The 72,089-nt window shown below is 36.7% G+C and overlaps 5 protein-coding genes across 14 annotated transcripts; 2 read left to right on the top strand and 3 right to left on the bottom strand.

The window, feature by feature from the left end:
* Positions 1–14,661: 14,661 nt before the first annotated feature.
* On the top strand, positions 14,662–20,577 carry LOC113299522. 8 transcript variants are annotated; one of them, XM_026548543.1, is made up of 5 exons: positions 14,662–15,204; positions 17,072–17,188; positions 17,850–17,961; positions 18,686–18,750; positions 20,205–20,577. In XM_026548543.1, the coding sequence occupies exons 1-3, from the start codon at positions 14,731–14,733 to the stop codon at positions 17,898–17,900; spliced, it is 642 nt and encodes a 213-aa protein (XP_026404328.1). In that variant the 5' UTR covers positions 14,662–14,730; the 3' UTR covers positions 17,901–17,961; positions 18,686–18,750; positions 20,205–20,577. The 8 variants fall into 8 exon arrangements, with proteins under 8 accessions (XP_026404328.1, XP_026404326.1, XP_026404332.1 ...); XM_026548541.1 differs by having other exon boundaries at positions 18,668–18,750; positions 20,205–20,575; XM_026548547.1 differs by lacking the exon at positions 20,205–20,577 and adding an exon at positions 16,086–16,135 and having other exon boundaries at positions 18,668–20,167.
* LOC113295910 (mavicyanin-like) lies at positions 18,625–19,895 on the bottom strand. Its single transcript, XM_026544243.1, has 2 exons — positions 19,727–19,895; positions 18,625–18,830 (listed from the first exon to the last, which is right to left on the bottom strand). The coding sequence occupies exons 1-2, from the start codon at positions 19,893–19,895 to the stop codon at positions 18,625–18,627; spliced, it is 375 nt and encodes a 124-aa protein (XP_026400028.1).
* A 1,361-nt stretch (positions 20,578–21,938) lies between the features above and the next one.
* On the top strand, positions 21,939–30,448 carry LOC113299520 (type I inositol polyphosphate 5-phosphatase 12-like). Of its 3 annotated transcripts, none has more exons than XR_003335095.1 (11): positions 21,941–23,129; positions 24,070–24,319; positions 24,913–25,717; positions 26,639–26,763; positions 26,953–27,037; positions 27,732–28,040; positions 28,154–28,421; positions 28,573–28,702; positions 28,782–29,142; positions 29,559–30,103; positions 30,188–30,448. XR_003335095.1 is itself a non-coding variant. In XM_026548538.1 (11 exons), exons 1-11 carry the CDS (start codon positions 22,262–22,264, stop codon positions 29,907–29,909), a joined length of 3,450 nt encoding a protein of 1,149 aa, XP_026404323.1. In that variant the 5' UTR covers positions 21,943–22,261; the 3' UTR covers positions 29,910–30,448. The 3 variants fall into 3 exon arrangements, 2 of the variants coding, with proteins under 2 accessions (XP_026404322.1, XP_026404323.1); XM_026548538.1 differs by having other exon boundaries at positions 21,943–23,129; positions 27,732–27,897; positions 28,000–28,040; positions 29,559–30,448; XM_026548537.1 differs by having other exon boundaries at positions 21,939–23,129; positions 29,559–30,448.
* A 454-nt stretch (positions 30,449–30,902) lies between these two features.
* On the bottom strand, positions 30,903–33,686 carry LOC113299519 (BTB/POZ domain-containing protein At3g19850-like). Its single transcript, XM_026548536.1, has 3 exons — positions 33,517–33,686; positions 32,246–33,406; positions 30,903–31,515 (listed from the first exon to the last, which is right to left on the bottom strand). The coding sequence occupies exons 1-3, from the start codon at positions 33,571–33,573 to the stop codon at positions 31,087–31,089; spliced, it is 1,647 nt and encodes a 548-aa protein (XP_026404321.1). The 5' UTR covers positions 33,574–33,686; the 3' UTR covers positions 30,903–31,086.
* Positions 33,687–48,962: 15,276 nt separating this feature from the next.
* LOC113295909 (N66 matrix protein-like) lies at positions 48,963–63,525 on the bottom strand. The gene is made up of 3 exons (XM_026544242.1): positions 63,321–63,525; positions 49,212–49,408; positions 48,963–49,166 (listed from the first exon to the last, which is right to left on the bottom strand). The coding sequence occupies exons 1-3, from the start codon at positions 63,523–63,525 to the stop codon at positions 48,963–48,965; spliced, it is 606 nt and encodes a 201-aa protein (XP_026400027.1).
* Positions 63,526–72,089: the final 8,564 nt, after the last annotated feature.

Raw genomic sequence — 72,089 nt, 5'->3', positions numbered from 1 at the left:
CTAAGCATCCTAAAACTTGGGATGATAGTTTACCATATCTACAGTTTGCTTTCAATAGAGCAGTTCATAGTTCTTCGGGAAAATCTCCTTTTGAGGCGTGTTATGGTTACTTACCACCTAGTCCTTTCGATATAGTATTTTCTACTGACACCTCAATGGGGAGGAAGGAAGGAAGTGAATGGCAAAAGGCACAAAAGTTCTTGGAGAAGATATCTCAGATTCATGCAACTATTGAAGCACAATTAAATAAGTCACAAGCCAAATACAAAGCAAAGCATGACAAGCATCTTGTGCCTTGTAATTTCGGTATTAGTGACTTGGTATGTTTAAAATTAGGTAAGGAACGACTGAAGGGAGAAGGTAAGAATTTGAAGCCATTGAGGTATGGAACATTTTGTATTCTCGATCAGATTGGTGACAATGTCTTTCGTCTGGATATGCCACCTTATCTAGGAATGTATTCGGTTATAAATGCCGAATACTTGAAGTTGTTGAACCATAATTACTAGATGATGACGGTGACGACACTATGATCTTACCACGAGTAGAAGACTTATGGTTTGATACAGAGAAACCACTCAAGGAAGACTGCATATTGGAGCGAAGAGTGACTAAAACACGACAAGGAGAGAAAGAATCTTTTCTAATTGGATGTAAAGGTCAAGTTCCTAGAAAGGCCAAGTGGTTTAACAAGGAAAAATGGACTCTGGAGTTCCCTAACCTTCATTTTTAACTCTCACAGGAGTTCAAGTTCTCAAAAGGGGGACCCATGATACAGGTGTATCTGTACTCCTTTAGGGAACTTAGTTAACCTCAAGCTAAGTTGAGGGAAGAATCCTATTCTAGGCAGGAATCCTTTTTTAGGCAGAATTCCTAGTTAGGGAAGAGTTTTGTTCTAGGCAATACTCTTAGTTTAGGAAATAGATTCCTAATAGAAGACCTAGTCGGCTAAGTATGACAAAAGTCTATAAATAGAGAGCTTTGGCTAATAGCTAAAAACACAGAAAACCTAGAGAAGTTTGTGAGACAATTAATTATTATAAAAGCAAGCTTAGCAAACAGTTTAGGGTTAAATACTGTTTAGAGAGATTGTGAGCATAACAAAGAGAGAATTGTAAATCGTTTTCTTGTTCATAATCTAGAGAAGATATATTTCTTCGAATCACTACTTGTGTTCTGTTTTCTAAGTTTCTCGTCTATTATTATTCTGAATTCCGCCACTATAATAATATCTACCTGGGTAAAGGGATCAATACGTATCAACAACACAACAAATAAAAGAATGTCTAGGAATTTGAAGTTTAAACCAAATAAGATAATGCCAGTGAACAGACTCTCTATGAGATATAGCCTTATATGCGTCCCTCAAATGAAAATCCCCATGTGCATTGGCCTTCCGGATAATGATATCAGACTCATCAAATTAAAATCCACAGAAGAGATTTGAGTAATTACTTCATTAAATCTGTCATCTTCGGAGGAAGAAAAGTTCCAAGTTCCTTCACTAATATAGTCAGCAACAAACATAGTACTATCATGAAACAGGGAGCTAACAACATCAGAATTCACTCAATCAGTGATCTTGCCTTTTGGATGCCAGGAATCATCCAAAAATCGACCTTAGAACTATGTCATGGTATATTATTATATACATCGTACTAATAATCAAATTTAGGTTCTATATGAAGAAACTCTCCAATAATCCTAATCAACATGTTGCAGATCATGCATAGTCGATTTTGAAATATTGATCAGAGTACACACATATATCAATAAATAATCAAACATCATTTTTTTGTGGTATTTTGTTCGAAATTTTCATGTCCATCTTTTTATAAGTACTTCTCTTTTCTTTAGAATTTATCGGTATCTGGCTTATATATAATGCAAACATATTGTTCGCTTTCAATATTTGGTAATCCTTAACATATCTATTTCATCGAATATATGGACAAACATTTTTGTTATTACATAAAGTTATTAATATTCATATACATCCTCTTAATTTTCCAAACTAGGATTCATTTCAGAAATTATTAAACTGATCAAAAATAGAAATTACAAGAAAAATGGGAAAATATGAAGAAATTTTTGGAATACAGAAAGTATGTAATGTGTGATGATAAAATACCAGTGACCTAATTTTGAGTCAGCACCAAATTCATTACGATAAAAAGAGGCCACGTGAAATAGCCAGTGGTACAACGACTATATTTTTATAGCTGCACTGCTAGAGTCGTTGGCTAGTACATATCTCATTTTCCTTGGCACCTGGACCATCAAATAATTTTTTTTTATTAGTAAAAAGGAGATTTTATTGATGAAAGACATGACCAGCAGCCGAAAGAATACATGATATAAAAGACAACCATGGAAGGACCGCGTAACCACCCAAAAAACCAAACTAGGTGAAGATGAACAAGACAAATAATTGTAGTGATTATAACAACCAAAATGTACCTGTAAAACTGATCTCGGAAATTCTTCAAGGTGGTTCGAAGACCACGTTATTCCAATTAAGCATGAATTTTTTAAGAGTTATGTTTTAAAACTCGGGTTGCTGATAAAGCCAATAAGAAAAGATATGTTTTATTTCAGAATGATCTTGTTGATGTTGCATGACTTGTCGTCGAACGCTCTCCGATTCCGCTCTTTCCACAAGGTCCACAAAATAGCAACTGGACCATCAAATACATAAAATTTGCTAGGTTCCCTTAGGGAAATTCCTATGGGAATCACCAAACCAAAAAATCTGTTGATCCAGGTGGATGGTCAAAGTGCATTTTGCTCTATGGGAAAAGTAGTGGGCATCTGACCACCAACCGCGTGGGTGAACTCAACCCGTTGGCGGTTCAGCCAAAACCTGGCGGACGAAGACAACTCGCTGGCGGGTGACCATAAACCGCAAACGACTAGTTTTTCAAAAGTAAAGACGGTCATATTTTTACCACTATAAATTACCACCATCTTCAAACAACCCACTTACACCAAAATTCACTTCTCTTAAATTTTCTCTTCTAAATCTATTCCAAATTTTTAGTTTTATTGTTAAGTGAAATGTCTGAAAAGGCGATAATACTTTTTTTGCGATGCAAAATTTGAAACTGATGTTTCTAAAATATGTAGAAGTTTAAAAAGATTTAAAATAATAAAAGGGAAACCCAAGTTTTAGAAGTGGCTCCAAGAAAATGTTCCGCTAAAGGTAGAGAAAGTTCACAACAGAAAATTCAAAAACAAAGTGAAAACAGTTCAGGAGCGTGTTGAATGGAAGATACGTCAAATGAAGATAAACAGGAGGCCAAAGCTTGTACTTGACTTCTATTGAAGTTTTTTGAATAATTTATTATTGTCTAAGTTTATATCTCGTAAAAGAAGTGGCAATAATATTAATTAATGAAAATATTTAGATCTTAAAATATATTTCCATTTCATATTGTTAGAGCACTGCTCGGTCGAACTCGCATGCGTTGCTATCTCAAGCATATTTGTCAATGTTAGTGATCAAAACTATAATTCTTGATTTCTAGTCTACTTATAGATGTCTCGGACTAGGACATAGATTGTGTAGTTGAGCCTTAGACTTCACTACGTTCATCATTTGAAGACGAAGAACTACTAAGGAGAGCTCGTGGAGACTTAAACTCATCTATCACTTGGAAAGTCTATTTCTACTCTATCTCTTATATTGAGACATAAGTTGTGTTACGATATAATTTTTCTCTTATACACATTTAAGATTTCGAGCTGAGTTTAACTCTCTTACATATTTCTCGGAATATGTGTTGGCAAGCTTTCGCTTCGACCAAGTTCATCTTATATTCGTGATGCAAGTCAAAAGATGATCATGGGAAAATTGCCGAGTAACATCTTACATGGTTTGTGTGATACAATCATTTGGTGTATACTTGGAATGTTTCGTTATGATTATTTCAATAACTTGAAAATTGCTTTGATGCTAATAGTGTGTGAAAACGACTATTGTCATCCTCTAAGAAAGTTTAAATGATTGAAATAAGAGTTTAGAACACTTAACCATTATTGGATATGACATGTTCTTGCACATATGTAATCCATGTCCAGGAACCATAGTATGCGTACCCGTACGCGTACCTGTTGGCTTGAGAAATCCGGGAACCTAAGTATGCGCACCCGTTCGCGTACTGGTGTAAGGTTCATGTCCGAATATTTCTACTGGGATTGGAAGTATGCAAACCCGTTTGCGTACTGGAGAAACCCAATCTTGGTCCGGGTATTTCAAGTATGCGTACCCGTTTGCATACTTGAAGGTTAAAGTTCTAAATTCGGTTGTGTACATGAACTTAAACATTTATATAATAAGGAATGCAATCTTTGCAAACCGTGGCTATAATATTCATGAATTGATTCGAGTGAATCAAACCTATTTTGCTTCAATTATGTTATTGTATACTTCTATGAAAATATAGCAATTGAACAACTCTTTAACTAGTTTCATTTGAGTCATTTGAACTAGTTATGGTTAAGATGAACAAGGTTGATATGAGAGTGTTCATATGGCTAACTTAAGTTAACTATTATTGAGCCAACATGGTGTAAACGTTTAGGTACGGTTACATAAACCTAAATGAGGGTACATTTCATTTTGTGTAACAAGCTAAGTTCGGTCTAACAGTTGAAATATATTAGCTTGGTTGAATCAGGTTTTTCATCTAACGGTGAATATTGAATGCTTTGTTACCAAGGTAACTTAGACTGCAAACCCTGATTTGAAAACTATATAAATGAGAACTCTTGCAACTGGGAAACCCAATCCCCACACTTCTGTGTGTTACTAGTTGCATAGCTAGAGTCGATTCTCCTTTAACCTTAGGTTTCTCACGAGACCCTGTAGGTTAACGACTTAAAGACTTTATTGGGATTGTGAAGCCATACCCAACTATTTTCTCTGTAGTTGCATGATCTGATCTTGCTGTTTTTATCGTGATTGAGTGCAATCGTAAGATTTGATTGAGATTAATATCTCCAATAGGCAAGATAGAAAAGTAGTCATAAACACCTTCGTATCATCGTTTGTGATTCCACAATATCTTATTTCGTTAACCGATTAAGATTATTGTGAGGTGATTGATAATACTAGGTTGTTCTTCGGGAATATACGTCTGGTTTATCAATTGGTGTTCACCTTGATTTATCAAAAGACGGAACAAAAACTCGTAGGTATTTCTATGGGAGACATATTTATATATTCCAATAGACTTTTCTGTGTGAGAAAAATTTGTTTATCAAGTCTTCGACTTTGGGTCGTAGCAACTCTTGGTTGTGGGTTAGATCAGCTAAGGGAATCAAGTGCGTAGTATCCTGCTGGGATCAGAGACGTAAGGAACGCAACTGTACCTTGAATCAGTGTGAGATTGATTAGGGTTCAACTATAGTTCAGTACGAAGTTCATTGGTAGTGTCTGTAGCGGCTTAATTCATTATGGTGTTCAAAGTTGGACTAGGTCCCGTGATTTTTCTGCATTTGCGGTTTTCCTCGTTAACAAAATTATAATGTCTGTGTTATTTCTTTTCCGCGTTATATTTTGTTATATAAGTGAAATATCACAGGTTGTGCGTTGTATCGATCAATTAGAAAATCCAACCTTTGGTTGTTGATTGAAATTGATCGATCTTTGAACATTGGTCTTTGGTACCGTTCAAGTTACTACTTTTACATTCAATCGGGCTCGCAAATTTCTATTTGCTGATTGCAGATTGAATTGAGAGATAGAGATATAAACTCTTGTATATAATTTTCTCAAGATTGAGTCTGACTGTCTTGTTGATTATCTAGAAAATATATTGGAGTAAGTCCTCTCAGATTGCCAAACGAATTGTTGGGCGTGGTTGTTATACCCCCGCATTTTCAATTGGTTTCAGAGCAGGCAAACACTATAAACCTAATAAGCTTGTGTTTGACTGATCCTTAAAGGTTTTCCCTTATGGGAAATTTCTTTGGGAAACTTGCTCTTGGCATCTGTAACGCACGCCAGAACTCCTTAACGATTGTTCAGAGATTATTGTGGATAAAACCTATGGTTTCTCATGATAATCCCATTACATCTAAGACTTTGGAAAACTTAGATGATGTGAAACAATCTAAAGGAAAATTAAAAAGAAAGGAAAGTTGAAAAAACGTTCTTTACGCTCAAAGATATGGAATCTCATATATTAACTCTTAATCTTTTTGAGGAATACTATCGTGATGGGGCAATTGACAAAGATCTATTTAGAGCATTTGAAAACGTTTTTAGATTCTTAGAAAAGCTTAATTTAGTTAAGAAAAAGAATCGTTCCGATAAAAATTTCGTACATGTCAAATCATGTAATCATGATGTACGAACTAAACATATTATCAACACAAGTAGGTCCAATGAAACAGTCCTTATGTTGTTGTACTGGTTTAAAATATCAGAAAAATATCCTTTTTGGTCATATGAAAACGAAGATAGAAAGATCTGTTAACCCTGATTATCATCATTACTATGATTATATCACTGGTGCTACTCACAAATATCAACCGGAAATGGTGCATGAGGATCTCTCTGCACATCTTGCCACTTGGTAATTTGCTTGGCACTACCCCATTTGTATATGTCTTGAGATGGGGCAAGAAATGGTTTAATTCGTGTATATTTGGGTTAATATGTTATTCTGTCCTTCTTAGGATATTTGAATAAGCTTCTACTGCACCGTCTTCTCACACGAATGTGTGTTTTCACGAGTTGCACAACCTTGGTGTGTAAACATCAAAGAAAATCTAACATTTCCTTTGTGGGTCGCGGTTCAGAAACGGGTCCAAGCCCATCAGTGAGTATATAAAAAAGCAGTACGCGTACCTGCTTCCTTCTCCCATCTTGTCCGCGTACGTGAACATTCTAGGGTTCATGAATTTCCTCCATTAAATCATCTTTGGAAAAAAATAAGAAAAAGGGTGTTCAAGTTTCATTCAAAGTAAGTGTTTTCCTCTTTCTTTATTTCCAATTTCTAGATCTCATGGTGAATTTCAAGGTTTCAAAAGGAATTTCAAAAAAAATGGGTTCTTCATCTTCTGCATGAATTTTCCTATAGATCAAAATTCTCTTAGGATTAGATTTGTCAATGATTCTTGTGCTAGAATTTTTGAAAGGATTTCATCTAATGGATTTATTCTAGAAAAGAAATTGGATTTTTCTAGTGGACATAAAGAGGATTTAATTTGTTTTGAAAAATTCAACCTTGGAAACATCTTTGATGGTCTTAGTGAAGGTTTTGACACTCTTACAAGAATCTTCTATGCTGACATCTATGATGTTAATCATGACGACATGGAATTCAAGACCATGGTTAATAGAAAAAAGGATTCATGTAAATAGATAGTTGATTTCAAGAATTACTAATATTCCCTTGGGGAGTTTTCTCCTTCCAAGACTTAGTCATGAAAGACCTTCTTATGAAACCATCTCTCTTGGTCTCTGTGGTAAGAGTGTTGTTTGGAATGAAGAAAATTTTCCTACTAATAATCTTAATCTTCCCTTGATGTCCTTTGGTAAACTTGGTATATCAAATATTTGTCCCTCCATAATTGAGAAGTCTCGTTGGAGTCGTGAGTTTGCGGAGTTGGTCTATTTTCTTGTTTTGGGAACTCAAGGTCTCGACATTTGTGGGTTCATCATATATCAAATGATGTCGATGACGTCTACCAACAAGAATCTAGGATATCCTTGCTTGATTGAGCGAATTTGTCGCACTTTCTCTATAGATCCGATTGGGAACTCTATTGGAACTCCTAAGCTAGTCCTCCTTTGTACTTTCAAACGTATGAAGGAAAACGCTTGCAAGAGACAAAGAAGCGACACACTTGAGCCACCTCCATGAATCTTCTTCATCAAATTCTCAAAGGTGTTGATAAAATTAGTGCCAAGGTAAAGTGTGTGCAAGAACAATTACTTGTGATTGCTACTAAGTTTCCAGAAATCAAGGATGATATGGATAGGATTCAAGCCACTCTTATGGTCTCCGATGATGAAGATGATGACTAGCTTTTTGTGCTTTATCGGTTGTCTTTTAGAGTTGTTTTTTTATTTTGTCTAGAACACTTCTTATGAGAATTTTATTCTTGTGTTTTTTAAGAAGGATAACTAGGGTTTGGAATAGCCATTATTGTGAGTACACATAACTATTGCCAACGTTTTCATCTTCAATGTTTTTAATTTATTTATTTAAATTCTAAGTTATTTGGAAGATGATTTTTGCAGTATTAATCTTTATGGTTTCATATATTGCAAATTGATTATGGGATATGTTGTTTACGTCCGTGAACCTTGACTGTCCCATACTTGTTCAAAAGTTATCTCTATTATGTCGGTATGAAAGTATTGATAAAAGATAGAATGATTTTTTCAATACAAAAGTTAAGCCTTTTATGTCATTATTTTGATGGAAGAAAGGATAAAATTTTGTTTACAAAGATTAAGTCTATTACATGTCACTGTGCTAATTGTGATGAAAAATATAATGAATCTTTGTTTATTCCGCAATATTGGTCCTTCCTTGATACACATCTTTGTGCATATTCTGTGTTGCTCCGTAAGTTCTCTTATGTTGAGTATGGCCAATTGAATTAATCATTTTTATGGCTAATTCAATTGTGATTTTTGGATACAAATTCACGTTCTCATGTGATTTGATTATGTCCAAAGAAATCCTTCTTTTCTTGTGAAAGTAAGGTCGCTCTTGTTGTTCTTTCGGGAATGACATTTTATGGGGGAGAGTTTTTTTTGAACCTATGCTTAATTTCCAAATCTTTGTGGGGAGTGCGGCTGTGGAATATTCTAGGAGTTATCTTGTATCTTTATAAACTCTTTGATGAATGTATTTAGCTTCGGCTATATGATTGCATCTAAATAAGTTGGTATGTTATTCTCTTTTGGTCATGAAGTATCTATATGAAAATTTCATGAGGATCCCACTAGTTTTCGTACCTTTGCCAATTTATATTGACAAAAAGGGGGAGAATTAATGTGTAGTTTCATACTACAAATACATATGGTTTACGGATCATTATGTAAGGGGGAGTGGTTTTCATGTCGAGATGAAGTATTGACTAAGGGGGAGTGATACATATCACCATAGTATTGTTGTCAAAGTTGTGATACATTTGAACTTTGATGCTGTGTAATGATACTATGACACTGTATAACAATGATTGAGAGCATTTGTTTTCTCATTGTTATCGCTACGGATCTTCAAAAACTATGATGCTGAGTTGAACACGTTTAGAATCATGGAGTACTTTGAAGTGACGAAGATTTCAAGTCGTGTTGAAGATGCCAAGGAGATCAAGCATTTGGATGAGAAGCTACAAGGTTTTATTTATTTTGTAATCCATATGTATTGATAGTTTTGTCACTAATATTGACAAAGGGAGAGATTGTTAGAGCACTGCTCGGTCGAACTCGCATGCGTTTCTATCTCAATCATGTTTGTCAATATTAGTGATCAAAACTATAAGTCTTGATTTATAGTCTACTTATAGATGTCTCGGACTAGGACATAGATTGTGTAGTTGAGCCTTAGACTTCACGTCGTTCATCATTTGAAGACGAAGAACTACTAAGGAGAGCTTGTGGAACTTCATCAACAAAAGGTATGTGGAGACTGAAACTCATCTATCACTTGGAAATTCCATTTCTACTCTATCTCCTATATTGAGACATAAGTCGTGTTACGTTATAGTTTTTCTCTTATACACATTTGAGATTTCGAGCTGAGTTTAACTTCCTTACATATTTCTCGGAATATGTGTTGGCAAGCTTTCGCTTCGACCAAGTTCATCTTATATTATTGACGCAAGTCAAAAGATGATCATGTGAAAATTGCCGAGTAACATCTTACATGGTTTGTGTGATACAATCATTTGGTTTAGACTTGGAATGTTTCGTTATGATTATTTCAATAACTTGAAAATTGCTTTGATGCTAATAGTGTATGAAAACGTCTATTGTTATCCTCTAAGAAAGTTTCAATGATTGAAATAAGAGTTTAGAACACTTAACCATTATTGGATATGACATGTTGTGTACTCTTGCACATATGTAATCCATGTCCGGGAACCATAGTATGCGTACCCGTACGCGTACCTGTTGGCTTGAGAAATCCGGGAACCTAAGTATGCGCACCCGTTCGCGTATTGACGTAAGGTTCATGTCCGAATATTTCTGCTGGGATTGGAAGTACGCGTACCCGTTTGCGTACTGGCGAAACCCAATCTTGGTCCGGGTATTTCAAGTATGCGTACCCGTTTGCATACTTGAAGGTTAAAGTTCAAAAATCGGTTGTGTACATGAACTTAAACATTTATATAATAAGGAATGCAATCTTTGCAAACCATGGATATAATGTTCATGAATTGATTCGAGTGAAGCAAACCGATTTCGCAAGCAAAATCGGAAATGAAAGAAGTACCAACGATGATCCAATCATAAAGGTTCAGAAGGAGACTTAGGTGGGCGGTCCCATATAGTTCAATTGTGTTCTTGTATACTTCTATGAGAATATAGCAATTGAACAACTCTTTAAGTAGTTTCATTTGAGGCATTTGAACTAGTTATGAGTAAGATGAACAAGGTTGATATGAGAGTATTCATATGGCTATCTTCGGTTAAATATTGCTGAGCCAACATGGTGTACACATTTAGGTACGGTTACATAAACCTAAATGAGGGTACATTTCATTTGTGTGTAACAAGCTAAGTTCGATCTAATGGTTGAAAGATATTAGCTTGGTTGAATCATGTTTTTCATCTAACGGTGAGTATTGAATGCTTTGTTACCAAGGTAACTTAGATTGCAAACCCTGATTTGAAAACTATATAAAGGAAAACTCTAACAACTGGGAAACCTAATCCCAACACTTTTGTGTGTTACTAGTTGCATAGCTAGAATCGATTATCCTTTAACCTTAGGTTTCTCACGAGACCCTGTTGGTTAATGACTTAAAGACTTCATTGAGATTGTGAAGCCAGACCCAACTATTTTCTATGTAATTGCGTGATCTGATCTTGCTGTTTCTATCGTGATTGAGTGCAATCCTAAGATTGGCTTGTGATTTATATCTTCGATAGGCAAGATAGAAAAGTAGTCACAAACACCTTCGTCTCATCGTTTGTGATTCCATAATATCTTGTTTCGTTAATCGATTAAGATTATTGTGAGGTGATTGATAATATTAGGCTGTTCTTCGGGAATATAAGATCGATTTATCGATTGGTTCATGTTCACCTTGATTTATCAAAAGACGAAACAAAAACTCATAGGTATTTCCGTGGGAGACAGATTTATCTATTCCAATAGACTTTTCTGTGTGAGACAGATTTTTTTATCAAGTCTTCGACTTTGGGTCGTAGAAACTCTTGGTTGTGGGTGAGATCAGCTAAGGGAATCAAGTGTGTAGTATCCTGATGGGATCAGAGACGTAAGGAACGCAACTGTACCTTGAATAAGTGTGGGATTGATTAGGGTTCAACTACAGTCCAGTCCGAAGTTCATTGGTAGTAGGCTAGTGTCTGTAGCGGCTTAATACAGTTTGGTGTTCAAAGCTGGACTAGGTCCCGGGGTTTTTCTGCATTTGCGGTTTTCCTCGTTAACAAAATTTTGGTGTCTGTGTTAGTTCTTTTCCGCATTATATTTTGTTATATAATTGAAATATCACAGGTTGTGCGTTGTATCGATCAATTAGGAAATCCAGCCTTTGGTCGTTGATTAAAATTGATTGATCCTTGAACATTGATCTTTGGTACCGTTCAAGTTACTACTCTTATATTCAATCGGGCTCGCAAATTTCTATTTGCTAATTGCAGATTGAATTGTGAGATAGAGATATAAACTCTTGTATATACTTTTCTCTAGATTGAGTTTGACTGTCTAGTTGATTCTCTAGAAAGTATATTGGAGTAAGTCCTCTCAGATTGCCAAACGAATTGTTGAGTGTGGTTGTTTTACCCCCGCATTTTCACATATTAAGCGATATTTATTACATTTAAACTTGCATACATATATATATAATAACGACAACAATAACATCAAAATACATCAAATCCAACGACATTATCTCTATAGAGTTCATAACATTCAAATTGCTTAAACTCTCTTCCGTTTTCTTCAGTAAACTTGGTCTGAGCGATGGTTTTCTGAAAAACAGATAAACAACAAGTTCGTTAAGATATTATGATGCAATTGATCAGTGAGGACAAAGGTTTTAAGATACTCACCAGTTCTTCATTGGATAATCCAGAATTACTACGGTGAACCATCCACAAAACTTCTGTATAATGTTTGACATTATTAGTGATGAATGAAAATCTTAGTTCTAGTCTCTTGTTGGTTCTTATATATTCGTTCCGCAACGCTACAAAACCTTTGCATACTTTTTTTCATAAATAGTCACTGTTCGTTGGTCTCTTTATACAATGTATCCAACATCTAACAAGAGCAACATCTTCTTCCATAGTAAAAACAGGGAGAACCATTTGGGTGTAGTGCAAATGTGCTTGAGATGGACCATCTTTCAGAATGTTGAAACAAGCTTCGTAAAGAAAAGGTTTACCGTGAGCTTCCTCCCAATTATCAAGAGATGTTTGGATCACTTCAGCTTCAGTTACACCGATGAATTTTTCTCGATCAATTTCCCTTATCATAGCTCCAATCTTAATTGATTGAAAATAACATACAATCGATGAGCACCTCGGTTTCCCGGGTTCCCTGTCTGTGAGACGAACATTGTAAAAATGTTCTCCCAAAAAGACCTGTCTTGATTGCTCATACCAACGATTACCCTATGAAAAATATAGGCTTTGCATATAGCTAAATCATCTTCTTTAGTAAACTTAAGACCACGAATTTTAGCTGCCATTTTTTTGCAGATTTAGAGATGATGAGTTTTAGAAAAAAGAAGAAGATGTGAATCTTATGACGGGAAGATTTAAATTTATTGGGTATGAAAAATAGAGCCGTTGGAAATGTATCCGTTGGTGGTCAAAGTAAAGCCGCACACCATGTTTTAAAAAGGAAAAGCGAAGCAAATATTATGTGTTGAAGCAAAATAGGTTTGTCCATTATGTTTCATGGATAACCACAGTCTGATGCAATGCCCTTGGATGTATTCAAAGTGTCCGTGGGAAGGTTGTTCACGCATCGGAATGGTGATTGAATCACAACCGAAAAACCTCCGGTATTTGCAATGTCAAGATCTCAATTGTCCAGAGGAACCACATATGCTAGATGATGCTACTAAGGTTAAAGAAGAAGAAGAAAAGCTTGCAACATTCTGCAGAAACTTCAAACCAAAACCAAATTGAAGAAGAAGTTGTTACACTGCGAACATTGTGGAGATGGAGATCACGAATACAAACATTTTCCACGGAGAATTGGTGGGTGCTCAAAGCCCGGTTGCAGGACTTTTATGCATTTGTGCACTTCTATAGAAGAGGACACATATGGAAGGCATTTCTGGTAATGTCCTAGGTGTTTTTTGATGGAGTGGGCTAATTAAATTGTGGGAACTAATAGATTCAATGTGGTATTATGTTTTTTAGTTTGGTGTTATGTTGTATTATGATTATCTAATCAAACCAAAATTTCTTCACATTTGCACTATCAATATCATAATTAATTTAAACATTTCTTATAAATAGAAATATACTACACTGGACTAAACCAACTACATCAGATTAAAGAAAATACATTATATTATAGCCATTACTACATAACACCCAATTAAGAATCCGTTGAATCTGCTGAGTACCCTAAGAATGTTGAAACAAGCTTGGAAGGTGGAAGGTTTACCGTGAGATACCTCCCACATCGCCAGTGTTCTCGGTTCCACTTCATTTACACCTTCACCGTCCAGTTTATTTTTGTGATTGTCAACTAGTTGACCTAGGAAGTCTGATACTTCCCGACTAATTACACTGAAACGATGCGACAATTCGGAGGCGTCTCACTAATAAATATTCTCCGTTTCAGCGACGAACGTTATAAAAACTTTCTCCCAAAGAGTGAACATCGATTCAACTACATTCCCATTGATAACATCTTGTGTGTGAAAAAGATGGGCTCTACAAATAACTAAATCCTCTTCTTGACAGTATCCAGTACCACGAACTCTAGTAGACACTATGGGAGGCATTTTTGTAGATGATTTGTGAGTGAAGAGATTTAAATTGTGTAGAATGTGTGAATTTGGAGTTGAAATGAAGAGTATTTATAGAACTCAAAATTCTAGTCGTTGGATGGACACAATTTTCAGCCGTTCAGATTTAGCTATTGGCGGTTGAAGATTTCCCGCTGTAGGTTTACCATCACCCGTTAGGTTGTCACAATCCACGCAATTTAAATACACCCGCCAACGGGTTTTCTTGGTCAGCACGGTACTGTTTTAAACACGTGGCTAATGTACGTCTGCAGTGAACAAACCAACAAATTGTTGGTCTGTCCATCGGTTTCTCATGTTTGTTAAACCCATAGTGAGAGCAAAATGAACAAATCTCCACAGGAACTGCCCTTAGGGTCAGGAACCAGGTCCTGGAACCCGTTGACACCCACTTTTATCCACAAATGACAAGGGTTTCTCTCTAGTCTCAACCATTTGGGATAAAGTCGAATATTCGAATTCAAAATTACTGAACTCAATTGAGAGAAGCAAACAGAAACAGAAACAGAAACCGAAAGAAAGATGAAGACAGCAACTGTAAGCTCGGGTTGTTTCCGTGCGTACTCTCCTGCATTCCTTCAATATCCAAACCATATTAAACCAACAATATCAAATTCCAATATGAAATCATCAAAGTTTAATCGAATTGTAAAATCAGAAATTGAAATTAGGGTTTGTGTAAATAAAGCATGTAGCAAACAAGGATCAAGAGAAACCTTAGAAATTTTATCCGGTATTTCACCACCGAATATAATCATAAAATCATGTGGTTGTTTAGGTAAATGTGGATCCGGTCCGAATCTCGTTGTTTTACCTGAAGGTGTTTTAGTTAGTCATGTTGGTACTCCCATGAAAACTGCTCAAGTACTTGCTTGTTTTAGTACTGCAAAGGAAAATGATCCTCAAAACAATCTTAAATCACTTGCTTTGAGAAAAAAAGCTGATGCTGAATTGGATAACAAGAATTACGAACAAGCTCTGGTTTTGCTTTCTCAGGTAATTAATTTGGACCTTTATTTTCTGAGTTCTGAAATGTGTTTTAGGGTTACTATAAATCAAATTGAAGTGTTTTTTTCTTTCTTTTTGGTTTCCCGCCTTTTTTTTAATTGTTTTCCTCCTTTTAAAGAGATTATTCAACCCATAGTTGCTTAAACCAATCCAAGTTAACTCACTCTATCTCTAGTTCCATGTTGTTTATTTATTAATTCATTGTTAGAAATGGTGAGAGGGGGAAAGATAAAATTGGGAAATAGATAAGATGAAGGATAGAAGCATGGGATTGAAGTTGAAAGACAGAAGCCTTGCGTTTACATTTAGTACAGTTATTGTGGGAGTGAGTAAAGAATGAAGGATCATCTTATGGGTATTAGGAATAATGTGGCTCCATTCCAGCTGCCTGAAAACATAATTAGAAGAAAGAGTATTTAATTTGCAAATAGTCCTTCTGTATACATGTCGTCATTGGTTGGTGCCTATGGAATGATTGGAACTCCCGGCCATGAATGATGTAGGAAGTCTGGTTTTGCAGAAAGTAAAATAATTAGAAAGAGACTGGAGTGATTATGATTACTTGATAGCTAAACAGACATTTAGCAAAATGGTTACTTGACCTTTCTCTAGTTTGAACTTGGTTACTGTTAAGTGTTGAATGATGATTTGTTATATGATGGACTTCTTAATGTAGCTTTTTTAATGGATTAGGAATGCTTAGCTTATACTGGATCTCTATTGTACAACTTGGATAATTTTACATAACAGTTATAGTAGAATGAATGAAGAATTGATGTAGTTATATATGGCCAGAAAGGTAAAGATTTTAGGTTTAAGTGTAGGCTAGTAACCACCCTTTTATTGTTCCATGTTTCTTATGGGTGCAGGCAGCTGAGCTTAAACCTTTTGGCGGCTTGCATCTTATATATAAAAGCAGGTTTGTAAAACTCTGCCGAGTTGAACTTCTTCCATGGATATTTTCGCGACAGTGACTTGGCAGTATTGGCTAACCAACTTTCTATGCTCAATTGTGGGATTACTTTGTTTTACAGATGTTTCAGGTTTCATTTATTTTTGTTTAATTTTCATTACCTCTTTACCTGCTTCACTATTTGAGTTCTGTTCTAAGATTATTCTGGATCCAGGTCTTCTGCCAGGTTGGGCATGGGTGATGTTTCTGGGGCTCTTGAAGATGCTAAAAAAGCATTAAATCTAGCTCCTCATTTACTCACATAAGAATGAAAAGGTTTACAATTTATGTTAAAGTAGAAATATCAGCTGACATGGTCATGGGAAGCAAGTCCATACATGCTCCTTGGGGCCTTGTGTTTTCTGTGCCTTACTTGTCAAATAAGTTAATTCATAAAGTTATGGCATGCTGTAAAAGAAGGTAACATAGTGGGTTTTATTGGCGATATGTGTGTTGGGATTGGGCAAAAATGGGGAAATATTCCGGCAGAGTTAATGCTCAAGGAATTGAGAAAGTGGACATTGGGTTCACATGGCTTTACGCCTTTACCCCGAGGAATTGATATTATTGGTCTGGCTAGTAATTTGAACTGAAGGCTACTTGATCTGAGCTGACAAAATTTGCTCTAATGACTTTAATCTGAACTAAGAGGAACTCTAATAGTATGCCAATTTGGATGGATTTTGTCTAGTAAGCTTAGGATATTTCCTGTAAGAAATGCGAATTGTCGGGTGCATTTTTTTTTCGTTGATGTGCTATAGCCTATATTGTTTGCTGAGCCTAGTAGGTACTTGAGTTCTCTGTCAACAGTAAGACAGGCCATTCCATTAGTTTCCCTCATCGAATGTATTCTCATGTCTTTCTCTTCATATAGTTGTTTACTTTTTTTTTTTTATGTAGCAGGCTTATATTTGCCAAGGTGATGCTTTTTTAGAGATGGAAGAATTTGATGCAGCTGAAAAGTCTTATTCATCTGCTTTACAGACTGACCCCTCCATTCGTCGATCAAAATCCTTCAAGGTTTTTAAATATGTTTATTCTCTTTCCAGTAATTTGAATTCGGAGGGTGGGTTTTTCTTATCCACTTTCCAAACTCTGTAAATAGAACAGGTTCATGCAAAAATGTTCTTCGGGAAATGTGTAGAAATCTTGTCCGTCATTAGGACACATTGGTTTAATGACTCAATATTTGGAAACCAAAAATATTTGGAAATATTTCACATACACAAAAAACTGGAGATCGTAAACCAAAATTCTTGCTGATGTTCAATTTGGAAATCTGCTCATTCGACGTTTCCCATTTGGCTACTTAAGCCTTGCTGTACCGAAATGAAATTTTCCTGTGTTCCCGAAGCAACATATTTCTTGGAACTTCCCCATGAAGCTAAAAACTCAAAAGAAGGGGAATCCAGAACCAAAGTCAAGGAATTTGATCTCGAGGCCCATTTTTTGTATACGGTGCAAGTTAAAAAATGGAAATCAGTTTAAATAGAACCAAACTGTAAAAAGATAGTGCACGTGCAACTATTTTGAGTTGGGGCTTAAGTACAGAAGGATTTGACCTTGAGGCCCCTTTTCATAAGGCATTTTATAATTGCTTTGTAAACTGTTGCATAACTGAAGAGTTTTTTTTTTCATAAGGCCCCTTTAGTCTAACCATTCTCAATCTTTTCTTATGCAGGCTCGGATTGCGAAACTTCATGAGAAACTTGCTGCTGCAGATTTGCCTTAAACCTCGATATATCATTGATATTGCAAGGCTTCATTGTATGATGGATCCACCATAGAACAAAGTGAGTTGCACTAAAAATATAGTATTACACGTTTTCAGGTTGAATCCTTATTTCATATTTACTAATTTCGGCTAAGATTAGTAGTTTAAAATCATATAGGAAAAAACAATCTGGCTCACAATTGATCTCGCCGGTTAAATTCATATAAAGATATACCCATGTTAGATTGTTGGCCTCCTTTACTCAAGTATCAAAGAAGTCATTATGTCTATAAAAGAACACACCTAACATCTTGAAGAAAGCGCTACAGAATCGGCAATTTTTGTTAGTTTAGTGGAATATAAGAGAGGAAAGAACCCTATATGGGTATGTACGTTACAATCTAAAAGTATAAACTATAGATCAATAATGAATAAACATAGAATTTAGCACGTTGTAAATCGTAATGGTTATAAGTTATAATCAGTAATCCAAATCTCAATTATATAAATATTTTATATGATAAGATGTTAAACTTTTGAAATGGGCAAGTATATATAATGTTGTACATGTGTCATGAATTTGGATGTAAGCTTATAGGTATATCGATCTGTTACATGTATTTCTCACTTTAAACCAGTTTCAATTGTCTGTTACATTTCATACCATTAAAGCGAATCTAGGAGTTTAATTTTATTCTAGGAACTTGAGACACTGCCATCAAACTTCACTTTTTTTTTCAATCTAAGGAAGTATTTCAATACTAAACTTCTGCCCAAATTCACAGTGATCAGCCATTCCGCAGATAAACCAAATGCGACCAACCTTCGCCAAAGCTACTGTGTCATTTCCATTTCGAGATTCTCCCAGGTTTGGTTCCTTCAAACATTTATCATATGCAGTTGCATTTACTTGTATTACACTGTGTAGCCCACCGTCATAGTTGAACACTGTCAGGTAGAATGAAATAGTTAGTTCTACTGCATATATACAAATCAATTTCATTTGTGAAACTACTGGTTGCTGACACTTGAGTCTGCAAATGTACAATATATGCAAAAGTGATGTTCATTACCTACATGCTACATAAGAACTTTTCTCTTTTGTGCCACTGGTAGGCCCAAAAGGTATTTGACTTCGGCCTAATAGCCATAGGACATGATCAGTTATGGCTGGTTCTCAGAAACATGTTCTTGGCCCCAATATTGTTACACGACTCTAACACGTTCTGAATCATATCCGTTACATTCAAGAAAAACGATGTTGGATTCTACTGTTTTGTGTATGTGCTCATATCTTTAATTTTCTCATGTTGGTTTTAATAAACGGAAGGACTTGATAGCTTAGGGGTAAAACCGATCCTGAACCATAAAGTTTTAAATAACGCGTGAAATTGCACCGTGTCTTATTGCTCATCCTTGTAGCTCCTATGTGTGTCTTTTATCTGATGGGCCAATATCAATCTTTTATTCCTAAATCAGCCGTTTTGGATTTTTTCTCAGAAGTGAAACCATCCTTTCAAAAGCATGATAGCTTCCTTGACCATTGATTTTTTATATTTACTCTTGACGTTGCAACAGGGTTAACTGGCTTATATTCAGTTACATCTACATGTTCTAGTTGGTAGTTTGAAAATTAGTCATGTGGATTATCCTTATGTGACTTCCACTTTGCCTTGCACAAATGTGGTGCAACAACACGTGGTACAATATATCAATAATTCACTTCTCTTTGTTTAAGAAAATCCTCATGTCCAATTGAACTGGACAAGAGCATAAAGGTAGGTTAGGGTGTCCAATTGAACAGGACAAGAACATAAAATTAGGTAAAGCTTTTAAATGCTTACCAAGATTATCTCCAACATGAAATGTTTTTCCTTGGGCCCAATCAGTGTAGTTGGAGTAAGAATTCCATCCGTCAATATCTCCAACTGTATAAGTCTCTGCACTTGCACCAAGAAGCAATGCAGCAGAAACTAGGAAAAGATGAAGAAGAAAGCTTAGGTTAGTGTTCATTTTTGCGAAGAATTGAGATCTGCACTTACTTTTTCACAGCTGTGTTGTTTCCTGTTCTTGGTAAATACTACTAGATAGTTAGCAATAAAGTGAATGAATGGAAATGTAAAATGTTGCACATAAAAGAGTGGCTATTAAGGGCGATTAGTAGTTGGGTGGGAGAGTCATGTGATTTTGATTGGTTATTAAGTGAAGTTTTTTTATTGAATATTGTACATTTTATTCAAAGAAATGTCTTCCTAATTATTTCTTGTTAAGTGCCATCTGAAAGAAAATGTTTCTTGATTCTAACTTGTAACACTTTTTTAGTTGACATTGTGCCTACTCCAGCTTACACAACTGTATGAATGGTTCGAACCATAGAGGAGAAAATCTGGCAAGAACAAACCCCATTTATTGTTTTTGATTCGTAATATTGATGGAGAATTCAGTTTTACTAGCTGCCTAGTCCCGAAGTACCTGTGTCATAACCAAGTATGATGGGGTCGGATTTGTGAAGATCTTAGGTGTTTCCTCTGCATTATTTTGTTGCACCAAACTTAATTACTAGTAAAAGCTTATATCCTAATTTCATTATTTGGGAGATGGGCACCATATAGAATGCTTGTATGCAACTTCATGGCATGAGTAAACGGCACTTATTTTGGTGTAAGAATTGGTTGCTGAATAATCTAAACTTACATAGTGGGTATTCACATCTAGTAACAAATTCCATTACCACATCAAAATGCTCTTTTGAGATTATTCAGTCAACCATCCGTCGACATAAACTTCTTTGGTCTTTTGGTAACCTAGGCTAGGTCTGAGTGTTGGCATTGGATACTTGCAGTCACTACGTTTAGAGACGTGTTAGTATTTTATCTTAATCATCACTAACTTGTGGAAGTGCAACTATAGAGTAGATAAGATATGTTTCTCTAGAAATGTTTATAGAGAAAAAGACTGGTCTTCTTCCCAAATATTGCACCGAACTCTTACCTGTAAACTCAACTGTTTCCGAATATATATTTCATTATCATCTAAAACCCCTGTATATCTTGTTTGCTTATGCTTTCTGGCCAAAAAGTATATAGTCATAATTTATCATGTTTTGCCATTCTTCAATACACCATTACATCATATACTATCAGGATGACCCTACTTAAACCAGCAATCTAATCCCAAAGTGCTCAATCGTTTGATCCATCAAATCTCGTGGGTCCTAAACGACGTGCAAATCTCTATTTGACTAAACTTTTGTGTTTAATAATTCGATTAAATTATTAAAGGTTGGCCCGTCACTTCCATCCATGCCTAAAGTCATTAGAGTTGGACCCATCAACATATGAAATGAGGTTTACTTCTTGTGTGGATGTACTTAGAACCTTGGCATTTGACTTTACTTGAAACAGTGCCTGAATTTATGAAGGCCACACTGCCTGCCATCATAAGATTTATAACTAGTTTCATTGTCGACTAATAACGCGTTTAGATACACATCCAGAAATCAAAAACAAGAAATTAGTTTGAATACATTTTTAACAAGAAATTAGTTTTGGTGTAAAAATTCCCGATAATTTGTAGAAGTAAAAAAGTCCAGTTTACGTGAAGCAAAATATTTTTGATTTTGATTTCTGCCTCTAATATCCGAACAAGCTATAATAGTGCGTTTGGATGCACACTCAGAAGTTACTTTTCGACTTCTGGAAATCAAAAAATCAGAAATCAGTTTAACAATAATATTTTAGGACTTCTAAAACGGAAAAAGCTTTTTGTGAAGCAAAATAGTTTTGTTTCTGACTTCTATTTCTGGAAAAACAGAAGTCAGAAGCAGATTTGTATCCAAACACGCTATCAATGACCTGTAATTTTTTATCGACAAAATATTCAATGCCAGAGTTTCGAATTCAGGATATTTACGTTTACATCCACCTGCCAGTCAACAGGATCACGAGTGCGGTTTTATATAGCCTGGATGCATTAGATCACTACCCATCAATAATCAAGATCAGAACAAATCTTTCACCACTAGTGACAATCTCTACAGACCAGTATAAAACTTTCGGTGCCCTATTTTCCATCCCACTCCCATAATCATCGTTACACTCGTACAGAAGAAAATAACCATAGGTCAACGTGTCATTCTGGTACATCGAAAACGATACACCTGCATTACACGTTACCGAGAAGAGCAACAGAGTTACAGAAGGAGGGAGGGAGGGAGACGGACAATCAGACATTTACATTCTCTTTTCTTATTGTTTCGAGAGGTTTCAGAATTCCAATATAATTCTTTCTGGTTTTCTATGATCAGATCAGATCAGAAGTTTCGTTTCTGTAATTCGTGTTTCCAGAAAGAGAGATTCATTCATTGATTAGATCGAAAAATGGAAGAAAGAAATGAAGAAGATGAAGGAGATTTATTATCATCATTAAGTTCATTACCGCCACCACATCGTAAAGCATACTCATACAGTCATCAATTAGGTACTGCTAATCAAGGTACAGCAAGGCCAATTCGTGATGCATTTCGTAATCAAAGTCTTAAAGAAGAAAGAATACCTAATCTTATGGATTCTGGTTACAATTGTTATGATTCTTCTGATGATGATGATTTATACACTTCTTCTGTTTCTTCTTCTTCCAGTAATAATAAAAATAACACAGTAATTAGTAATAATGTGAATTACAATAATGTTATTAAAATCGGAGATTTTCAGAATTCCAATTCGAATCTTGATAGGAATTCATCGAATGGTTCTAAAGATGAAAGAAAATGTCTGCCTGAGTTTATTGGAACTGGTGGTGATCGTGGGATATTTAAACTTCCGTTACGTGGTGCTGTTCATCCTGGTCGTCCAGCGAGTATTGAATTAAGACCGCATCCGCTTAGAGAAACTCAAGTTGGTGTTTTCTTAAGAACCATTGTTTGTACTGATAATTCGTTATGGGCTGGACAAGAATCTGGGTTAAGGTATTGGAATTTTAATGAAATTTATGAATCTGGTTGTGGTATTGGGAAACGGGAGAGAAGAGGAGATGAAGAAACATCTCCGTTTTATGAATCGGTTCATACTTCACCTACTATGTGTTTGGTTTTTGATGCTGGGAATAAGTTTATATGGAGTGGTCATAAAGATGGGAGGATTAGAGCATGGAAAATTCAGCAGAATTTGGATGGGAATCCATTCAATGAATTGTTTTCATGGGCGGCTCATCGTGGACCTGTGTTATCCATGGTTATGACTTCTTATGGTACTCATCACTAAACTTATATACTCTCAATTCATTCTATTCTCTTTTTTGAACTTTACTGTATTTATGATTTTTAATTTTATTTTTTCTTGTAAAGTTGTAATCATTTCCATATATGGATAAAACTTATAACCTAGGTATGTTCACATGGGTACTAAGTTTATAGTAAGGGTGATTTTAGTTAGGGAGTTGTGGGTGAAATCAAGCTGAGCATATGTAGTTGTTAGGAATGTGTTGAATAGTTAGTTTTGAGTTGAGATAGATAAAGAAGAAAGTGTGCATCTCTCTTCTCATCCCTGACGTGGGATAAGTTACGATGCTAGTTGAATTCTAACCTACCATACACGAGGGTAAACCATCTCTCTTATCTATTAACAGAAATTAGGCAGGAGGATTATGCCACAGATAGTGGAGGATGTTTTCCTAGCAGGAATGGCAACTTATAGACTTATAGTAGTGTTGATTGATTGAAGAATTTTTATATTTACCTAAGTATTGTTGTCTGAACATGCGTAGACATGGATACCAGCTCGGAAGTTAAGGGGGTTCAACATTATTCAAGTGTTGTAAATGGTTATGAATTTGGTATTTTGAATATTTTCACATCAAAAAGTATCAATGAATTGCACTAATGTAATGATTCCTAACGAAGTTTATATGAAAAATAGTTTGATGTTTCCTACCCTCTCCATGTTAATGTCCAATTGATATCACCAAATTGGGTATAATATATGTTAGGGCTGTGGTATTAAGTTTGAGATTTATAATTGTTCTATGTATATTCTTTTCAAGTTTTGTTTCCCATATGAACTTTTTCCGTTATAGGGTATAAGTTGTGGACTTGTTTGATATAGCTGCTGAACTCGTACAGTGAGTACTATATGTTATCTAATTATAGCTTCCACAATGTTCTTGTAACTTGTTGTACTTTGGTATCTAGGTGATCTCTGGTCTGGTGCTGAAGGTGGTGTTATTAAGATCTGGCCGTGGGAATCTATAGAAAAATCACTTGCTCTTACGCCAGAGGAAAGACACATGTCTGCATCACTTGATAGGTCATATATTGATCTTAGAACTCAAGTCACCGTCAATGGAGTCTGCTCCATATCTAATTCAGATGTGAAGTACTTGCTCTCTGATAATTGTAAAGCAAAAGTCTGGACTGCTGGTTCCCAATCCTTTTCGTTGTGGTATGTTTTCACTTCACAGTTTGACGCTTCCATAAAGATATCTGATTGGCTCTTATATTGATAAATGTATAGATCAAATAGAAATGATTTTCATTAACGGATTTTTTTTGAGGTAGTTATCTAAAACTAGTACTTGGTGTCACTTCATATTTCTGTGGTTCTCCTCAAACAGAGGGAATGTGAAATTTGGTTCCACAATGAATTAAGAACAGTAGGTTAAACTCCGTCTGTAATCTGTCGACTTGCAGCTATGGGTTCTCGTGATTCTATAACATGAAGGAAATGAAATTTTCTTCAGTATCAATGTTGTAGGGTTCTGAAGTACTAGGTTTTTTTTTTTTTTTTTTAATGCAGAGGTGTATCAAAAATCAATCTTGCCTTTCAATTATCTACTTGTTTTCGTTACCTGTCTAGCTTCTTTTTAGGTTTCTTTGTGGATGATCCAGGGTTAAGATATTATACTTGCAAAAATTCAGGTTTTCCTACTCAAATGTTGGGAATCCCTTTGTAATGTTTAGCGTCATAATAAGGTTTCTTTCTAGCATTTACTGAATAATTTTAAGAAGATATAGAGTTTGTCTTTCTTTTTACAGGGATGCTCGTACAAGGGAACTTTTGAAGGTTTTTAATATAGACGGGCAGGTTGAGAACCGCGTTGACTTGTCATCGTTGCAGGATACGTCTATCGAAGAAGACATGAAGGTAAAGCTTGTTTCTGGGTCAAAGAAGGAGAAACCACAAGGATCTTTCAGCTTCTTCCAACGGTCACGTAACGCATTGATGGGAGCAGCTGATGCTGTTCGTAGGGTAGCCAAAGGAGCATTAGATGAGCATCGGAAGACTGAAGCAATGCTTCTTACAGTAGATGGAATGGTTTGGACTGGATGTGCTAACGGGTTTCTTGTGCAGTGGGATGGAAATGGAAACAGAATACAAGACTTCCAACACCATTCTGCATCCGTCCAGTGTTTCTGTACCCTAGGCACACACATATGGGTAGGCTACGTTAGTGGCACCGTTCAAGTGCTGGATCTCAAGGGTAATCTGCTTGGAGAATGGGTTGCTCACTGTAGTCCCATCATAAAAATGGCTGTTGGTTATGGCTATGTATTTACTTTGGCTAATCATGGTGGTATTCGTGGATGGAGCATTACATCTCCAAGCCCTTTTGACAAAATACTGCGGTCAGAGTTGGCTAGCAAGGAGACGCATTATAAAAAGTTGGAAAATCTGAAAATATTGGCAGGAACTTGGAATGTTGGACAAGAAAGAGCTTCTCACGATTCTCTTTTAGCATGGCTAGGATCTGCAGCATCAGAGGTTGCAATTGTTGTTGTTGGGTTGCAAGAGGTGGAAATGGGTGCAGGTTTTCTTGCAATGTCTGCAGCAAAAGAAACTGTAAGATCTTCTCAATTTAACTGACCAAAATATTTTGATGTTTATTTTGGAAAGTGATAAATTGGTAGAATTGCCCCAAGTAAATATTGAATATCCATTAGAACTAAGCAGGTATTAAATTGGTACTGATGGAACAATATAGTCTGGTGGTGCTAGTGTATGTTGACTGATAGTAAAATAAAAATAATTGATTATTACGATGGCTTACATAGTAGAGAATAAATTTGACCCGACTATCCCTCTTTAAGACAGGTCAGCACAGGGAAATGATTGTTTCCTTTCGTTTCGTTGTTCTTTTATTACAGAGTTCTAAACTAGTTGGTTACACACCTAACCCTCATGCTTCACAAACGCAAAATGCCACATTAAGCGCCTCACTTACAAACATCGCCTCACTTGTCAATTGGTCCGAATCCTGATTATTCATTACTGGGAACACTTTAAGCGATTGCAAGAGTGGGAACTAGGGTAACCTAATTAGAAGAGGAGAGACCGAAACAAGTGTACTATTGGGTTTTAGAGGATTTTAAGAAATGCATGCAACCTTAACCATTCTTGTATATTGTCTATCATAATGTGTTTCCTGTCAAGATTAAAATTTAACATATGTAGTTTGCCAACTTCTTTAAATGATATTCGTGTAAAAGAACATGCCCACAAAGATATTTTTGACAGCACTTTGGTGCTTAGTTACATTTACAGTCACATCATTGTTCGAAGGGTACTTGGATCCATTTTCATGTATTAGATGTCCACATAGAGAATAGATATAATTAGGAATTATAATGTCATAGGTATTTCATGTATTAGGCAACAGTAAACTCCCACATATTCATGTGTTTCCACTGATAGCAGTTATCCCATTTTCCTTTTACATTTCTGCCTGTCTTTCTGTACACTCATACCTGTTGCTGACTGCAGGTAGGCCTTGAAGGAAGTTCCATTGGGCAGTGGTGGATGGATAATATAGGGAGAATCTTAGATGAGGGGACGACTTTCGAACGTGGAGGATCTAGGCAGCTGGCTGGTTTACTCATAGTCGTATGGTAAGTATGTGTCAATGGTGCATCTGTGGATGAGTTAGGTTCCATCTTTGTTCATAAGCAATATACCTACTTAGTGTGTATAGATTAAAAAAAATCCTACAATGTATACAGCCTACAGTTATGGTTCCTTCTTCCTTCTTTGGAAGTTTTCTATTTTCACCTGATACTGCAAGTTATCATCCTTTATAGGGTGAGAAAATGTCTTATGCCACATATTGGGGACATTGAAGCTGCAGCAGTTCCTTGTGGGTTTGGACGTGCTATTGGAAACAAGGTATCAATTTTGTTTATGATTTAAAAGTATCACCTTTGAATTTACATTATGTGTTCCCCCATCATTGCTAAACTGTCTGCATCTGAGTATTCACATAAACTATATGCATGGGAAACATATTGTATTCGTTAAATTCAGATATTCACCTAGCATTAGCCCCTTGTGAAAAGCTTACATTGGGCCTTATTTTTTGGTTGGCGATTCCTGGTATATATAGTGGAAATTAAAAAATATGGTTCATGTTCTTGAACCCGGTTTTCGGAGCAACATATATGGTAGGAATTCACTCCCGGACACTTTCGGTTTACCGTGTCATTGAAGTAACTCGGGATTGAATACTTCAATCTGGATCATGTGGGGGACATAATGCAGGGGGAAAGCATTTTACAGGTTCAATCCGGAAGTTACCAAAACCAAGCTTGATAGAAACTCATCGTAGTTTTCTATTTTTAGATTTAATCGACAACCTAAAATCACTATTTGAGATACTGATGATCATTGGTTCATTAGATTATACTTCTAGATGATTGTAATGGTTGGGCCTAGTATGACCAGTTTGTGTAATTTAATTTCCCTTTACTCATATTTTCTATTTTAGAGATTTTAAAGTGTTTCCATTTTTATCAGGCCTTAGTTTTATGTTTCCCTTCTCTCCAAACCTTTAATTGGTATATATAAACATTTCTCAAAACAGGGTGCTGTGGGTTTGAGAATGAGAGTATATGGTCGGGCCATGTGCTTTGTGAACTGCCATCTTGCTGCACATTTAGAAGCAGTGACTCGTCGGAATGCTGACTTCGACCATATTTACCGAAATATGATCTTCAACCGACCATCGAACCTACTCAATGCTGCAGCTGGTATGGTGCCATACCTGTTTTTATCTTGCTCTCTTGCCTGCTGCGCATATTTATTTTGGCTGCTTTATTCTTCTGGCTTGCCATTCATCCTTTCTGTTGCAGCTGGGGTCTCGTCTGTCGGTCAAATGCTTCGTGTTACAAACGTATGTATCTTTGAACTGATAGTATAAAGTTTGATAAACCTCCAAGTTTTATAGTAAATGGTTCGATTACCTTTTGTTTTTGAAGTTGCAACTTAATACATTTACTCTTACAGGCCAGTGGCACCAATACTGAAGAGGGGAAGCCTGAGTTATCGGAAGCAGATATGGTCGTGTTTCTTGGTGATTTCAATTATCGGCTTCACGGTATTTCCTACGACGAAGCAAGGGACTTTATCTCTCAAAGATGCTTTGATTGGCTGAGAGAAAAGGATCAGCTCAGAGCTGAAATGAAAGCTGGGAAAGTCTTCCAAGGAATGCGTGAAGGGGTCATCAGGTTTCCTCCAACATACAAGTTCGAAAAGAATCAAGCTGGTTTGGCAGGTATGCTCATCCAGAATTGACGTCAAGTTTTGGCCAGCAGACAGATGCTGATATACGGCTCTTGAGTTTTTGAATCTTTCTAGTGGATGTGGGCGACTATCTCTTACACCACCACCAACTTATTTTGTTTCTTTTTTGGTTGTCCCCTAAGGGTATGATTCTGGTGAGAAGAAGCGGATTCCTGCTTGGTGCGACAGAATTATTTATCGCGATAGCCGCACTCTTTTTGCTCCAGTATCTGAATGCAATTTAGAGTGCCCTGTCGTATCTTCAATTTTACAGTAAGCATCTTGAATGAGTTTTATTGTTTGAAACCATATGCATCTTAGTGTAAAATTTGGCTTACTTTTTTTTTGTCAGTTACGATGCCTGCATGGATGTAACAGACAGTGATCACAAGCCTGTTCGCTGCATATTCAGTGTTGATGTTGCTCAAACAGATGACTCGATACGAAGACAAGAGTTCGGAAAAATTATTGAGTCTAATCAGAAAATCAAGTCTCTTCTTGGAGAACTATGCAAAGTTCCAGAAACTATTGTTAGCACAAACAACATTATCCTCCAGAACAAGGACACTTCCCTTCTTAGAGTGACCAATAAATCTGGGAAAGATGAAGCTGTGTTTGAAATAGTTTGCGAAGGTCAATCAACCATCAAAGAAGATGGTGAAACTTCAGATCCGTGTACGAGAGGTTCCTTTGGCTTTCCTCGTTGGCTTGAGGTAATTTGTGACACTGATTATGAAGTGATAATTTAGTTGTATAACATTAATTTATAATTTCGCACCAAAGTTAAAATGATACAACAGTATTTATTATAAGTTCTTTTGGCATTTAATTTTGCATATATCATATACGCACACACACGTCACTCAAGTAAGCTTAGTAGCACATGTGCTGAATGAAATGTAAAGGATAACAGCGCACAAATGTAGCACATGTGCTGAATGAAATGTAAAGGATAACAGCGCACAAATGTAGGCTGTGTTGGAATTGCCAAAAGTACAGGGAGCTCCAATTCTTTCACTTCGTGTTCGATGGACCTTGTTACGTCCAACCTAATATATCCTTTTCTAAATCTAGCTTTTAAGGCACACTATCTAATCTTACATGGGTTTTTGTTTTCATGGGGGGACAGGTTACTCCGGCAGCTGGTGTCATCAAACCTTGTCATGTTGCGGAAATTTCTATGCATCATGAGGAGTTCCATACTCTAGAAGAGTTTGTTGATGGCGTTGCACAGAGCTGGTTGTGTGAAGACACAAGAGACAAGGAAGTACTGTTGTTAGTGATCATCCGTGGTAGTTGCTCCACCAAGACAGGGAGCCACAGGATTTGCGTGCGTAACAGCTCGTCCTCCCTCCGTGTTAACTCCAAAAGCAACGACTCTGCCAAAAACCAAGCAAATGTCCTCCATAGATCTGTTCGTCCCATCAATGGTTCGTCTGATGTCGCTGAGGATCTTCGCAACTTGCACATGCCATCATGAACATAAAAAATACGTGTATCATTGGGCAAGATTATCTGCGCAGTTGGGAAATTGAAAAGTTGATAATATCTATTTATTGTCCAAACAGCGTCAAAGATGCAATTTCAATGTAAATATCCTGGGGCTTGGTCACTGTTTTATTAATCTGGGAGCCGGCTAAAATTGATTGCTACTGTTCTTCCTGAATTATCCAGGTACAATTCTTTATATAGTTGATTCTTTAGCCCCTTGGTTATCCAGGCTTACCACATTATAATACTCTTGGATGGGCGTGCCAGATATGTGCAAGCGGAAGATTAAACTTAAAAGCTGGCAGTCGAAGGGAGTTTGTAGTTAGTATTCATTTTGTTCTCGTCTTTTACTTCTTCTTTTCCCCCCTTTATGCAGTGTATTGAACTACTTTCCCATTGTCATGTAGTTGAAGGTCACGGTTGTCTGTAAGCTGGGTATCAAAAAGCGTTGTCTGTCAAAGTGTGTGGTAGTTCTCTTGTAATGACTTACAGTTGTCAAGAAATATAAAGTTTCTTTGTAGTTCGAAACTTCTATTTAAAATGTCTACCTTGTATTTTTTTGCTAATCATAAAAAAGTCTGCAGATTTCCTCATATAGTGGTAGTGCTACTGATCCCCTATGAAACTTCAGATATCCATCACAGCGCCAGGATTGTTATTCGTGGCAGCTGAAGTGGGGATAAATGATCTTCTATCCGTGTTAAAGGTATATTTCAACCTAATTCCCCATGCTGAAATAAAACTTTTCTGTCATAATATGTTCCTTTGATTCATTTTACTTGCTGATTTTTCATTCACCGGATCCACTGCAAACCCTTGGTTCATCGCTAGTTATATGATTGAGATCGCAACATGTTTTTATAACCTTGGAGCCTAGAACTTTTGTGTTTTTCTATGTCATTGTGTAATTGATTCCCTTGACACTCCATTATTCTCACAAACCCTGACTCTTGTATCAGATATCTCATATTATACACCATTCTTGTGCCCAGAAGAAAAATCTTATCCATATTATATGCATACTATTTCAGAATTATTGTACAATCATTTGGTTCTAAGGAATTACCATCCCCAAATTACAATTACATTCACAAATGGCCTATTTATCTTGAACATTACACACAAAAATTATAGTTTCTAATCATTCTGTCCATGTAAGAGAAGGTTCAAAACAGCTTGGTCAACGTTCTGACAGGAGAACTGATAATGACCTGATTCTTCATCTTTATCTCTGACATCTGATTCTTCATCTCTCTACAAGACTTCTCTAACTCCATTACCCTCCATTGCATTCTTTGCAGGTTAAGCTTCAGCTCATCCTTTTCCAGGGTTGACTCTCGAAACTTTTCAGTATCAGAAGCTTGCTTTTTTGGGCACAAGATCATCATCTGAGTTTCAGATTGTATTAAATTGTCCTGCAATGTCGTTTTAATTGAGACTTTGCTGGCTTGCTGTGATATTAGGGCTTGAATGGAGACCCTTGGAGGAACTCGTATGTTCTTTGCTAGGTCCTTGCATGCTTCTAGGGTGAGCTTCTCATAGTTGAGACATTTACATAGCCTAGATTTTTCCTCCACTGAAAGTGTTGGATGGGCCTGCAAAATTAATGATCTTCTTGAAGTTAAAACATAAATCATGAAGTAGAGAGAGAATGACTGTCATTTGTTCTTAATATTCAATGGTTCAACGCATCGATTGAATATTTCAGCTATGGAAGACAATGCATTGTTTCATCAGTCTGAGCATCTAGAATGAAAGATGAAAGCTACTATTACAAATCAAAGTATTGCATCCATTTGATCAATCGAGCACTCTTGACCATATAGGATGTAAGTTGAATTATATATTCGGCATTGCTGATTCTGGTTTGAATCAAGACTGATGCTCAAGAGTGACATTGTTGGAATCAAGAGTGATGCTCATTGCTCAGTAAAGAAGAAAGGGTTCTTGGGAATTTAAAAAAGAAATTCTGCATTGTTGATATTGTATACCTAGAACTAGAATGTATGGATGGTGTGCTCAAGAGTGACACACTGTTGGTTCTGGTTTTATTTGGCAACATTCAGATAAGTTGGTTCTTCTTGGTAATCAATTAAGAGAACCACAATCATTGAATTCTGTGTACGTACTTGCTTTTTGCTTCTGATTTTCAGACCAACAAACAAACAAATATAGGAATTGAAAATAAGATCCTGCAGGTATCCTAACCATGATTGCAAGATTTTCTTTGGTGACACTATACTAATAAAAATCAAATATCATTCACATGCTGCATAGTACTATGGAATGTAAATCTTACAGTGAAAATGTTAGAAGAATATTTACCTCAAGATAGATTTCAATAGCTCTGTAAACACCATCAAAGCAATCTCTAGCACAATCAGGTAAACTCTCTGCAACAGCAAGAAACTTAGCAACTTTCAAGTTCTGATCAGGTGATATTTCTCCCATGTATTTATCAATCAATTTCCCAACTCTCTTCATTTTCTGGATTGCAACTTCATCATCAATAACAAAAACTCTAATCAATCTCAAAACCAAATCAACATCATAAACATCTCTTCCTCCTCCTCCTGAATTATTATTACTGCCAGGAACCAACAAATCATCCAGTTTTGCTTCTTCCAACATTCCACCAATCAATCTCTCCAATTCATCTCTGCAATTCTTACTTAATCCTAAACCTGAAACCACTCTTAATACCCAGAATACCCCTCTACAAGAAAAAGCTTTTTTTCCCAGTAAAACCACACCATAAACAACTGTTTCTGCAATTCCTGAAACCCCATTACCATTTTTGGCTGCTTTCAAATAATGGAGAAGAAATTTTGTAATAACTAAGTTGTTATTATCACTTCTCCAGAAACCCATTGTTTTAATGATTTTTTCTATAATCTTTGGGGACAAAATTGTCAATTCGTCAAACCACCATGGTTTACTTGTTGAACTATTACCACTATAACTTGCAGGTTTAATGGCAGAATTATCAGGAGTGGTTTTTGACGATGAAGAAAATTGAAACCCAGTTGTGATTGTATCAGGAGATGAATATGAAGATGAAGGAGAAGAAGAATGGGTAACATTTATATCTGAATTTTGAGCAAGTTTTACTAAAAGTGAAGAAATGAGTTTCTCTAGAATCCCAGATGATTCTGCTGAAGAGAAAAATGGTTCACAGCTTTTTAATGAAACCAAAATATCACTCCAAGACCAGTAGAACAAACCCTCTAGAAATGTTTCCGTTTGTTGAAGAAGATTATAAGGTGAAATTTGATCATTCATCTCAAGATGAATTGCAGAGCAATGAAGAACAGAAATATTTGATGGAGTTATTGGAAATTTACCATGATTATGACAAAATCTTGAAATTAACTCAAAGCCATTTACCCCTCCTGGGAAATTATCAATTTTGATAACTGAATTATTGATTTTGGTTTGTTTTATCATCATCTTCTTTATTTTTCCTGAATAAGCTGTGATGATTTTCTGCAAAAACAAAAAAGCAAGAAAAAAGATAATCAAGAATTGATTGAAATTACTATATCCAGTAAAAAACAGAAAGAGAGAATTCCATAAATGTGGAGATTATTCTTTACCTGATTTATAAAGAATGTGTGTTCTCCATTAACATGGATTTTGAGCATTTCTTGCATGGTGGTTGATCAGAAGAACTGGTTAGAAATTCAAGCAACACTTTTTAATTATTAGTATCATGGAAAAAGAAAAAGAGGGAAGTGGTACTACTAAATGCTGATTGGGAGCTTTAACAAAGTAAATGCCAGGAGAAGAATTTTGATTAGATATATACTAAGGATAAGGAAAAGTTTGATGTGATCTTGGTAGCATATGCCACGTGGTGAGTTCGATCGCAACCCATCGCTATAAGACTGAAAGATTTTGGTGAAATCCAAATAATATGTAGGGTCGTTTTACAGGACAAAACAGGAGAGGTTGTAGGTAAATTATTGAATTTGTGGGGTTTCAACAGTTCAACTTGTGAATGAATGGAGGAAGAATTTTTAGGTGTTGAATCCGCTGGATATCAAACTTGGATTTAGCGAAATGAGTAGGATTAATTACTTCTAGATGGGCAAAGGTTCTGGTTTTATTTTATTTGTATCGGTATGAATTGAGTTATTACCTGTGGCAATTGCTAAAGGAGATGTAAAACAAAATCATCGTAATTATCAGGTTTTTGTGTTTACTCGTCCTAGCAGTGATGGTACCCTTTTGAGGTAAATGTGTTTACTCGTCCAAGCAATGATGGTACGTACCTCGTCTAATAATCATGCTATTAATGTAATAGTGAAGGAAAGTCTATCGTAAATAAAACTCTGGCTAAGTTAAACAAGGCGAACATGTGTGGTTTTGGCATGCCATCTTGCGCATAATCTTCTCTGCGCTAGATTAAGTCTTATGGTGGAATAATGCCATCTTCCATATTACATGACGCCTAAGCATTTGGAATGAATTGTGGAAGTTCAAGTCTAAGAGCGTAATGATGAAAAAATTCCAAAACGGCAATAAAAAAACAACATTTAACGCTAATTGAAATAACGTTTTTTAGAGAGATAAGAAAACGTTTTAAGTAATATGAAGATATTGTACAACATATTATATAAACAGTTAGTCTTTTAGTTAGATTTAAAAATTTCTTCCAACCACTGATAAATTGCCACGTCGCCATGTCACCACTAACTAACATATAAATAAAACAAAACAAAAAATATTTTGGTTCTCATTATTATAAACTGCGAGCGTGATTTCAAATCAGTTTTCCAAAACGTGAATTGGATTAGCATTTTACGCCAATTAGAATAGCGTTTGCTGATAGCTAAAATACTATTTGAATTTGCGTTAAACATCGTTTCGTTTCGCGTTTTCACTTGGATTCCAAGCTACGAGCAAATCTTATATCGAGGAATTCCATCCTCCACGCCACCTCAGCATTTGGAATCGTTCATGCAAGGTCAAGTGTAGTTGTGGAACCGTAAAAACAGTAATAAAAATAGCATTAGACGCTAATGAGAATAGCGTACAAAAAACGCTAGTATGAATAGCACTTGACCTTGTCAACGGTCAAACGCTAATGAGAACATCACCAGACGCTATTATGAATAGCGTTTTTCTGATTTTCCTTACAGAAAACTGACGGGCTCTACTCTTCTCTGAATCACTCACAAATCTCTTCTTCTTCTTCTCAAAAAAAAAAAAAAAAAACTAGTTTCCCCCCTTTTGATTTCTCACCACCATGAATCAAATCAAACCATTGCCTCAAAGGGTTTGTTCGTTGGTTGATAAGGAATCTAATCATACTTCAATTTCTCAATTTGGTTGACAATCCAAAGAGAGGTAAGTTAATTTGTATTCTCCTTTCATTTTGGATTCTTTTCATGATTTGATAAAAATAGTTGATTGTTTGATCAATGATATGATTGTTGAACCCAAATATGACGAATTTGACATGAAAACTTAGGGTTTAGATGATCAACATAAAAATAGTTACTTTGCATGCTTTCTTACTTTCATTTGATGATTCTATATAGATTATGGATGATTATATGAAATTGAGTGGAAAGAATTGGGAAGAGAAACATATTGCTAAAAGTATAAAACCAACTGATAAATCCCAAGGCATTCCGTTTAGAAGTAATTGGGAATAACTAGACGATCGATTTTTACGATCTTCTGGTAACGAATGATAATGCTAAGGATGTTCTTCAAAGGTACGACTTGCTAATTTTTTTGAAAGGAGAAAGAAGAGAAGTGATCAACAATTATCTTATGGAATCTTAGAGAGGTAGTGGTATACCACTAATTCCATTTCCCAAACTTTGAACTTGGTTTCACCCCTTTGGATTTTGTTCACTTATCCGACATTCATATTGGAAATGGTCGTACAACCTTGAAACACACCGTTACAAGTGGATGGGCTCGTAGAGAAAATCAAGAAATATAGGATGCTTTAATGTTTCATTTGCATGAATATCAAAATTACAACAAAAAAAAAAACCCGGGTTTTCCTATTAGCTGCTCAGAAAATATATTAAGGAAAATCCAAATAATGAAGAAAATTGGGAGCATGTGACTTGATATTTCTTACTATGGGTGATTTCAAAAGTTTTAATAGCTTGTTCTACTACAAGAGGTAGCAAAGGGTGGCTGGAATGCTTGCGTGATTTGAATGTAATTGGTGATTATGATTGGGGTTCGGCTTCTTTTAGTCGCTTGTACAATGAAATGATTTCGGTTGTTAGAGGTGGAAAAAGATTTGGTGGAATGTGGATGCTTCTAGAATATTGTTTTACATATATTTCCATACTTTGACGCCTTTTCTCATAGAAGACATAGACCTTGATGTATGGCATGCAGTAATGATATTTAAGCGTGAAAATCTAGTGAAGTTGCAAAGGGATAGCGCTAGACACTCTCCTAGTACAGCTCGCCGAGAAATAGAGTTGTTAACGTTATTAGAAAGGAACGGAAACCATGGTCAAATAGTATATTTCATGAACATCCTGATATAAGACATGCTCGTGAACTCTCCATGCAAAGAGTGGCTTTTTATGATCTGGAATCTGATACTAGTATATTGTATCTTAGTGAACGATTTTTAAGGAAAATGAAGGGAGATGTAACAATTCCAAGAAGTCCACGGGATCGTTTGGAAAACCTTAGTAACATCGCGGATCCTATTGATGTGGTAGAAGGACGATACTATACAATAATCGATGAGACCGCTTATGAGGTGTGGTGGAAGAGAAAATTTATTGGTTTTTTGCTTCCAAACATCCAACGTCAAGATAACAAAGATGAAATTGGAACTGCAAGTACTCAAGATCCAACATTTGTTGTTAATCAGGTCCCCCCAATATATCCATCAAGGTATATGTATGACAAACGTCTCACGAGTTTCACCAGAATTTCCAAAAATTCAGTGGCATGCGGAATGTTCAGACAGTGATGGAAACCTTGTTCATATGCCTTTAAAACCACCCATACCTCCTCCAATTTTATATGATGTTAGTTGGGAACAGGGGTTAGTAACTTTTCGTTTGAACTCCTTCAATTATTTTGTTTTCCATATTCTTATGATTTTCTTTACACATTAAAAGTTCTCACCACTATTGATTGTTTTTTCTTTTCAGGAGAAATGTAAAGATCTTGTGCATAAGCTTGTTATTTTAGATATTACAAATGATAAGTTTTGGTATGAACGAAATCGTGCACACGTTCTTGGGCAATCACACTACAGAGGGGAAGAATGAACGTCAACCCAATCATGTTATGCTCTTGGAGAAAATTCCCAATGGTTAAGTTGTAAAAGACCAGCCACAAGTCATGATGCCGTACCAGATGATGCACATGGTCATTATGCTGCAGCATATGAAATAGTTCAAAATACACAATTTACTGAATTACTAGTGAGGGTTTTACTGAAGTTGATATGAATAGGATTTTTGGATTTGGTCAACATGAGTAGTGGGTTTACTATGGTATTTTGGGAACACAAATGTCTGTAATGGATAGTATTGGTGGTTTTTTTTTTTACTTATTAGAATCTTATGTTATGCAGAAGTCTATAAAATGGTTATTGCAATGCCTTTTCTTTAATAAATGTCTTTTCTTGAATGAATGTGAGGTGTTGCATGTGTCTATAAAATTTATGAATTCAAAAATCACGGGATGGTTATGGCGTTTGAGTTTTGTTTATAGGTGCAAAATGGACGATGACAGTCCACTGCGGAGGTCTGTAATAATGACATGTGATATCGATCTTAGCATCGGTGATGATAGCGAGGAGAACGCAATTGTGGTGTACCAATATATGACTAAAAAAATTCATAGGCTCTTCCAACCGGTGCCTCAAGAAGTATTAACGCAACAAATGGTGGAAAGGCTCCGAGAGGACGGATATGCAAGAATGATGCATGACTATCTTGGACCTAATAGTACTTGGGGCCCTAAGAAGTTCCACTAACGTTTGAGTATGTATCGACCTCTTTTATTACGTATTCTAAGTGAGATTGTTGTTGAGGATCCTGCTTTTGATTTTCAAGTTGATTGCACCTGAAAAATTGGCTACTGTCCCCATATGAGATGTTTGTGTAAAGGTATAGTCGCTGATAGCATAGATGATTATGTTCGTATAGGAGCGCCGACCGTCTATATATGTGAATAGGTTTACTAGGGTAATTGTTCGGCACTTCGAAACAGAATTCAACGCTACTAATAATAGCGCCCAAAAAAAGATAATCAAAATAGCGGTCAACGCTATTATGATTAGCGTTTGACTTATGCTGTTATCAATATCGTTCAACACTATTTTGATTAGCGTATTTCGTCGTTTAGCACGCTATTGTGAATATCATTGGACGGTAATCTGATTACCGTTTTCCTGGATTCCATGCAGCATTCTACCATACCATGGAACATGGCTTGGAAAAGGTGTGGAACACACCAACTTGGAAGTCATTAAACTTGACATTCCACAGTTTTTCCACACTTAGAATAGGTTGGATTCCACCATAAAACTTTCTCTCATGAAACCTTGGAACATAGATGGGAAAAAGTGTTAACTCCAACTTAGAGTCTATTATATTTGGCATTCCATACTTCTTCCAAGCTTGGATTCCACCCATAAAAGTTGCTCTTAGTTCTAGCAAATATTGGATGATATCTTGTTGCCTGGAAATTAGTCCACATGTTTGATATCAACCTAATGCTAACGATCAGTCGGGATCAAGATGTACAAAAGTTACAATTCAGTGGTGAAAGTTCATGTTGGGTGGCAGGCCCTGACGTTTGCTGCCCCAAAGAAGACCTGAAAAATGTTGCCCCTTTTCATACAAAGACAGGTAATTAGGAGCATAAGGTGGCATGTACCATCATTTTCTGACATATGTAAGTCTGTACATACATATATTAGTTTCCAAATGTTTACACAAGCATATCAAAAAATAATAATAGTCAAATTTCATTTCGATTCAGATTATAATTTCATTTATAGATGCAAAATCATTAAGTATAACCTTGAAATCAAATTGCATAACCATATTTTTTTTCAATTTCTAACATATACAATCTTACGAGTCTCTCATGTGACATTGTTGATCGAAGATACGACAAAATCAACTATAGTTTCGAAAAACTTCTTTCTACTGATGTAACTGGAATTGTGACCAATATACTATAAGAAATCCACGCATTTGGGTAGCAACCATCCATTCTTAGTAAAAATAGGTTTGCGATATGCATTAGGTAATGAAATTCTCATAACTAGTAATTCCATATATAACTCCCTGCCATTTATATCACTAGATGTACCATGCTTCAAATAACCTTCAAGTGCGATACATGACTTCATTAATTCGTTCTCACTCTTAGATTTTAACTTGTTCAAGTCAAACAAAAAACCAAATATTTTTTCATACATTTGAAATTGTTCAAATCTGGTGTTGAATGAAGAAATAACACTGTCTACTATATAGTAAGTTCTTCTAAAAAAATCCTCACTTGATATTGGTTCGGTAATGCGAGTGGTGTGAACTTCACGAAATGTAGGTTCAATGTTCATTTCACTTGCAATCTCCTTGGATTCATTCATTGCCCTTTGAAACCCATCTTTCCACAATCTTCAAAAAAATCAATAAGACCTTTTGTTTGTTTTATAGTAACACCAATGTCCATATTTTCATATTGCAACGATTTACTCACGGTGTTAATGGTGGGCCCGGAGATGTGTGAAAATTAAGCGCAATAAAAACGGGCCTACAGTAATACCGCAAGTGCACGGTCGTCAGTTGTAGCTCGTGCAAGTACGGGTCGATCCACAGAGACTGGGAGTGTTTTGGAGTTTTCTAGCTATTTTGGGATCCTAAATTGTTGTTGGTTAACTATGAAGCCTTTTGGGCTTTGGGCTTAGGGTACCTTTGGATTATAGGTTTGTTTGACAATGAAGTGAACTGAGCTTGGGCTCAGTTGGTCTTGAAGTGCACTAGGCTTGGCCTTTGAAGTGCATTGGGCTTTGAGTGTCAATGGGATTCTAGATTAACCTAAGACTGAACTGGGCTTTGTAATGAATCTGGGCTTTTAGCCTTTGGAATGAACTGAACTGAACTGGGTCTTAGGCCTTAACCTGAACTGTGGCTGGGCCTTAGGCCTTTAGTGACTGGACTTTGAACCCGGGCTTTTAGCCTTTGGTTCTAAGCTAACTGTTTGGAGCAGCAGCAGACAAGGTAAAGCAGGCTCTAGGCAGACAGGGCACTAAGTCACACAGGGCCAAGGATGGCATTTACAATGACATGTACAAAGAAAAAGTGACAATGGTATATACATGGAAGCAACACAGGGCAAAAGGATGCAAATTTACAATGGCATAGCAGTGATAAATCAAAGGCAATGGCCAAGGGCCAAATGCAAAGGAAGAACAGGGCACAAAACAGTTATAAAAACAGCTATAAAAACAGTGATAAGAAGCCACAAAAACAGATAGATAACAAAGAAGAACAGGAAAGATGCTAGGCAGTGGCTGTTTTTTGGTTAAATCCTTGTCCCTAATGGAGCTAGGTGGAGGTTCTAGCCTGCCTATGTTCCAGGGAATACAAAAATGGAATGGAAGGAGAAGAAGCTTGTCCAACTGTTTTACTCCTAGCATTGACTGTCTTTTAACAGCACAATCAATCACAAGCAACAGTGGACACTAAATTCCTCCATTTCTCAATCATCTCAATTTACATGAATTCTAACCTAAACTTCCACCACTAACAGTGAACAAACTTAACATTTGAGGAAGTAAACATTAAACACTAAACATAACAGTGAACTAACAGTGAACTATTGAGAAAACAGCAATGAAGGGAGACAGTAAACAAGAGTGATGAAAGAACACTAGGATGTTGAATCCACCATTAACCTAAGGGATATTCTACTCACAGCTAAGATAATTACCAAAGTGCTAATTGTCTGATTAAAGCACAACTAGTCTAAGGGCTTAGCAACACTGAACATGAGATGCACATGATGAAGACTATCTCAGCTGGTTCATAATTTCATCTAGTCCTAGCATTTGGGATTCAGAACATACATAACAGAAACAGTACAGAACATGATACAAATATTACAGAAACATAACATAACAGGAGACATGAAACATAACATGGATAGCAACAACACATTACATCAAATGGAGAAACTGAACAATACACAGAACATGGAAAAACATGGATAGCAAAACAGTGAAGAACAAAGGATAAAAACAGAGCATAAAATGGAATTTTTTACAGAACTCACAGTTCTGGACACACTGGCTAATCCAGGCATGCCTTCTAACACACACCCATCATCTCTATTTATACACAAACCAACTTTCCCCAAAACAGGACCACATCAGTCCAATTAGGGTTTGGTGAAAATACAAATTAAATCAAAAAAAATCCTACCTAACTATGATAACAACCCTAATAGACTATCCCATACTTCAATTTAACATTCAATTGATTTCCCCCAAAAATTTCCCAAATCAGAAAAATTAGGGTTTTAGAAATTAAAATTAGAAATTTACCTAATCTCTGACTCCAATCAAACTTCGACCCATGCGTAGAATTAGTCTTCTCTTGCTTCCCATACCTTCAATTTGCCTCTAGATCGACCTAATTTACCTATTTCACACTTTAGGGTTTCGGTTGAAAATGTGTGGAATAAGTAAAGTAGACGGACTAGGGAGAGGGGAACAATGATGGGTTATCATTGTTCGACGCTGTGGTAATTATGGTGGTGATGGCGGAGCAGTTGGGATAGCAGGTGGAGGAGATGGTGGCGGACATGGAGGTTGCAGAAGAGGTGAGGGGAGAAAGAGAAGATGGAGTCGATGAAAAAGAGTGAGGGGGGTGTTTGGTTGGGTAGGAATAGGGTTAGGTATTAGGGTGTTGATCGGGTACAACAAGTTTGATGATTTGCGAAGCTCAGCCGTTGGATGTGGAATTGATAGATCGATCTAACGGCTATACGTGAAGAGCTTGTAGCGAACGTTGGATTGTATAATACAACGAAATTAACGGCGCAAGATGGAGTTAGGTGCTGTAGTGTTAGACAGGAGCTTCAGACTTTGATGTACTGGCGATGTTGCGACCATTAGATTTAGATGTGTCCAATCTGACGGCTAGAAAGGGAAACGGGTATGGATTTTGGGTGATGGTTTTGGGCCTTGGGTATGCCAAGCCCATATCTTATTTAAGAACAATTCTTCCTCTTCAAGCCCACTTCTAGCCTTTTGGTCTTGTGCACAACATTCTTCGCGGCTTCCTTGTGTAATTCCTCCCGGCTTTTCACTACTTTTCTGCTCTTTTCGCTCCGCTATTCATCCAAACTTTATTTATTACCTAAAAATGCAAAATTAATTAATAAAAATATTTATTCTTGAAAACAATGAAAATACAGAATATGGGATAAAATGTAGAATTAATGCACAAAAGATGAGTTAAATTCCAATAAAAATATATAGAAATATGCACTTTTTAGCACTCATCAAATACCCCCAAACCTGAATTTTACTTGTCCTCAAGTAAAACAAAACTAAGGAAATCCTACCTATACCACTGTCGCTGGTCTCTCGAATGCATTTAGCGTATGCACTAAGCCTTTTAAACCACTAAGTGTCCCTAGTGGACGAGTGAAGTCTCGTGAAGGTTTGCTTAGAACGTACCTACAAAGTTTTAGGTCAAAATATAAGCTCAGATTCCATCAAATGTGACATGTGCAAGTCAGTTTAAGCTCACAGCAAAATGGAGATGTCAATCTAGCTATCCAAGGCACAATCCTAGCACTGATAACAAATAAAGACATGTGATAAGAGTGTAAAGTGTATCTACACATGTGTAAAGAAAGATCGGATGTTATGACTACTAATCACCAAGAGATAGTTTCTCAGGCTAAGAACCAAGGTCGAAATCTAGCTAGCTGTCCGGACTTTACGAGAATTGTGAATGAGTTGGAGGTATTTCACAATTACTCGCGTTGTACATCAATGGCATACACCCTCCTTGCTTATTACAATGAAACAACAAAATGACTATTTACATGACTCTTATTTACATTGACTACTCTCTTTTATTTTTGGAACAAGAGAGGATAGAATTGATAAATACTTGATTGATTTTTTTATTTTTTTTCATTCTTTTTTTTTTTTTTTTTTGACAAGGAACACTTTTGATACATATACAAAAGGAAACAAAAAATTACATGACACTTTGCAAGAGGTAGCCCTTTTTGATGCACCCAGTTAAATTCGATGGTTGTTTTTCTTAATGTAACCTCCACCTTCTATCCCAACCAACCAAAGAACAAGCTAGTCAAGTTTCGTTCAGTATTCTAAAGTGATTGGCAATCGTGACTTCCTATCAAACACCTTGAAGATCGAGGCTATACATGTATTGGTAGATCGTGCGCGTGCAATTTCTTATCACTATGTGAATTGTGCTAGAATCAGGGTGCCTAAATATCTAGACTAAGACTCCTAATAATTACATATTTGCACAAGAGTCAACATTTCAAGGTAAATGAGCTCCATTTTTATGTTTTTTTTTTTTTTTTTCAATTTTTTTTTTTTTCATTTTTCATTTTTTTCAAAAAGAAGGAGTTCTTGTTTTCAATTATGGCATATTATCAAAGTATCTACTTTTCACCCCCAAACCTAAACTAAACATTGTCCTCAATGTTTCAAAATATGAACAAAATTATAATACAACATATGAAGAGGATCATGTTGAGTAGAGAAAAAGGAAAGAGAATACCCGATTTCGGCGAAAGCAAGATTAGAACTCCGTTATTCAAGGCAAGAATCCAACATATTCAGCCGAGATCATATTGGATTAGAAAAATATATACAAAGGAACAAAAGGGTTTTAAAAATTTATCTACTGGATTATATACAAAAATTCACCATACACTAACAATCTAAAGAGTTGAGGATCAACCCAAAAGACAAAGTGTAGAGGTTTCAACAGCTTCACACAAATATAACAGGAAAAAACGCAAGTGAAACTGTGAAACAAAATGAGCTACCCCCAAACCTGGATTTTTCAATGGATAAAATTTTGAAACAAAATCTCGCAGTTTTGGGGGTTCCTCATGCACAAGATCTAACTCAAAGTGTACTTTGCTATGGACGGGAAACATGCCATTTCCAACTGTGGTTCCTCAAAGATATTATTTTAGATGCAAAATGGTCCAAGAGGACTTGGGAAGCACACAGTTCCAAACCTAGATTAGGCATTCTCAGAAAAATTGGTTTTACAATATTGGTACAAACCAAATCTAGGTTGGGTGGAAGGCCATCAGATTGTGACTCATGTAGGAGAATAGGCACGTCATTATCAATCAAATCAAAATCTCCTAAATCATCTACACATGTCACATCATGCTCACAATCATCAATCAAATTAGCAAGTTCACAATCAGAATCATCAACATCATTTGTCCTCATGCATCGGCAATTCAATGGAAACATCATATGGAATACTAGAAGAGATATCATTCATTAAGGTCTGGGCAGAGAAGCCTAATGTATTTGAACCCAAAGGTTCCATAACATCATCAGTATAGACATGTTCTTCTAATATAACATCATAATTATTATCATCCTCAACAAAACAAGAGTGTCCTTCCCTAAAAACTATAGTGTTTCTATTCCACTCATTTACCTCTAGATTAGGTTCATGTTCAATATGACTATCATGAGTAGGGTTAAAAACACTATTTTGATAATTAATTTCATTAGGGATAACAATGCTGCTATGATCATTCAATGTATGAATTTCTAAACTAGCAGTGTTTTGTTTGAGGAGATTGATGTTTTCCATTATAGATTGCATACAAGGGCTCATGTGAAATTGTTCGTCCTCCCCTTGTGGTGATTGATACATGGGTGCATGGTCGTTAGGGTCTATAAATGGTTGATCGCAACCTTGAAAAGGTTGATTATGGTCCCAATAACCACCATCATAATAATCTGTAGGTTCTACAAACCTTGGAATTTCTCCAGTCCGCCTAAATTCATGGAAAATATAGCAATTCGCAATAGTGTGGTCTAATCCATCACATGCGGGACAAGGATAGATTTCAGGTTGCCTAGGAAAGTTAGATGTGACAGATTCCTCATGTGCTTGCTTTTCTAAAGTTGCGACTTGAGCTTCTAATTGATCCATAAGTGATGATTGTGTGAGTGAGGCTCTAGCAGAATGTTCATTTTCACGTTGCGATGAATGATGCATGTATGAATAGTCATTAGGGTTCATGTATTGCGGCTCGGGACTTTGAAAATGTCCATAATAATTCCTATGACTATTGATATCATGGTCCGTGGATGGTTCATAACGTGAAGTTTGTCCATATGCAAGTTCTCTAAGGGATTTGTTGTACTCCCCAACTGTAGAAAAAGATCTATTCATGATTCGCTCAAAAGCTAAGTAAAGAATGTACAAAGCTCAGAATTTGGTTTTTAAAGGGTTTGGATTTTTGGGAAAAATTTGGTTTTGGTGGGATAAAAGAAAAAAAAAAATTTGGTTGTTAATGTGGGAGCAAAATAAAATTTGGTTTTAAAATTTGGGAGCAAGTAAAAATTTTGGTTTTTGAATGGGAGAGAAAATATTTATTTATTTATTTATTTATTTTAAAAGAAAATTTGGTTTTTGAATGGGAGCAAGCCCACTGTTGGTTTTGTGTTTGCTTTGGCTCAGCTGGTTTGAAAACGTTTGGTGAAACTGAGTCCAAAATCTCGGCCTAGAATTTGGGTACTCGGCCCACTAACGAGTTAACCTAGCGTGATCGGTTACAAGCTCAGCTGGGTTTAAAAACCCAGAATACAAAATACCAGTCCAAATTAAACAAGCTCACAAAAATTAAATACAAGCCCACAAATTAAACAAACAAGCCCACAAAAATTAATTACAAACCCAACAGAAAATAAAAAGCCCAAAAATTGGCTTTAATATTACAAGCCCACAATTAAAAATTGGAAGCCCACAATTCGGGTTCTCTGAATGGGTTTACCTTTTTAGCACAACCCAGCTGCTCTGATATTGTTGCAAAAACCCAGTTGGGCTTTGGTTCTTTTCCTTGGTGGCGTCCCAGCAGAGGAAAAACTGGTTCAGAACAGCAGGTCCAACAGCAAATGAAGTGAAGCAGATGCAGATGCAAATACTATGCAGTGAAATGCAAAAATAGCTAATAAAACTACTAGAGAAACAAACCCGAGTCCCCGGCAGCGGCGCCAAAAACTTGGTGGGCCCGGAGATGTGTGAAAATTAAGCGCAATAAAAACGGGCCTACAGTAATACCGCAAGTGCACGGTCGTCAGTTGTAGCTCGTGCAAGTACGGGTCGATCCACAGAGACTGGGAGTGTTTTGGAGTTTTCTAGCTAATCCAGGCATGCCTTCTAACACACACCCATCATCTCTATTTATACACAAACCAACTTTCCCCAAAACAGGACCACATCAGTCCAATTAGGGTTTGGTGAAAATACAAATTAAATAAAAAAAAATCCTACCTAACTCTGATAATAACCCTAATAGACTATCCCATACTTCAATCTTACATTCAATTGATTTCCCCCAAAAATTTCCCAAATCAGAAAAATTAGGGTTTTAGAAATTAAAATTAGAAATTTACCTAATCTCTGACTCCAATCAAACTTCGACCCATGCTTAGAATTAGTCTTCTCTTGCTTCCCATACCTTCAATTTGCCTCTAGATCGACCTAATTTACCTATTTCACACTTTAGGGTTTCGGTTGAAAATGTGTGGAATAAGTAAAGTAGACGGACTAGGGAGAGGGGAACAATGATGGGTTATCATTGTTCGACGCTGTGGTAATTATGGTGGTGATGGCGGAGCAGTTGGGATATCAGGTGGAGGAGATGGTGGCGGACATGGAGGTTGCAGAAGAGGTGAGGGGAGAAAGAGAAGATGGAGTCGATGAAAAAGAGTGAGGGGGGTGTTTGGTTGGGTAGGAATAGGGTTAGGTATTAGGGTGTTGATCGGGTACAACAAGTTTGATGATTTGCGAAGCTCAGCCGTTGGATGTGGAATTGATAGATCGATCTAACGGCTATACGTGAAGAGCTTGTAGCGAACGTTGGATTGTATAATACAACGAAATTAACGGCGCAAGATGGAGTTAGGTGCTGTAGTGTTAGACAGGAGCTTCAGACTTTGATGTACTGGCAATGTTGCGACCATTAGATTTAGATGTGTCCAATCTGACGGCTAGAAAGGGAAACGGGTATGGATTTTGGGTGAGGGTTTTGGGCCTTGGGTATGCCAAGCCCATATCTTCTTTAAGAACAATTCTTCCTCTTCAAGCCCACTTCTTGCCTTTTGGTCTTGTGCACAACATTCTTCGCGGCTTCCTTGTGTAATTCCTCCCGGCTTTTCGCTACTTTTCTGCTCTTTTCGCTCCGCTATTCATCCAAACTTTATTTATTACCTAAAAATGCAAAATTAATTAATAAAAATATTTATTCTTGAAAACAATGAAAATACAGAATATGGGATAAAATGTAGAATTAATGCACAAAAGATGAGTTAAATGCCAAGAAAAATATATAGAAATATGCACTTTTTAGCACTCATCAGTTAACAGCAAATAGAAGTTTATACCAAATTGTCCAGCTAACATAAAATTCAAAATTATGCATGTAAAAACTTACTAGGTTGTCGGCAGTGCTGGCTTCTTGAGAAATAGATGATGAATCTCGAACTTTCTTCAAAGCAATTCGTATTTTTGGAGCTTGGTATCTTATTGCTTTGATACTTGCTACACGTCTTTCCCACCAAGTATCCGACATCGGTTTGAGTGTCAGGGTTCAGGGTTCATAAATACGCCTATTAGTAGAAGCTGAAAAAAGACAAACCTTTAGGACAAGACTTTCTTTCCAATCTCTTATTTGAATATATCCCACCTATTAGTAGAAGCTGAAAATGGTTTATAAATACGCCGTATGGATCCAAAAAAAAGACATACCTTTAGGACAAGACTTAGTCGTATCACAGAGTATGAGATTTAAACTATGGCAAGCACATAGTGTGTAGCTTGCTCTTGGATTAATCTCGAGTAATCTTGCTTGCACACCTCGATGTTTTCCTTTCACATTTGCTTCATTATCATATCATGTCCTCTTATATCATCAATATTTAATCCAAACTTTATCAATGCATCTTGAAGTTCAAAGAACAAACCTTCTCCTGTTTTATCTTTAACTTGCAAAAACCAAAGAAAATATTATTCAATTCTTGTTGTTGAAACATCTGATTATAACAAACATTTGTTCCCTGCGAAAAACATCTGGAGTACAATCAAGAATACTTAAAAATTATTTGGCTTTATGGATTTTCTTGACAATAAGCTTTCTTCTCGCATCAGCAAGAATTGAAATCAGTTCATTTGGAATCTTATGGCGAAGATAATGATAACGTAATTCATTCTTTTCGATGCTCTTAAGGTGATATTTTGACACATGATCATATTTTCCAAGTGTCTTTATGATGCTTAAGAAGTTACCATTGGTTTTTGTTTATGCTTTCTCACTATCTCCACGAAATGCTAAACCATTCTTCGATAGAAACAACACGTCGTCCATCATCCTCTCCAAAACATCTCTATAATGTTTTTTTTATCATTGTTGATTTGTTCTTATATTATTTTTTCATCCGCTTTTTCCTTTCTCAATCTTAATTCTACCTCAAGCCAATCAGACATACAACCAAGGTGCTCTATACTGTTTTCATGAGCTCCAAGTCTTCCACTCATGTTATTCCAGTCATTAAACCCAGTACTGCACAAGTGAAAATTAGTTTCCCTTTTCATGAACAATTTACAACAAAAACAGAATACCTTGTCCAATGATTTCGAATACACCAACCATCTCCTATCTTGTTTCTCAAAATTTCTCATTTTGAGAAAGTAATAATAGCTGGAGAAACAATCATTCTTAGCATCTCTGGGGAATATGATATTATCAACTCTTTCCATACCCTTCTCTACTAAAAACTCAACAAGTTTTTATCAATTGTGTTCCAATTGCCTGGATCAAACATGTCTCTATCTCTTAACTCAGCACCTTCATTCTCAATGTTCAGGTAACAAACACCATCATTCCCATTAAGATCATTCATATCATTAGCAACACTTCTGTAATTCTCATTGTCATTAACACCATTATCAACAACACCAACATTAACATTCCCCTAAATCCCCTCATTAACACCATTATTAGCAACATCAACATTCACATTCCCCTGATCAATACCATTACCAGCAGCCCCATCACTCACATTCATCTCATTCATGCCATTATCAGCAACATCATCATTCTCATTCCCCTCATTCATACCGTTATCAGTTGTAGCATCATTTTCATGTGCGGCATTTTCAACTATTTGTTGATTCCTAATAAAAAACATTGAATTGGGGTTTAAAAATTTTTGCCCTAAAAATCAAAGAGTGGATTTAAAATCAATCATAAAATATGAATGATAATCAATCTTGTGATTGAACTGGAGGTTTAAATTCACTTACCATGGAGATGGTGGAAATGATGCAGGGAAGGAACTAAGGAACAAGAAGACGAAAGTTTTGTAGAGAAACAGAGAGAAAAAAATTGGTCTATCATTCTCTGTAATATATAAGATTTGTTATGTTTAGCAATAAGCCTTTAAATTAAGCGCTTATTTACAATAGGGTCCTAAATCTCTTCATACACATCCTTTTATTTTTTGTAGTAAAGATTTAATCCTTCATTTTTTTTTGTTTAACACAAATCCACCCCTAGACAAATTCTCGTTTTTGCTGCCCTCGTTCTGTGCTGCCCCAAAGTCAACCTTCTTTGACCTCCCCTCAGGGCCGCCCTGGGTATTATAAAATGACGTGTACGTAAAGAGTGCATAATATTGTAAAAAACTTACGGGCACTGAGACTTGGGCACAAGCTATACTAAGATACTAGTTTGAAACCCGTGCTACGCACCGGGACTGCTGGAATTTCTTACACTGAGGCGGGGCTTCTCCCCGCACCCGTCCTAATAAGAGTTCTTATAACCTATTATAGAATTACTATCCAACAGATTGACAATTAACAGTTAAAACTTTCTAATAATCAAATATATAATCCTATTATAATCTAAACATCTTACATAGTTTTGAAAACTAATTTCAAGCAATCTCACAAAACAGTAATCAATTCTACAAATAAAATAAAATAAATATATTTAAGTAATCTCTAGAATAAAATAGTATAAACTATACATACTAAAGCATAATTAGATTTTTTCTTAGTATTCGTGTACGCATCTGGTACGATGAGAATTGATACCCAATTAATGAGGCGGGGCTTCACTCCGTACTCGTCCAAGAAAGGGTCTCAGTTAACAATCGTAGTGTGAAAAGACGAGGGTACCCAAATATACCGCAATCTAAAACTTTTCCACCTATAAGTCCTTTCTCCGAAAGTGATTGTCTATGGACTAAGTCGAGATAATACAACAAATCGGTTCACACTTCGTGTGATCGTCTATGGATACGAGATCGAGACATATGTTTACTTGGTAAAAGTTTCGGACTTAACCAAACACAATAGGATTGCTTATCAAGTAAATAGGAATTAACGTTTATGTAATTTACTTTAAATTATAATAACAACAATTATAATTGCGGAAAATAAAAGTAAATGACACAGAAATATAATAACCGCAAATGCAGAAAAACCCCGGGACCTTGTCCAGAATTGAATACTCTCAGGATTAAGCCGCTATACAAAATCAAACCAACTTCGTATAATTAAGACCAAGCAACTAAAACCTATAGTTCACCTAGTTCCCTCTGCATTTCCACGCCTCCAACCTGTAATAAGTCACGTACTTGAAACAATTCCTTTGATTCGTATTCCAAACAGTAAAGGAACAACAAATCTGTTTGGTATCAACTATTTTCAACCAAGTGATATGAGTTCGACAAAGGCTCTTCTGTTTATCTCAATAAATTCCTTTGTCAGGTTCTTAGATCTATCTTATTATCAACTACCGAAGTAATTGTTAAGATTTTGCAATCAATATTTTTAATCACAAAGAATTGTATTGATGCCGATCTACACAACTAATCAATCTAATCTATCACAAGGATAAATCGATTATAGTTGGATGCTCTTTTAACGAAACAAGTATTGTGCACACCAAATATTATGAATCCCAAATCAGAAATCTTCAAAGTCTTCTTAGATATTCAATAAACACCTGCACACAATCAACTTTAATCTCTTGTGATCAATCACGCACAGAACGGAGTCTGTTAACAATGGATTATCACAAGAAATCTTTAGATCTACAAGCAGTCTAAAGATCCCCGTCGAAACTTCGATCTAGTTTGAGTGAATCTTATATCAGAATAGAAGATTCTCAAGAATAAACAAACTAGGTGCAATCAAATTTCAACCACCGTTAGTCAACCAAATCAATCGAAAACAAAAGATAAACCGCAATTATCTAATTTCCCACCAACGGTACTAATAGAGCTTCCCAATCCCAAAGAATACTTTAAACTGAGCGGCCATAAGAGATTTCTCCTAATTAGGTTACCCTCCTCTCCGAATAGGCGTCTTCACCAGTACCAGCACAACTGAGATATTTCTTGTTGTACGAGGATTAGTTTGCTCGAAATGCAAACTTTCATATTTATAGACCAAGGAAGTTTGGACACCAAGGAATTTCCAAAACTGAAAATATTCTCAAGATATGCAATATATTCCATATTCGGTTTCCATAATTTCTGGAAATGCTTTGTCCAAAATAATGACCGAAAATATCTTGGAAAATCTCCAACTAGTAAATGCACATTACTAATTTTCATTTTTCTAAAATAAAATTAAAAACCTTAAATAAAAGATTCTCAATTTATTTTATTCGACCTGGGATTTTCTTCCTTTAGCTATTAAGGAATAACTTTGAATACTTAAAAATAAGCGTTACCGCACATGTTCAAAGTATGTCGACATCCTTACTTTTTATGTCCTCTTTCATACTTACAATCTTGAAACCGATTTGCCACACTTCCAAACAGGTTTAGAATTGGTTCATTTGATTTTCAAGAACTACGTGATTGATCAAGAACACTCAATCATAAATCATGGGTTTAACGGTTCTACCAAAACAAGCTTCAGTTCTACCTCCATGTGAGTACTGTGCATAGTCACACTAGCTTTCCAAAATTCGGTTGACTAGGTACTAGGATCGGTTCCCCACATATGTATGGTATCTAACTTGTACTTGCTGCACATGTCCATAGGATCGGTTCCCCTTTTCCTAAAAACGTGTTGCACATGTCCATAGGATCGGTTCCCCTTTCTGCTAAAAACTTGTTTCACCTCATATAAGGATCGATTCCCCTTTTTGATAGGTTGCACCTCTTACTAGGATCGGTTCCCCTTTACACGGAGTTGGTCATACCAATAACACAAAATAGATCATACCATCTCAGGTGATTACTTAAGATCGGTATCACTAATAAAAGTCATACCAATACAAAGGTCAGGCATTTGTGAATAGTTTTACCAAGAAAATAAACAAGTCATGAGCGGTTATACTAATCACACATATTGGTAGTTCAATAGATATGCGGTGAATAACAATACCAATAATACCTGGCGATTTCTCTTTCGATTCACAAAACAAGTTCATGAATTTACTTCCTTAAAACAAATGTAAAACATTGTTTCATATGATGAAATTGTAGATGGGGAAAAACGATTCGCTGGTTTTTTAGGAAAGTGAAGAATCGAGCGCGTGGGAAAGACTTCTCAACCGAGAAAACTGCTGAACCTCACACAGATGCACTGCAAAGGGAGTGCTTAGATTCGAGAGATCAATCTGTAGGACTCCAGCCTAAACCAAGTCAATGGCCGTTCCAGAGTCAATTCGGTCACAAAGAGGGAGATGGGTTGATCTGTAGGAGGGAAGGTGAGAATTGTGTGGGATCAATGATGATCAAGGATTGTGGATGTGTTGAAGGTTTCTGCAAATTGATGAACCGCTGAAGTTGAGTTCTGCGAATAAGTTCTAATCGAGTTGTTGACGAATGATGATCATTATCGGTTGTCCTCGATTTGGACTTATTTATATTGCAAGAATGATGAACACCCTGATCCCTGTAAGTGTGACGGTTTCTTGAGTGAAAGAGTGGGAAAATGGAAGATCGTGCTGAAACCAGTTCTAGGTCGTGCAGAGACTTGGTTAACCGTCCACCCACTACTTTGCTAACTCCTTCAACCGTTGCACGACTTACTCACATTCTCATCGTGGATGAATCCACGTGCCGTAGGCCGCCAGATCAAAACCCTAATTGATATCCCCCATGTGACGTGATTGATGTCTCACGATTCGTGGAGTCTGCATGACATACTGTATTTTGATTAGTCACGTTGACTGATTAGACAATGAGTCTAGGTTTTGTTGAATTGAGCATGAATAACGAATTGCTCAGTAGAACATTTGAGTAACTGAGCAAGTATTGCTCGACGAATTACTGAATATCGATGGTTGGATTAATATTCGAGCAATTGAGCAAGTATTGCGAATTACTTAATATTGATAGTTGGGCGATTGAGCAAGTATTGCTCAATTCGACAAATTACTGAATATTGATAGTTGGATCAATACTCGAGCAATTGAGAAAGTATTGCTCAATTCGACGAATTACTGATGAATTACTGAATATCGATAGTTGGATCAATATTCGAGCAATTGAGCAAATTAGGTCAGAATTATGAAAACGTGTGGGACCGGCTTTGCGCAAGCCCTAGGGATGACCCTGGTCGGTCAAGAAGGCATGCACGAGTTACCATGGTGTCCGCGTTTCCGTACTGAGAGTTTCAGTATTTTCTAATGTGCGTTCGAGCAACATTGTGAATTTTCAGAAGAGTTTCATCTTGACTGAAATTCTTGATTTTTGTTAGAATAAGCATGTATGCACAATTGATCAATATTTTGTAAATATTAAAATAAGAGTATTTTAACATTTAAAATCGCCGTGAGAGGCTAGCCGGTCGTGTGACCATGTTTGATTTTGGTTTTTCATGATTTGAGCAAAATTTGAGAAATTATGACGAAATCATGATTTTTGCTCAAACCGAGGAGTTTCATGAATTGAGGAAAATAATAATTATAAAAGACTAGGGATTGCAAGGTGTGGGACCGGCCACAGCTAGGGCATGGCCGGCCGACTATGTTGCCCGGTCCCACAATACTTTCCCTAATTTTATATTTATTATTTTTCATGAAACCGTGATATTATGGAGAATCCATGAGTTTTTGTTGAAACGGAGGAGTTTCATAAAATTGGGAAATAATAATTATAAAAGTCTAGGGATTGTAAGGTGTGGGACCGGCCACGGCTTGGGCATGGCCGGCCGTCTAGGTTGTCCGGTCCCGCACACCTTTTCCTATTTTATATTATTATCTTTCATGAATCCGTGAAGTTATGGAGAATTCATGAGTTTTGCACAAACAAGGAAAGTTGCTAAAATCAAGGAGTTTTCACGAGTTCATAAAAAATAAAAAAAAATAAGGAAAAATAATGGGAGAGGCATGGGACCGGCCACGACCGGCCAGCCGGTGGGCCCGGCCTATGGCGCCTCTTATTATTTTGTTGTTATTTATTGTTTTGGGAAAATTAGGCACAGACCCAAATTAAATAATATTCTCATTGTCAGGCCCACAATTAATTTTTAGTTCTGTGACACCCATAATTATATGAAATTATTAAAATTGTCTGCATGACAGACTATGCATCCGCATGACGGGTTATGCATCAGGGGTATAATTGGTTATACAACTTGGATATAACATATCTAAAAATCTGCGCCTTGGAATTTTACAAATTTTGTATCGTTGGAAATTTTTTTAAGAGAGATACGCAATGAGTACAAACAAGAATATCAAATTTTTATTTTTCACGAAAAAATCGGAGATGATCATCATAGAAACTGCAAGAGATAAAGAAAGCAAATGAATCCAAAAGATGCAAGTACCTCTGAGAGTGCAGAAACTGCTGCTTTACGGATGCTTACAAGTACCATCGTTTCCCGGAGTCAGCTTATTTTAGACTACGCACTTGAAATTGAAATTACTATCCTCAAAATGGTGCACTAGCTAGCAATAACTGCAACAGCTGAGCTAGTGGTTTCCAATCCCTACAATATTCAACTAGGAGTATATTTTCGACATTTTTGATTGATCAAATTGTATTCAAAACTGCTCATATGCGAGCCAAGTAAAATATCAACACGTCAGCTAGTGGAAACACTAGAAACATGCTTCGACAACTTCTGGGAAATTGCTCCCGTTGACAATAAAGATTCTCTTTCAGAAACTTGATTGTTGGAGTACTGCGACTTTTCGTACTGCTTAACCCACCCTAATAAGATGAGGTGAATCAAGTTGTTGCCCATGCATTGATCAGTGCTTATGATGACTGTAGGGCTGCAAATTTGGATTGGACTAACCACGATATATAATTTCATGTCTTATTTCTCTTGAACACAATCACAAGAACCCAAGGCTGACCAGCAAACCCATATCAATTCAAAGTATCACCAGTTCTTCCTTGCAACTCAAGAACATCACTAATTTTAGTCTCAATATTCAATCCAACAAAAACCCATCTTCAGTCCAACATCAACTTTGTATATAAACATCAATTCCCAGTGAAGTTCTTCTCTTAATCCTTCTCTGAGACTCACACGGAATACCCAAAACCCAATTACCAGCAATTACCCATACAACAACAAAAACCCAATTCCTAGTTTAATTTCAGATTCTCCAAAACCTCCATCAATCTCTCAAATCTTCTCATATAACGTCGAACCAGAACTGACACATCTTAGTAACATCTCCAGTAATCTTCACAGGCTCCAATTCGAACTCGTAGAGAAACCCAATCTTTCTGCAACATCAAATCTCCTTTCTTTCATCTCAAATTCAGTAGCAGCACCAGATTTGTCATCAACAACTGATAATCATCTTCCTGTTATTCTCGGGAAATTGCAAATCCATCCACTGATTCCTCGAGTTGAACCTCTTACATCTTCTCCTTCAGGACACGAGTTGAAAAAGGGGATCAACAGTTTGTAGATCTGGAAATATTTCAGGAATTATAAAGAAAACGAAGCGTAACGAATTTTACAATTTCAGAAAATATGGGTTTTAGAATAATTTATTCCGTGAAAATGGGTGCGAGTGTGAAATTTTATGAACGTGGGTTTCACAGTGTCCAAAATCTGGAAAATGGGTGTGGCTGTAGTTTTCACTATTGTTTTCTCCTATTTTGCGTAGGATTCCTCATCTGTCCATATTTTTTGAATGCTCGTTTGTGCATCCGGGTGGTCGTTCGTGCATCATTGTCGAGTATACTTGCACCATTTTATGGGGCTTACTCAGTGGTAATCCAGATGCCCGATTGTTGAGTATTTATTACTAATTTATGAAATTCAGTGGAGAATGATTCATGAAACTGAGTAATAAAAGTGAGTAGTTATTTATTATCAATCCATAGGATCAGCCGTGGATTCGACCATGAATTCAGAATGATAAAACGAGCATTACCATTCCACGGGATCGTGGATTCGACCACAGAATCGGGGTAATAAGATTATTACCATTCCATGAGATCAGGTCGTGGATTTGACCATGGAATCAAAGCAAAAGATAATTATTTATTGCCATTTCATGGGATCAGGCCGTGGATTCGACCATGGAATAGGAGCAAAAATATATCATTCTGGGAATTCAGTGGTGAATGTCACGGCAGAATTAATCTATTGCAGAAAGGATATTAGCCAGTTAAGGCGTCACATCCATCCTGAATGGTGCATAGTCAGGGAGTCACGGGTGTTGCTTACGACCTGAAGGCGTTAATGCTCTCAATCTACGGAGAACCGCCTGAGTCTATACACGGTCTCTCCACATAGTCAGGGAACAATGAGTGTCACCAACGTCATGAAGGCGTTAATGCTCTCAATCTAGGGAGAACCGCCTAATCGTTCTTCTATGTGAAGGGGGTCTCTCTCCTGTAGTCAGGGAACAGTGAGTGTCACCGACGTCCTGAAGGCGTTAAGCTCTCAATCTACGGAGAACCGCCCAATTACGTTATTCTACATAGAGGGCATGATGAAATGTCAGGGATTGAACGCTCAGCTAGTGGAGGCTTTTCGACATACATGTTCATCATGGCTTCGTAAAATATGAATCGTCGCATGCCTGAAATCCGTGTCAAAAACATGCATCATTATTTTACGGTTTTGACCTTTGTTGAAAATCCACCATCAACATTAAGTCCCCTGCTTAGTGAGGGACAGTCATGTTCCGTAGTATGCATTAAATGGTGATTTTCAGTCGATGAGATCGGTGGTTGAACTCAGTCTATAAAGGTATTTTCAGAATCCTCAATTTTCTCCAATGGTGTCATGTACGAGCAAATGTTCATGTGAGGACTCTAATAGCATGATATGGTGTCATATCGTGAACACAGAAAGATGAGGCACTGATGATTTGGACAATCGGAAGTCCAGTTTTGGTCGGTTTAGGGTTCGCGGGACCAAGCGTAAAAAAGGAAACCCATGTTTTAAGAACAGACGTTTGTTCATTCGTTAGTTTAAGAAACAAACAAAATAGACTTGATTCTAATGATAAAAATTTTGTCTATGCGCTTTCACGGAAGCCAGAATTTTATTTTTCAAATATGTAAGATTTCACAAAAGGGAATAAACTCTCGTTTCAAAAGTGGATGCTCATACGAGAGAATTTTTTTTTTTCTGAATAGACATGCATGTGCGTCTGTTAGTAATAAAATTTAATCTATGAGCTTTCATGAAAAAAAATTTTTAATACGTGAATATGCAGATTTTCACAAAATTGAAAGACTCTCGTTTCACAGACGGATGCTCGCGAGAGGGAGCAAAGACATATACATATATTTTCAAAGTTACATGAGTTTCAAGTTAAAATGTATATTTTTGTAAAATCAATGTTTTGATTTTGAACAACTGTTGGAAGTGGACAATTATTCACGGCGAAATAATGTTTGTATGTGAGTTTTCACAATTATAGAATGGACATTTGTCCAATTTTTGAAAAACCAGTGAATGTTCACATAATGAAAACTTATGTGAAATTAAATTTTAATTTTCAGTAATTGCTAGAAGTAAACAATTTTTGATAAAATATTGTTTGAATGTATTTTGTGATCTGATAGTGTATGCACAAAACCAATGGGTGTTCACTCGATAGCAGTCGCTCACACAGTGAAAATTATGTGAATTTTTCACATGATGGAAGTTTCGTGAATGGTTCACAGTTTTATGAAAATCACGTTATGGTTTTGAATAACGAATTTTGTTCGTATTTGAAGGTTCGAAGGAGCGAACAAATTCTCGAGATTATGATCACTACAACTAGTGAAATTGTAAATAGGTAAGAGTTGGGTGGTTACCATTTTTGTAGATGCTGATGTGAACATATTTATTCCATGATTCATTGTTTTGTTGAATCCTGCGCTTTGTATGAATGATGTGCTGAAATAGCCATTATGCAAGAATGACTGACTCCCACGATGATACTTCCAAAGATGGTGTCTCCAGAGATGACATCTCCACGGATGTGACTTTAAGAAATAGTACTTCTGGGACCTCTGAGTGATGGTGAGAGATCCTTCATACTGAGTTTTAATATTTATCACAGGATGATCGTGTAGTGATATCCCGGATCAATGTAGACTTCACGGAAATGGAAGAAAGTCTTCAAGGCGGACAATCCAGAATTAAGTACCACAGGATGTTAGCAAATGACGCGCAGTCCCCAGCCGTTGCTTTGGTGAGTTGTTAGCGCTCCTTGTGTCATGACTTTTCCCTTCCCGTACAATTAGGATCACGAGACCAAGGTTTGTTATTTATTTTCATAATCAAGCCTTGAAGGTCTTCAATTCTATGCTGGTGAACAAGTGATTTCTGAATCGAGCGTCGAAAAAGAAGTCGATGTAAGTACCTCTTCGTATAATTGTTCATAGAACTCCTTGAATGAAATATCAATAATTGTTGTTGATGTATCCGGGAGGAGATTTTCATGAATCGAGGGAGCACTGATGATGCCCATTCATCTTCAGAGGATGGTGAAGAAGAAAACCCTGGATTTCGAAACCGAATGAAAGTAATGATGTTTCCAACAGTGATGTTGGTAATTCAGGTCCTTTGAGCACTTTAGGGAACACTCCAGTAAGTACCCATCATATATTTTCTTCATAGAAGTACGAAATTGTTGATTTTTGAATGAATGAATGAGGACCCATACGAATGAATGAAAAAATTTCCGAAATACGTCACCAGAAAATTCAGAATTTTCCCCTTTAATGAAAACGTTGTAGAATCTTCGTCTGATGTCGGATTTTCGCAATATACCCATGTTTATTCATCCTCAGAAAATTTCCAAGCTTTAGCGAAGAAGCTTTTCGGATTTTGAGCACGTTTAGGAGCTAAAATCGACGAAACAGAAAACTTCCAGGAGGTTTTCAGAAAATTTCAGCTGGTGCGTAGTCCAAAGTTTTGGCCACATCGTTTCGCTCGTTTCTCCAATTGATGTTTTGGATATGTTGTAAAGAAAATCCATACGAAGAGAATGGTATATGACCCATCCCAAGATTCTTCACCAATTGCTCACAACTCGTCGGTTTGTACAGGACAGTGTAAAATCATCTCAGACGAGCTTGTTGTAAAACACTCATGTTGTGTCTTTAGACCATTCGCTTGTGTCTTGAACGGTTGGTGAAGGATTTTAATGTCATTGATACATTTGAGATCAGGACCCCTTGATTGATACATGAGAGTGGTCCTTGCAGTGTCATCTTGTTTCTGTCAGTCGCATAAACATCAATTGTGAAATCCTGGTCACGGGATCATAATTGAGGTTGCTCTCGAGAGGGGGTGATGTAATGACCATGGTTTCATGTCCCGGTGGTAGCATTACTTTTATGATGAATTATAATCACATGAGAGTCTGGTGCCACGGGTCTTGGACTGTGAAACTAATCGCCATGATCAGTGGACCGTCAGTCCCCAGTATTTTGTGAAATTTCCCCTTTTCGTTTTCCCTTCTTCTGGCGAGACCTAGATAGAGGACCCAGGTAGAAAAATTGATGTTAAGACCTAGGTGGTCGAAGTTGGAGGTACCTTGACGAAGGATTTAGCGGAAGGACCTGGTGGACATCGATCGACTGTGGAGGTTATGAATCCCGTCTAAGAACTGCTGCTTGCATGTTGTATGCTCTGGAAGCTGTAGGTACCTCATATGATGTCGGAATTCGATGATTGACCCTAACTTTTGAAGCTAAGAGACTGAGTTATCACATGAGAAAACAATCACTCAATTTGGAGTTGCGGAGCTCAGACAACGAAGCGTGCACATTTGTAATTTGTTATCTCGTACAAATTTTTAAGATTTCGTAGACCTGACGGTAAATGTCATATCTTTCAGCTAGTATGTCCGATTGGTGTGCCCTTTTGGTATATTGTATAAGAGAAATACATGGACATCTTTTTTTGAGAAAGTATTGTCCCATTCCTCACCCATTGGTACGTTTTTGTAAACCCATGGCCTGAAGTGTGTCGTATATCATTTGTAGAGGCGATGAGAACATCTTGTAGAAGACTTTGATTTGTACCCGTCTGTCATGCAAGATTTGGGAAGACGTTCATGTTATCATGTCTACACATCTTGATATGAATCATTAGGGCTTGAATAAGTAATCCATAGAGTAACGCTTCAGAGAATGGATAGTTGATGAAGCCGGATGTTGCGCCTGAGACTGATGCTGAGATCACAATTAAATTTTCTCCAGAAATTCTTGCTGATGCTGAGACCATGAATGGATTTCCTCAACATATCCTTGTTGATGCCGATACTATGGTTGGAGTTGCTACAGAGACCGAAGATGATAGTCTTTGGTCTTCCACCCAGTGAGCCTTTACATGCACGAACTAATTGGTGAATTGAGCATTCCTAAGATGAAGGTGTACTAGGATTTCAACCCAAATTCTCCTGAATATGACTTTACTGTGAAGTGGCTTCGTTAGGGAATATATGTTGTTGCGCGGTAGATGGAAGCAACAGTCTTCATTCTGGATATGATTGGTGAGGAGAGGAAATTCCCTAGTCGTGCAGGGGCTTGTGATGTAGAAAGGTTTCGTTTGATGACGTTTCATGTAATCACATCAGGTTGTAATGACTTGTTATGTGGATAACATTTATTGAAATATATTGAATTGATATTTCCAATAAAATCAAGTCCCTAGTGCATCCCTCATCCACTTAGCAGAGTTGAAGGAGTTTGTAGCGTCCATTAATGAATGATGTTGCATCTGCTTCAGAAGTCTTACCATTGGATAATGAAGACTTATCGATTGTAATTCAGCTGCACTTTGATCGTGTCGGTGTTGAACCAGTGTGTCACCATCGAGATATTGTGCTGAATCTAAAGGCGCTATTATCGAAGGTGTACTCTAGGATTGGGAGTACAATTCGAAGGCTTCTTATATGCTCGAGCGCTGAAGCGTCGAATGTCTTAGGATTGATCGTATTGGCCCGTGTATCTTCTGTTGATTCGGCATTCCGTTGCGATAGCGGGATTCAACACTTGTGCATACATCAGAGATTTCTGATACTCGTGGACATTCCTACAAGTCTATGGAGAAATTCCCAAAGTGCTCTTTTCCATGCTTCTTCATCTCTCAGTAGTGAATGTCTCGGTGAGATGCTCGATTCGAAGCGATGTCAGATTCAACCACTTGGTGAAATACTAATGCGGTGAATCTACCATTTATAATGTATTGCAGAGTTGCTAGCAAAATTGAGTCCCCATGCTAGGATAGCATGTGAGGAAATAAATGACATAGACATGGAAGGAATGAGACTTTCCTGAGTGAGGAACCTCTTGATGAATGTATATGCATCTTTTGCAGGTTCTTGCTTCAACCTCGTCAAAGTTCGAAATTTCTCCAAGTGTTCTGATGATGGGATGGCGAGTAGCTTCTTTTCGAGTGATGCCTGCGGCTCTGAGGGTTTTCAGTGGAATAGTGTTGATAGAAGTGACATCATCGATCAACGTTCTCTCAAATTCATTTCCTTGGAGATTGACTGCGGTAAGTAGTCCCCAGCCGTACATCTCTTTGTCTATGGCTAAAGGCTCAGGAAGTATTTTCGGAATGGATTTGCTGACACGATGTGATTCAGAGCCGTGAGCATGTCTTTCTTTTGATCTCTTAACAGATAAAGCAATTCGCAGATGTGCTCGATCAATGACTGAACTGCTTCGTCGGAAGGTTGCTCGGAGATATTAAAGTTCTATGATTCTCCATTTCTTCTTCGGTCGGCTCTCTCCTGGTGAATGGAAATTTGGTTGCATCATCTTGAATCTAGACTTCCAGTAACTCGATCACTTCTTCGGTGAGAAGAGAGAAGTTTGAGTCCGTCTGATCATTTCCCCATTTGTTGATGTAGGGTTGAAGTTTGTGCATTTCAGGATTGTTCATCCTCTCTTTGCGCTTCCGGAGGAACCTGAGAGATTTTAGAAGCATGCTTGTGTTGTGGTGGCTCGGCTTTCCTTTTGCTCCGTCCAGCAACAACGTTCATGGAAGGTTGGAGATTGTACTGATTTTTGACTAGGCGTCAGATGCTTCGAGATTCCTCGACCTTGCAGACTTTGCGCTTTCTAGTAAAGCAGATGCATTAGTTGCTGATCGCTTGGCTGCTTCATGGAGTTCTGAGAAAGTATGGAACCAGAGATTTTCCAGCAAATCTCTATAGACTGAGATCATCCCGTTGATGCAAAAATCCACTAGTTGTTGTTCAGTAACGCTGGGATCATGACAATCCAAAGCCTGAATTATGAACCTCTTCACATAGTCATTGGGATTTTCAGCGTTCTTCTGTGCCATCCTTCCTAAGTCAGAAAGAGTAATCTACTCAGAGACGAAGAAGTATTTCCTGTAGAAAGCGTTAACCATTGCTCCCCAATTGGCGATGCTTCCTGGTGCGATGTTGTTGTACCAGGTATATGCCCGGCATGTCAGAGATTTTTAGAATTCCTTTAGCCGGACAACATGATTGTGTTCATACTCCCCTAGAGCTTCTAAGAATCGAGAAACATGTTCTTGGGCGTTCCTAGTTCCATTGTACAGAGTAAACGTTGGAGAAGTAGAGCCCTTTGGGAGAGGAATCCTTTGTGTAGCATCCAGGTATGGAGGTTGATGATGGTGGACGGTGGGCGTAGTTTTTTTTCCACAGTTCTCCATGAAACGCTCCATCTATTCACGAGTGATGAAATTGGCAGGCTCTCCTGATGACGTTTTCTCTGCAGCCTTCTGGAATTCATCATCGTCGATTGTATGCATTGGAATGACTTTTGTATCGTCACTTGAAGCAGGTTCTTTACCTTTTCCCTTTTCCTGAAGTTTTTCTGACATCTTGTCAGTGAGAGTTTTGAGAAAATCGAACAACTCCTTTTGTGTTGCAGCCATGTCAGTTTGATTCTTGGCAAGAGTCTCTTGCACTTTGATGAGATCAGCTACGGTAGGAGGATTTTCTCTGATTTCTTCGGGAGACCGGCTGAAGAGGGGATTGTCTCCAATGTGGGTTTGAGGAGGAGTGGTGTCACCAACTCCGATGTTGGAAGCATGAGTAGTTTTTGGAGTACCACCATTGTTGCTAGTGCTAGCGTTGTTTTTGTTAGGATTTTTAACTGAACCTGACCTAAGATCAACCATTTTGTGAAAATGTGAGATTGCAACCAAGAGATTAATCTCCCACTGTGGTCGCCAATCTGTAGATGGGGAAAAACGATTCGCTGGTTTTTTAGGAAAGTGAATAATCGAGCGTGTGAGCAAGACTACTCAACCGATCAAACTGCTGAACCTCACCCAGATGCATTGCAAAGGGAGTGCTTAGATTCGAGAGATCAATCTGTAGGACTCCGGCCTAAACCAAGTCAATGGTTGTTCTAGAGTCAATTCGGTCACAAAGAGGGAGATGGGTTGATATGTAGGAGGGAAGCTGAGAATTGTGTGGGATCAATAATGATCAAGGATTGTGGATGTGTTGAAGGTTTCTGCAAATTGATGAACTGCTGAAGTTGAGTTCTGTGAATAAGTTATAATCGAGTCGTTGACGAATGATGATCATTATCGGTTGTCCTCGATTTGGACTTATTTATATTGCAAGAATGATGAACACCCTGATCCCTGTAAGTGTGACGGTTTCTTGAGTGAAAGAGTGGGAAAGTGGAAGATCGTGGTGAAACCAGTTGTAAGTCGTGCGGAGACTTGGTTAACCGTCCACCCACTACTTTGCTAACTCCTTCAACCGTTGCACGACTTACTCACATTCTCATCGTGGATGAATCCATGTGCCGTAGGCCGCCAAACCAAAACCCTAATTGATATCCCCCATGTGACGTGATTGATGTCTCACGAATCGTGGAGTCTGCATGACAGACGTGTATTTTGATTAGTCACGTTGACTGATTAGACAATGAGTCTAGGTTTTGTTGAATTGAGCATGAATGACGAATTGCTCAGTAGAAAATTCGAGTAACTGAGCAAGTATTGCTCGACGAATTACTGAATATCGATGTTGTATTAATATTCGAGCAATTGAGCAAGTATTGCGAATTACTGAATATTGATAGTTGGGCGATTGAGCATGTATTGCTGAATTCGACAAATTACTGAATATTGATAGTTGCATCAATACTCGAGCAGTTGAGCAAGTATTGCTCAATTCGACGAATTACTGATGAATTACTGAATATTGATAGTTGGATCAATATTCGAGCAATTGAGCAAATTAGGTCAGAATTATGAAAACGTGTGGGATCAGCTTTGTGCAATCCCTAGGGATGACCCTGGTCGGTCAAGAAGGCATGCACGTGTTACCATGGTGTCTGTGTTTCCGTACTGAGAGTTTCAGTATTTTCTGATGTGCGTTCGAGCAACATTGTGAATTTTCAGAAGAGTTTCATCTTGACTGAAATTCTTGATTTTTGTTAGAATAAGCATGTATGCTCAATTGATCAATATTTTTTAAATATTAAAATAAGAGTATTTTAACATTTAAAATCTCTGTGAGAGGCTAGCCGGTCGTGTGACCATGTTGGATTTTGGTTTTTCAAGATTTGAGCAAAATTTGAGAAATTATGACGAAATCATGATTTTTGCTCAAACCGAGGAGTTTCATGAATTGAGAAAAATAATAATTATAAAAGACTAGGGATTGCAAGGTGTGGGACCGACCATGGCTAGGGCATGGTCGTTCGACTATGTTTCCCGGTCCCACAACACTTTTCCTAATTTTATATTTATTATTTTTCATGAAACCGTGATATTATGGGGAATCCATGAGTTTTTGTTGAAACGGAGGAGTTTCATGAAATTGGGAAATAATATTTATAAAAGACAAGGGATTGTAAGGTGTGGGACCAGCCACGTCTTGGGCATGGCCGGCCGGCTAGGTTGTCCGGTCTATCACACCTTTTCCTATTTTATATTATTATCTTTCATGAATCCGTGAAGTTATGGAGAATTCATGAGTTTTGCACAAACAAGGAAAGTTGCTAAAATCAAGGAGTTTTCATGAGTTCATGAAAAATAACAAAAAATAATGGGAGAGGATGGGACCGGCCACGGCTAGGGCACGGCCGGCCGGTCGGTGGGCCCGACCCATGGCGCCTCTTATTATTTTATTATTATTTATTGTTTTCTACTGTTTTGCGTAGGATTCCTCCTCTGTCCATATTTTTTGAATGCTCGTTTGTGCATCCGGGTGCTCGTTCGTGCATCATTGTCGAGTACACTTGCACCATTTTATGGGGCTTACTCACTGGTAGTCCAGATGCCCGATTGTTGAGTATTTATTACTAATTTATGAAATTCAGTGGAGAATGATTCATGAAACTGAGTAATAAAAGTGAGTAGTTGTTTATTATCAATCCATAGGATCAGCCGTGGATTCGACCATGAATTCAGAATAATAAAACGAGCATTACCATTCCATGTGATCGTGGATTCGACCACAGAATCGGGGTAATAAGATTATTACCATTCCATGAGATCAGGCCATGGATTCGACCATGGAATCAGAGAAAAAAATAATTGTTTATTGCCATTCCATGGGATCAGGCCGTGGATTCGACCATGGAACATGTGAAAAAATAGATCATTCTTCGAATTCAGTGGTGAATGTCACGACAGAATTAATCTATTGCAGAAAGGATATTAACCAGTTAAAGTGTCACATCCATCCTGAATGATGCATAGTCAGGGAGTCATGGGTGTTACTTACGACCTGAAGGTGTTAATGCTCTCAATCTACGGAGAACCGCCTGAGTCTATACACGGTCTCTCCACATAGTCAGGGAACAATGAGTGTCACCGACGTCCTGAAGGCGTTAATGCTCTCAATCTACGGAGAACCGCCTAATCGTTCTTCTATGTGAAGGGGGGTCACTCTCCTGTAGTCAGGGAACAGTGAGTGTCACCGACGTCCTGAAGGCGTTAAGCTCTCAATCTACGGAGAACCGCCCAATTATGTTATTTTACATAGAGGGCACGATGAAATGCCAGGGATCGAACGCTCAGCTAGTGGAGGATTTTCGACATACATGTTCATCATGGCTTCGTAAAATATGAATCGTCGCATGCCTGAAAGCCGTGTCAAAAACATGCATCATTGTTTTATGGTTTTGACCTTTGTTGAAAATCCACCATCAACAGAAATCTTCACCTTATACCCATACATAATCACAATAGCACTTGAACGATTATGTTGATGTCTTATCTACAAAGTTTAATGGTTAAGCAATAAATCTCGTATTGTATTCCTTAATACTATGTCTAACTAGAGTATAATCAATTCATGCTTCACATATTTTTTTCAATATGCACGACTTGAAAGATACGTTTACGGAATGAAACAGTTCTGGTAAAATATCACTAACCTCAAGTGGAAGGATGATGTTGTCGTTGTAGCTCCTTACTTCTTCAAGTCTTCGCAATACTTGTAATGTATCATATCCTAATACTTTCAAGCTAACTTATACGAAGTTGACTCTAGTACATAATCAAGCGACTCTTAAACGAGTTTTGGCTCACTAAAATATGACAACCAAACTTGACATACCAACGCTTGGTGGGTTCAACCGATCTATGCTCTAACATGGTGTATAATGAAAACACCAATTATCATTTAGTAGTTTAACAGTTGGAATCTTCACCCGTCCAAGAAGGGGTCTCAATTAATAACTATATAGTGTATAATGAAAACACCAATTATTATTTAGTAAATTAACAGTTGGAACCAAAATATTCACCAATTACGCATTGTTTAGAGTGTTAGAGATTAAGAAATCATTTTAAAGAAAATACTTTTGAAAAATTATACCAACTTTTGAAATCATCATGTAATTCATTACATTCTAAATATTAGTTCTATTGGTTAAATTAAGTACTTCATTACATTCTCAATATTAGTACTATTGGTTAAATGAAAAATCACACTTGTTATACAGTTGTATCAATCTCTGATATTGGAGACACTAAAAAGAACGATGTTCATATAAAATAGGTTGCCAACTTTAAACAGTGCACAATATATGAAGTGCTTCTCCTCAAAGAACATATAATCAAGAAAATGCACTGATATATCTTTCTTCGAAAATCTTATATTTGCATTAAGAATCAATGAACCAACTTAATTGATCTTTCAGGCTCCAACTTCTTATGGTTAAATGAAAATCAAACTCTTTCTACAGGTATCGATATCTGATATTAGAGAAATTAACAAAGATCATAATATTAATATAAAATAGATTGCCAACTCTAAATATTGCAAAGCGTATGAAATGCTTCCCATCCAAGAAGGAGTCCTAATTAACAACTGCAGTGTATAACCAAAACACCAATTATCATTTAGTAGATTAACTTTTGGAGCCAAATTATTCACCAGTCCAAGAAACGGTCCCAATTAACAATTGCATTGTATTATGAAAGCACCAATTATCATTTATTAGATTAATAGTTGGAACCAAATTATTCACCAATTACGCATTGTTTAAATTGTTGGAGATTAAGAAATCATTTTAATGAAAATACTTTTGAAAAATTATGCCAACCTTTGAAATCATTAAGTAGTTCATTACATTGTCAATATTAGTATTATTGTTTAAATGAAAAATCACACTTGTTATACAGTTGTATCGATATTTGATATTCAAGGCACTAAAAAAAATATAAAATAGATTGTCAACTCAAATAGTACACAACTTATGAAGTGCTTCCCGTCAAAGAATATATAATCGAGCAAATGCACTGATATGTCTTTCTTCGAAAGTCTTATATTTGCGTAAGAATCAATGGACCAACTCAACTGCTCTTCCAGGCTCCAACTTCTTATAGTTAAATGAAAAATCACACTCATTATTTAGCTACTGATATCTGAATTTAGAGAAACTAACAAAAATCATAATATTAATGTAAAATAGATTACCAACTCTAAATAGTGCAAAGCACATGAAGTGCTTCCCGTCCAAGAAAGGGTCCCAATTAACATTAGTGTATAATGAAAACACCAATTATCATTAGTGTATAATGAAAACACCAATTATCATTTAGTAGATTAATTGTTGGAACCAAATTATTCAACCGTCCGAGAAGCGGTCCCAGTTAACAACTGCATTGTATTATGAAAGCACCAATTATCATTTAATAGATTAACAGTTTGAACCAAATTATTCACCATTTATGCACTGTTTAAATTGTTGGAGATTATAAAATCCTGAAAATACTTTTAAAAAATTATACCAAGCTTTGAAATCATTAGGTAGTTCATTACATTGTCAATATTAATACTATTGGTTAAATGAAAAATCACACTTGCTACATGGTTGTTGATCGAATTTTATATAGTGGTAAATAGAGTTGTTGTTCACTCGGACTTGATTGAGATTGATTTCAGACTTAAAAATATAAAATACTAAAAATAAGAAAATATGTATACAATATATTAGCAAGATGAAAACTTTGTTGGGACTCAGAATTCCACTATTTTTCATGTTCATGGGGTTCAGAAATTAATTGTAGACATTTATAGCTCAAAACAAAGGAAATATCAACTCTATTCTTTGCCAAAGTAGATTTCATAAAATATTACTCGTAGTTCATAAGCATGACGCATCAAAATTACCTAGAACTAAGCATACTCCATCAAACAAAGTCACGAATAGTTAACAGAAATCACGATTCATTAAAAATCAAAGCAAATAGTAAATAAACAAATAATTAAGTTACCTCAATGGTGAAATCCAGCTTCCTCCTTCGTCCCAATGTTTGGTTTTAGCTCCTCATGGTAAAAACACACTCCAAAGAATTTTTCATTGCTCAAAAAGTGATTTTATTGAAGAGAATATAGAAAAACAGAGATTTGTAGCGCTTTTTGGACGTTACAGAATCCGCTGTTACAGTTGAGTTGTTACAAAGTAGCTGTTACAAAACTATAGCTCAGAACTGTCGCAGTATAACAATCTTTTCTGGAAGAAAACTAACGGTTTTTAAATGACAGTTCGTGGCAGTGTAATGTTCTTCATCTTCTTCTTTAATGGCAGCAGCAGCAACTCTCTGCAACCCTAATTTTTACACTCCGTTCTCACCCATAACTCTCCATCCCCGTCTGTCACACCAGGTCCTCTTATATGCTCCAACAAGTTATCCGACAACTCATTCAATTTTTTTCACAAATCGTGGAGAGAATCAAATTAAAATAAGAAACTTATTCATCATGTCGACACTGTCTCGGATTCGTGAGATATTCACATATTCTTCTTACCATACTGTCCATCTTGGTCATAATGTAGTAATAATCTTCCATATTATCTTACCAAAAATTAATGGTCATAATATATATAACCATGAACATCACGTATCAATCAAGGAAATGAAAGTTTCCTTTCCCACCAAAACACTCACGCATGTGACAACTATCCAGGCAGTTATATGCTAAGTATACTCCTTAATGCGGTCCCAGGAATAAAATGAGTTAACTCCTTCATATCTCCTCTCAAAACCGCATAGTTAGTTACGCTCCAAATAAGATCCCGTCTGATAAGAAAATAGTGATGGTGTTCCGGTGTTACATGTCGTAGCACAAGAAAGTGCCTCTTGGAAATGATTCCTTTGACCCATCAAAATAGCCCACGAAAGTCACTCATCTACGGTCCAAGATAATTTCCCATAAGCCAAATGCTCGGACAGTTTTCCCGCCGAAAATAATTTTTTAAACCCGTGGGGAAGAAGGTTGCCCCTTATCCAAAGCTGAGAGTCCGAATAACAAATGTCCTCCGAGGTGTCTTTAACAACTTTTCGAGCCGAATTTTCCAAAAATGTTTACTTCCTAAAAAAAGACTCAAAACAAGTTTAATAGAGAAATAATGAGTCCTAACTAATGTATTTATGGGTTAAAATGCGTCGCACTTTCGTGCTTATCAAATTCCCCCACACTTACATTTTGCTAGTCCTCGAGCAAAACAGAAGAAGACCCGCTACACAGCTGGTCATAAAACGAAAATTTGAAAAAGAATGTAAAAGACCCGCTACATAGCTGGTCATGACAAATACCATACACAAGACCCTCTACACAGCTAGTCATAACCCTAAAAACCATAACGATATTTATTTATTTTTAGACCCCCTACACCGATGGTCATAAATTTTTTTTATTTTTTTATTTTTTCTTCTTAGACGCGCTACACAACTGATCATAAATTGCAAGAAAAAATCTTGAAAAAATAAAATAAAATAACCACTCCCCCACACTTAAATCTAACATTGTCATCAATGTTCGAAAAATGAAATTAAAAACATGAACAAGGAGAAATTGTTACTATTTAAAGGAAGTGAGGAAGGATATTACCAGAATACCGAGAACATGGGTTACCTCCCACCAAGTGCTAAGTTTAAAGTCTTCAGCCAGACTAGGAAAGGATTAGTCACCTCGCAGAATCATATAGCAGTAACCTGGATAACTGTGGGTCATCTGAATCAAAAAGTGTTACCCAAAAGAAGAGAAAATCGCAACAGACCATGAAGATACAAAACATACCCTTTTTAAAACTTTTTGTTTAAGACAACAATATCTAGTTGTGGTTCAAGTTCAGGATCTATAAAAGGGTCTAAATAAAATGTTTTTATGGACTGGACTTCCTCAAAGGCAGGATCCTGAAGATCGGGTTATAGAGTCTGGAAATATTCAACTAAGAACTTAGAAGCACATAACAATAACCTGAATAACTGGGGATCCTCTAAGTCAATTAGATTTGACTCACACAGCTGACCATAATGAAGGTGGTGGTCTTTCTTAAGAAAATGTATCGACTCTAATATCCTGAAGTAATTAGGTTTAGTCTCAAAACTGAATAACTGACACATTTGAAACTCATATGTTCCCACACTTGGAGAAAAAATTTTTGGTGGGAAAACAAAGTCAATCGAGGTATCGTAGCCTGGATTAACCACATCAACCAGAGGATGGGTTTCTAACAACTGAGCTTCTTTCTGGACATCATTAGGTTCAGGAAAACGTGTATGAAGATAATCTTGTAAAATGGTTGAGGCACATATGTCAAGTCCCAAGCGAGGGATCTTTCTTAGAGTTAAAGAACATGGAGAATGATAATCACCCCCAAACTTAGAGTTTTCAGTGTCTCTAGAAAGACTAGTCACAACTTTCCCAATTTCTAGGTCATCAGATTCCTGAAAATGGTCGATTGATTCTTCTAAGTCAGGTTCATCCTCACTCATCTCTACGAGTTCATTTTCTTTTTCTAAGTCTAATGTTTCTAAATCGCTAGATTCTAAAATAATATTTTCAGAATAAACTCATTCCTCATAACTATCATCGGCTTCGTAAAAAGGAAATACTACATCGTCTAAAACGGGGGTATTTCTAGTCAAATCCTTATCCTTTTGAATAGGTAAATAATTATTAAAATTATTTGGATTTATACCAAAAATCTTACTATCATTATAAAGCTCAAGCT

This window comes from Papaver somniferum, chromosome 7 (genome assembly GCF_003573695.1).
Source record: "Papaver somniferum cultivar HN1 chromosome 7, ASM357369v1, whole genome shotgun sequence".
Taxonomy (NCBI): domain Eukaryota; kingdom Viridiplantae; phylum Streptophyta; class Magnoliopsida; order Ranunculales; family Papaveraceae; genus Papaver; species Papaver somniferum.
Note: the sequence above shows the minus strand (reverse complement) of the source record. Positions and strands in the feature narration are given on the sequence as shown.

Bases quoted from the DNA above. Each gene is read 5' to 3' on its own strand.
- LOC113299520 (XM_026548537.1), top strand. From the start codon at position 22,262: ATGGAAGAAAGAAATGAAGAAGATGAAGGAGATTTATTATCATCATTA. The intron at 28,041-28,153 runs GTATGTATCTTT...TTACTCTTACAG, and splicing joins AAATGCTTCGTGTTACAAAC to GCCAGTGGCACCAATACTGA. The intron at 28,422-28,572 runs GTATGCTCATCC...TTGTCCCCTAAG, and splicing joins GAATCAAGCTGGTTTGGCAG to GGTATGATTCTGGTGAGAAG.
- LOC113295909 (XM_026544242.1), bottom strand. From the start codon at position 63,525: ATGGCTGCAACACAAAAGGAGTTGTTCGATTTTCTCAAAACTCTCACT. The intron at 49,409-63,320 runs GTGAATAGATGG...TTTGATTTTTAG, and splicing joins GCCTGCCAATTTCATCACTC to GGCAAAAATTTTTAAACCCC. The intron at 49,167-49,211 runs GTGAATGTTGAT...GAGGGGATTTAG, and splicing joins ATGGTATTGATCAGGGGAAT to GGGAATGTTAATGTTGGTGT.
- LOC113295910 (XM_026544243.1), bottom strand. From the start codon at position 19,895: ATGAACACTAACCTAAGCTTTCTTCTTCATCTTTTCCTAGTTTCTGCT. The intron at 18,831-19,726 runs GTAAGCATTTAA...TCTACCTGACAG, and splicing joins TCATGTTGGAGATAATCTTG to TGTTCAACTATGACGGTGGG.
- LOC113299522 (XM_026548539.1), top strand. From the start codon at position 14,731: ATGAAGACAGCAACTGTAAGCTCGGGTTGTTTCCGTGCGTACTCTCCT. The intron at 15,205-17,071 runs GTAATTAATTTG...TTTATGTAGCAG, and splicing joins CTCTGGTTTTGCTTTCTCAG to GCTTATATTTGCCAAGGTGA.
- LOC113299519 (XM_026548536.1), bottom strand. From the start codon at position 33,573: ATGCAAGAAATGCTCAAAATCCATGTTAATGGAGAACACACATTCTTT. The intron at 33,407-33,516 runs GTAAAGAATAAT...TTGTTTTTGCAG, and splicing joins ACACATTCTTTATAAATCAG to AAAATCATCACAGCTTATTC. The intron at 31,516-32,245 runs GTAAATATTCTT...TTAATTTTGCAG, and splicing joins CTATTGAAATCTATCTTGAG to GCCCATCCAACACTTTCAGT.